Source organism: Saccopteryx leptura, chromosome 1, assembly GCF_036850995.1.
Source record: "Saccopteryx leptura isolate mSacLep1 chromosome 1, mSacLep1_pri_phased_curated, whole genome shotgun sequence".
Classification (NCBI taxonomy): domain Eukaryota; kingdom Metazoa; phylum Chordata; class Mammalia; order Chiroptera; family Emballonuridae; genus Saccopteryx; species Saccopteryx leptura.
This window is the reverse complement of record NC_089503.1, coordinates 38,026,789-38,098,877: the sequence shown is the minus strand read 5'-3', so window position 1 is coordinate 38,098,877 and position 72,089 is coordinate 38,026,789. Positions and strand designations below refer to the sequence as shown.

Genomic DNA, 72,089 nt, shown 5'->3' with positions numbered 1-72,089 from the left:
GTGGAAGATGAGGAGGTGAAAGAAAAAAGAAAGAAAACAGTACAGTAGCTTTTTAAAAAAAATTTATTGTGTTTACATAGATTCTAGTGTCCCCCCGAATGCATCCCCCTCAGCCGTGTTCCCCACAACATCCCCCTTTCCTACCTCCCTGCCCTTCCACTTTCCCTCCAGAATTAGCTTTTCTGCTCTCTATAATGCTGTGTTATGTGTGTATAATTTCACCAATCTCTTTCCCTTTTCTGATCCCTTCCTATCATCCCCTTTCCCTCTGTCCTCTTTCCCTCTGGTCCCTTTGATCTTGCCTCTATCTCTATTCTGTTCCTCAGTTTACACTGCTCATTGAATTCCTCAAATGAGTGAGGTCATATGATATTTTTCTTTCTCTGCCTGGCTTCACTTAACATAATAGTTTCCAGGTCCATCCATGTTGTCACAAAAGGTAAGATTTCCTTCTTTTTCATAGCCCCATAGTATTCCATTGTTTATATGTACCACTGCTTTTTAATCCATTGATCCACTGATGGACACTTGGCTATTGTAAACAACGTTGCCGTAAACACGGGGGTGCATTTCTTCTTTTGAATCAGTGATGTGGTGTTCTTGGGATATATTCCTAAAAGTGGGATGGCTGGGTCAAAAGGCAGTTCCATTTTTAATTTTTTGAGGACTCTCCATACTGTTTTCCACAGTGGCTGCACCAGTCTGCATTCCCACCAGCAATGCAGGAGGATTCCATTTTCTCCACATCCTCGCCAGCACTTATTACAAATATTGATCAACTTACGACCTATGCAACTTATGACCATTTGACTTTAGGACCACAATTGCTAGCCACGACTGCTCTGCATCTGGCAGCACAAGCGTTGCCCAGCTGGGCTTACGACAGCGTGGACCAGCTTCCAACAGCACTACCATCTTCACGTGCACCATTTCAACTGTTATCCCAGACTCAGTACAGCAATTTGTGTTTTGTGTCTTGGATATTTTTCATCAAACTCCTCCCAAGATGTCTACCAAGAGGAAATTGTCTTTGCAAATATTAAACCAGTTGTACTGGTAATGCAGTGTTTTACTTAAACCAGATGAAGGTAAAAATAAGAAACAAAATGGTGTAGAGATGACACAAATGGCATAAAATGAACAAAGAAAATTATGATATATAACAATAATGGAATAAAATTATGATAAAATATGACGTAAAGATTTTTACAACATCATTTCACAGTACTGTACATATAGCCTACTCAACTTAAGACCAAATTATGTTATGACCAGTCTGTCGGAACCAATCATGGTCGTAAGTCGAGCACTAGCTGTATGTGTTTTTTTGTTAATGAGAGCCATTCTGACTGGTGTGAGGTGATATCTCATGGTGGTTTTAATTTGCATTTCTGTAATGATTAGTGATGTTGAGCATTTTTTCATATGCCTATTGGCCATCTGTATGTCTCTTTGGAGAAGTATCTATTCAATTCTTTTGCCCATGTTTTTTTTTGTTTGTTTGTTTGTTTTTTTGTTTTTTTCATTTTTCTGAAGCTGGAAAAGGGGAGAGACAGTCAGACAGACTCCCGCATGCGCCCGACCGGGATCCACCCGGCACGCCCATCAGGGGCGACGCTTTGCCCACCAGGAGGCGATGCTCTGCCCATCCTGGGCGTCGCCATGTTGCGACCAGAGCCACTCTAGCGCCTGAGGCAGAGGCCACAGAGCCATCCCCAGCGCCCGGGCCATCTTTGCTCCAATGGAGCCTTGGCTGCGGGAGGGGAAGAGAGAGACAGAGAGGAAAGCGCGGCGGAGGGGTGGAGAAGCAAATGGGCGCTTCTCCTGTGTGCCCTGGCTGGGAATCGAACCCGGGTCCTCCGCACGCTAGGCCGACGCTCTACCGCTGAGCCAACCGGCCAGGGCCTTTTGCCCATGTTTTGATTTGATTGTTTATCTTCCTGGTGTTGAGTTTTACAAGTTCTTTATAAATTTTGGTTATTAAGCCCTTATCAGATGTATTGTCAAATATGTTTTCCCATTGTGTGGTTTGTCTCTTTATTTTGTTCATATTGTCTTTAGCTGTGCAAAGCTTTTTAGTTTGATACAGTCCCATTTGTTTATCCTGTCCTTTATTTCCCTTGTGCATGGAGATAAATCAGCAAATATATTGCTGCAAGTGATGTCGGAGAGCTTATTGCCTACGTTTTCTTCTAGGATGCTTATGGTTTCACAGCTTACATTTAAGTCGTTTATCCATTTTGAGTTTATTTTTGTGAATGGTGTAAGTTGGTGGTCTAGTTTCCTCTTTTTGTAGGTAGCTGTCCAGTTTTTCCAACACCGTTTGTTAAAGAAACTGTCTTTACTCCACTTTATGCTATTACTTTCTTTGTCAAATATCAATTGTCCATAAAGGAGCGGGTTTATTTCTGGGTTTCCTGTTCTGTTCCATTGATATATATGCTTGTTCTTATGCCAGTACCAAGCTGTTTTGAGTACAATGGCCTTGTAGTATAACTTGATATCAGGAAGTGTGATACCATCCACTTTATTCTTCCTTTTCAGGATTGCTGAGGCTATTTGTGTTCTTTTTTAGTTTCATATGAATTTTTGGAATACTTTTTCTATATCTTTGAAGTGTGTCATTGGTATTTTAATAGGAATTGCATTGAATTTATAAATTGATTTGGGTAATATGGACATATTAATGATGTTTATTCTTCTTAACTATGAACACGATATATATTTCCACTTGTTTGTATCAATGTTTTATAATTTTCCAAGTACAAGTCTTTAACCTCCTTGTTAAATTTACTCCTAGGTATTTTATTTCTTTTTGTTGCAATAATGAAGGGGATTGTTTTCTTAATTTCTCTTTCAGACAGATCATTGTTGATTTATAAAAATGCCTCTGATTTCTGAGTATTAATTTTATACCTGCCACCTTGCTGAATTCACTTATCAGGTCCAGTCGTTTTTTGACTGTGACTTTAGGGTTTTCTATGTACAGTATCATATCATCAGAAAATAATGATAGTTTTACTTCTTTTCCAATTTGGATGCCTTTTATTTCTTCTTCTTGTCTGATTGCTGTGGGTAGGACTTCCAGAACTATGTTGAATAAGAGTGGTGAAAGGGGCCACCCTGCCTTGTTCCTGATCTTAAAAGATTGCTTTTAACTTTTGTCCATTGAGTATGATGTTGGCTGTGGGTTTGTCATAGATGGCCTTTATCATGTTGAAGTGTGTTCCCTGTATTCCCACTTCACTGAGAGTTTTTATCATAAAGGGGCGCTGAATTTTATCAAATGCTTTTTCTGCATCTACTGATATTATCATGTGGTTTTTTTCCTTCCTTTTGTTTATGTAATGAATCACATTGATTGATTTGCAAATATTATACCAGCCTTGCCTCCCCAGAATAAATCCCACTTGATCGTGATGTATGATTTTTTTTCATGTATTGCTGGATCTGGTTTGTTAATATTTTGTTAAGAATTTTAACATCTAAATTTATCAAGATATTGACCTATAGTTTTCTTTCTTTGTATTGTCTTTGCCTGATTTTGGAATCAGAATTATGCTTGCCTCATAAGAGCAGCTTGGAAGTCTCCCCTCCTCCTGAATTTTTTTTTAACAGGGACAGAGAGAGAGAGTCAGAGAGAGGGATAGATAGGGACAGAAAGACAGGAACAGAGAGAGATGAGAAGCATCAATCATCAGTTTTTCGTTGCGACAACTTAGTTGTTCATTGATTGCTTTCTCATATGTGTCTTGACCACGGGCCTTCAGCAGACTGAGTAACCCCTTCCTTGAGCCAGCAACCTTGGGTCAAAGCTGGTGAGCTTTGCTCAAACCAGATGAGCCCGCGTTCAAACTGGCAACCTCAGGGTCTCAAACCTGGGTCCTTCCGCATCCCAGTCCAATGCTCTATCCACTGCACCACCGCCTGGACAGGGTCCTCCTGAATTTTTTGGAATAGCTTATAAAGGATAGGACTTAGTTCTTCTTTGAATGTTCGGCATAATTCATCTGTTAAGCCATCTGGTCCAGGGCTTGTGTTTGTTGGGAGTTTTTTGATAACTGTTTCGATCTCATTTGTTCTGATTGGTCTATTTAGGTTTTCTGATTCTTCCAGATTGATTTTTGAGAGATTATATTTTTCAAGGAATTTGTCCATTTCACCCAGGTTGTCTAATTTTTTGGCATACAGCTCTTCATAGTATTTTATTACAATCCTTTGTATTTTTGCTGTGTCTGTTGTTACTTCTCCACTCTCATTTCTAATTTTATTTGAGTCCTCTCTCTTTTTCTCTTGGTGACTCTGGTTAAAGGTTCATCTATCTTGTTTACTTTTTCAAAGAACCAGCTCTTGGTTTCATTGATCTTCTGTATTGTTTTTTTAGCCTCTATGTCATTTATTTCAGCTCTGATCTTTATTAGTTCTTCCTTCTACTTCCTCTGGGATGTACTTGCTATTAATTTTCTAGTTCTTTTAGTTGCAGGGTTAAGTTGTTTATTTAAACTTTTTCTAGCTTCTTAAAGTATGCCTGTAATGCTATGAACTTCCTTCTCAGGACTGCTTTTGCTGTGTCCCATAAATTTTGAGTTGTTTTATGCTCATTTTCATTTGTTTCAAGAAAATTTTTAATTTCCTCCTAGATATCATTGTTGACTCATTCGTTATTTAATAACATGCTGTTGAGTTTCCAAGTGTTTGAGTGTTTTTCAGTTTTTCTATTGTATTTGATTTCTAGTTTCATGCTATTGTGGTCAGAGAAGATGGTTGATATGATTTCAATCTTCTTAAATTTTTTGAGGCTCGTTTTATGCCCTAACATGTGGTCTATCCTAAAGAATGTACCATGAGCATTTGAAAAGAATGTATATTCTGCTGCTTTAGGGTGAAAGGTTCTGAAGATATCTATTAAATCCAGTTGATCTAGTGTGTCCTTTAAGTATGCTATTTCTTTGTTAATTTTTTTTTCTTGAGGATCTATCCAGTGATGTTAGTGGGGTATTGAAATCCCCTACTATGATAGTATTGCTGTTGATCTTGCCCTTTATGTCTATCAAAGTCTGCTTTATGTATTTAGGTGCTCCTATATTAGGTGCATAGATATTTATAATGGTTATATCTTCCTGTTGGATTGCTCTCTTTATCATTATGTAGTGACCTTCTTTATCCCTTACTATAGCCTTTGTTTTAGTCTATTTTGTCTGACATAAGTATTACTACCCCAGCTTTTTTAAAATTTCTATTTGCATGAAATATTTTTTCCATCCTTTTACTTTCAGTCTATGTGTATCTTTTGTTTTGAGGTGAGTCTCTTGTAGACAGCATATGTATGGGTTTTGTTGTCTTATTTATTCTGATACCCTATGTCTTTTGATTGGAGCATTTAATCTATTTACATTTAAGGTTATTATTGATATGTATTTGTTTCTTGCCATTTTTTTCTTTAAATCTAAATTATTTTTTTACTAGATTTTTCCCCCTGCTTTGTTCTGTTTACAGCAGACCCCTTAACATTTCTTGCAGCATTGGTTTGGTTGTGATAAATTCCTTGAGTTTTTTTTTGTTTTTGTTTCTGTTTTTTTGTCTGGGAAGCTTTTTATTTCTCCTTCAATTTTAAATGATAGTCTTGCTGGATAAAGAAGTCTTGGTTGTAGGTTCTTGTTCTGCATTATTTTGAATATTTCTTGTCATTCCCTTCTGGCCTCAAGTGTTTCTGTTGAAAAATCAGATGTCGTCCTTATGGGGTTCCTTTGTAGATGATTGACTGTTTTTCTCTTACAGCTTTTAGTATTCTTTCTTTATCTCTTAGCTTTGGTATTTTGATTATGATGTGTCTTGTTGTAGGTCTCTTTGGGTTCTTTTTAAATGGGGTTCTCTCTGCTTCTTGAACCTGTATGACTCTTTCCTGCCACAATTTAGGGAAATTTTCAGCTATAATTTCTTCAATCAGGTTCTCTATCCCTTGTTCTTTCTTTTCTCCTTCAGGAATCCCTATTATGTGGGTATTGTTTCTCTTCGTGTTGTCACAGAGCTCTCTTAGTTTCCTCAGACTTTTTGATCCTCTTTTCTTTTTGCTGTTCTGCTTCTGTGTTTTCACTTATCTTGTCCTCTAAGTCGCTGATTCGATCCTCTGCTTCATCCAGCCTGCTTTTAATTCCTTCGATTGTAGGCTTCATTTCTGATATTGTGTTTGTCATTTCTGTCTGGTTCTTTTTTATGATTTCAATGTCATTTTTGATGCTTACAATTTCTTTATTTAGGTGCTCATTAAGTCCATCCATTGTAGCTTTGAGATCCTTAAGCATCCTAACAATCATTATTTTAAACTCTGCATCTGGTAATTTGATTTCTTCCATTTCATCCAGAGCTTTTTCTGGAGATTTTTCTTGTTGATTCATAGGGCTTATGTTCCTCTGTCTTCCCATTGTTTCTGTTTCTGGTTTTCAGGCTTGTTCGAGTTGTGGTCTCCTTAACTAGTAGAGCCTCTTTCCATTTTCTATATCTTAACTTGGTCAGGTGTGAGGATCCCTTCCTTAAGATGTCACTCTAACAAGAGTTGTTAGTTCCTGAACTGATGCTCTCCATATCTGGCCTCTGGATGTGCTCTCCCTGTACCTTCTTGGCTGGAGCTTGGCACAGACCTCTGGAGTTGCTGCCTATGACTGGCCCTTATCTATCCTTTTGGAGCAACAAGCTATCCAGATCCTGTGGCTGCCTCTGCTGAGCCCAGGTGCTATTGTTAATATCAACTTAGGCTGGCTTTTATCTACTTTTGGTCTGGAGGATGTTTGTTTAAATGTTCAGGTTCTCCTGAGATCTGCTTTCTGCCATCTCTTATTGGTGGCTACTTGTTGGGCTCAGTACTATTAATCAGTGCTTAGGTAAGGTATTGGATGAATTGGCTTGCCCCTTTGTCTCATATGTCGTTCTGTCCAATCTTTTTTATTTTGTTCCATACTTTTTTTCTTTTCAGCCCTCAGAAGGATGTGGCCACAGGAGTCGAATGGGTGTGGCCTCTCTGTTCCTGAGGTGTGGTCTGCCTGCACGTCTGCCACTACCACTGCTGCCTCCTCAGGCATTCAGGCTCTGGCCCACCTTCTGTGGTCACTGTGGTGGCCGCCTCACCTCCACTGTTGCTGCAGCTTCCGCCTCACCTTCGCGGGTAGGACTGTGTGTATGGGCCCGGGCTGCAAGCCCTGGCTAAACCCCACCCCCACAGGTGGGACTGCTTTCGTGCGTTTGGGCTGCAAGCCTTCACAGACCCTTGCCTCTGCCCTGCCCCTGCCACGGGATTGCATTCATGAGTCTGAGCTGCAAGCCTTGGCTGCCCTCAGACTCCGCCTCATTCCCACGGGCGGGACTACTTCCCACCCGTACAGGCGGAACTGTGTTCATGCGCTTGAGTCACAGCTACAGCCGCAGCCACAGCCGGCTTCCAGTCTGTCCCCACAGACAGGACCGTGCTCCTGCCTCTGGCCCTCAGGGAACACTCAGCAGTATGGGTGTGACATTGTAGCTCAGACCTTAGCACTCAATACTGGAACCTTGAGGGACTCCCTGCTTCTAAGCGACTATGCTCTGACTGTAGCAGGAGAGCTTCCGTTTTGCTGGTGACCTGCTTACCTTTGCTGGTACTGCTGGTTCTAGGAAAAATATTCACTTTAGATTTGGGGAGTGACTCAGCCCAGGAATTAGGGTGGCTGTCCTTCAAAGTGTTTCTCCCTTTGTATCCTAGATTACACTCTCTTCCTGCTATTCCAGTCCTCTCAGCTCTCCCTGTCCCCCGGAGTCCCAGGTGAGTGGTTGCGAAAGAGGTTTCCTGTGTGGTCCCTTTAAGATGAATCCTGGGTCTGAGAAATCTGTCTCTTTCTCACAAACAGTATCATGACTTGTTTCACAGCTAAATATTGTCCGTAAGCCTCTTCTAGGCTCTGGGGCTGCAGGTTAGGGTTTGGTCCTAGGGCCCAGGAACCTCCTTTCTCTGGTAAAACCCCACCACCACTTGATTCCCTTCAGGCCACTGCTCGCTCCTGGGAGCTGGGCAGCCATCTCCACGTTTCCACTTTTCCTACCAGTCTCAGTGTGGCTTCTTCGGTGATCTTTGGTTATAGATTCCTCTTGGTTTAGCCCAAAGTTGTTTTTTCCAGATGATTGTTCTTAAAATTAAGTTGTAATCTAGTTTGGTTCTGGGAGGTGGAAGTTGGAACTTCTGCCTACTCCATCACCATCTTGCCCCTTAGTAGTTTTAGTTTTAAATAAATTTATTGAGGTAAATAAAATTATTGAGGTTAATAAAAATTACACAGGTTTCAGTTGTACCATTCCATAATGCATCATCTAAACATTACTGTAATTTGAATTATATAATTAAAGGACTACAATTGCTTCTAAAATAATTACATATCCTTCCACCAGAGGGCAACATTTGCAAGACATTTAAATGAGCTCTCAAAAGTATTTTCTCAAATAAGAATATAAGAAAATGAAAGTCCATCAGTGAGCTATTGGGTGATATCCATATGAATGTCAAAGAATACTATGAAGCAATTATGTTAACAATTGCATATAAACCTTAACCTCTACTCATTGCAAAACAAGCAATAAATTTACTCTTCTTTAAATATATAAGAAGATAGAACTTTGAGAACTTTATTATTGGCATTTTTCTCAGTTTAGTTTCCATTTAGCTCATCTGCAATAGGAAATTCTTAGGGTAAAGGAAACAGAAAAGATTGTTTTACATCAATTAATAAATTAATGAAAAAGTAGAATTTTACAAGTGGAAGAGATGCTAGAGATCACTTACCACAAGCGTTAATTTGTATAAATTAGGAAACTGAAGTTTATTAAAGTTAAGTGATTGACTCAAAGCTATAAGGATGATAATCAGCAAAGTCAGGACCCAAACCCAGGTCAGCTGATTTCACATTTCATACTCTACACCACTGACATTCAAAGAGTGATGCATGGGCAAGAGGCCTTAGAAACTTACTAGAACTGCTGAATCTTGAGCTCCTGTGTAGACCTGGTAAATCAGAATGTGTATATTAGCAAAATCTTAAATGGTGAGAAATAGCTCTTAACACAGGCTGCTTCTTCATAGTTGGTTGCATGACCCTAGGCAATTCATTAAATCTCATTTTCCTCTTCAATAAAATTGGAATAAAATTAGTTTATTTCAAAGAATAATTGTAAGAAATAACTAAAATCGTGTAAGTAAAAGTCATTTGTAAATATTAATATACTACACATATTAGTTACAGTCAATGAAACCTTCTTTTACTTTTAAGAGTGCTTAGGAAGAGAGAATAATTCTCCTATAGAAACAAGTGTCTAATAACTCAATTTAAGACATGTTAAAATTAGACAGAAGATGTTGGGTATAAGGGAGAGTGCTCAGAGAAGGAAAGGCTTTTTCAATATCACTAAATTAATATTATATGTATAACTACTAATATTTCCTTGCATGAAGATAAGTCTGGTTAACTGAAACCACAAATGAAGAAATTCTGGTGGATTAGTAGACAGTGTCTGAATATATGTCTCTTATATTGGATGTATCTATTAATTTAAGAATAGCCTTTATGCCATTCTTTGGTCTCAAGGTAGCCTAGTCACAATTCTTGTAATTTTCCACATACAGCATTTTCCATTTGATAATGACTTTGCTCAAGATGTCCTCTTTAGCAAGATACTTTTCAAATACCACTACCCATCTATACTTAGTTCCACTAGGCTGTTGTCATTTTCATGGGGCTATGTTTCTCTTAAAACAGATGAGGAAACATCATCTCCTGAAATCTTTTCTGTATACCTTAACTCCCAGGCTGGGTTTCTTGTAGAATATCACCCATATTTATTTGTAATTTTATTTATGTGTCTGTTTCCCATATAGTTTTTGAGATCTTTCAGGGGACATTCCCAGAATCTAGTGCAATTCTAGAAACTACATAAATATATTTTATAATGAATAAATTAATATTAACAGTAATTCTTTTTCAAGAACCCACCCTCTTATTAAGACAATGAAGGAGAGATTCAGATGATATTTATTTCAATAAAGGTGAATTTATTTATATTACTCTAGAAATAATGCTTTCATGTTGGATTTGTATTGCTTGGTGCCCCCTCAGATAAATATAGTGCAGATTTAGCAATTAAGTGGCTTAAATCTCTAGACATTTGGGGTAAAACTTTAGCAGGAGTGCTTAGAAGAATAACTTTTGTATCACTGTCCAAGCTTCACAAATATTTAACTTCTATTTCTTTGCATAACTTTCCAGAAATTCAAAATCACAGGTATCCTTGAATAAATTACATTTAATGAACTTGGTCACTAAAGATGAAAAAAAACCACATATTTTTCAAAGCACCTAGATGAGTCATGTTCTGACTAGCATCACTCTTGTTTGTAAGGAGGTACTTTAATGTTTTGGGGTTTTTTTTCTCCTCCTCATGCTTGATCACCTTTGGAGATAGATATTATTTTAGGCATTTAAGAGCTTTAGAAATATGGTTCACTGTTTTATAGAAAATATATATTTAATACATACTTATATGAAAACTATTAAATTTAACAATGGTAGATAATATTAGCTACTTTTGATATTTTTTTCAGCTATCTACTCTGTGTATACATATCCATTGTGTTATCTGACCTATTCAGGAAACAATCTTAAATTAATCTGTATTTAGATTCATGCTTCTGAAATTTGGTCCCAGGATTCCCAAGAAAAATCTACTCCCCCTGTCGGTTTAAATAAAATCCAAAGATTTTGACCTTGAGAATGTGGTTCAAGGGTAAACTGTTTTATAATCATTTGCTTGAATTGCATCTAAGAGCACTGTGATTCATGTGAAATGCATTAATAATTAACATTAAGCTAGCATAGTTTTTTTGCTTTACTTAATAAAATAGATTTATTGATGGTATATCTGTATATGTAAAAACAAATGTTTTACACAAGTATAATTCTGCTGTAGGAGAAAATGGTACAAAAAGATCGTATTTTAAAGGAATATAAGTAATTTTAAATCTTGAAAATATCATCGGTGATTATTTGTTGACAAGAACAATGTATAGCCACAAATCTCATCAGTAGATTGATATTTTAGTAGTGTGCCGTGAATTATAAAGTGAAGAATCATAAAATTCCAAGGAATATATATTATATTAAATTACATGTGTTTTATTTAACCAAGGGCACTGAGGTTGCAGGTATGTTTTTCTTTCTCTTTTATTCCTTTTTATGTCACTCTCTCCCTCCCCACTCTTCCTTTCTTCCTTTTTCCTTCTCGAGGTTAAAACAAAATACATGAACAATGTAATTATTCATTTTGTGTACATAAATTTCATATCCAGGTGAGCCCAGGTGCCCCAGAATACCACAAACATGAGCAAAATATGTTGTAATCTTCCTTCCTTGAAACAAACAGGTTTGGTGTTAGCATGCTGGGCAAAATGTAGGAGACCAGAAGTAAGTAACTTGTCAATTTTTAATAAAGTCTTCCTCCTTTGCAGAGCCAAATGCACCATTCTCCCTGCAAACTCTGGCGATGATGACATCTTCCCACTTCGTCTCCATAGCATCCATTTCTGAAGATTCCCCAGAAGGGTTTCATCAGGGAGATCCACCCATCTCCCCTAGAAAGTTGGCAATCTGGTCAGCCAAAAGAAGCCTCCCCATTTCCTGAAACTTACTCTGTCCGTGGTGCTGAACCATTCTGCTTAGACGCGCCCGCACGGCGCTGTCAGCTGTGCAGGGGGGAAAAAAAATCTTCCCCGACGCTGCCCAAATCAGAACTGTGTATCTGTTATTTACTCAAGTCTTCGAAGAGCAGCAAGCTTTCTCCATCTTAATTCGACTCTACCGCAGAGCAGAGTTGCGCCGGCGTGATGGGAGGAGATTATAGGCAAGGAGAAAAAACTAATAGCAGCATTGCTCACCTGAGACCTAAGATGCTCCCATGAGTTTTGGAAGTACTCTGCTCCTTACAGCTAATATACATATTTTTGAAAAGTATTATTCTTTTACCTTTGTCCTTACACAAGGGTTCTGTGATATTGCCACCCTTCCATTTAAAAGCAAGGAGATTTGACAGCAATAAGGCTTTCAACACTGGGGATTTAAATTGTTTTTCGGTGGACTGACTTCCAGGACAAGGACTCATCGGCACCCGCCCAAATACCATGGCACTGCGTGCGCCTTTTGCCACCGGAACCTCCCCTTCCAATGAGACTTTCTGATTGTGTCTACCAACTCTCCTATTAGGAAACCCGTGGGTTGCATGCAGCTATTCTGTTGTATTCTGTTCTCATTCTCCCTCCCCTCTCTCACTCGCACTCTTGCTGGCATCAATACCATTCTGCTGAGAAGAAAAAGCCCACAACTACCTTAAGGGGTTAAGACAATATGCGCAACTCTCACCTTCTATAGCGACCACTATTTAAATCTGGCAAGAGCCTGACACCAGTCTTTGCAAGAATGGAGTCGGTAAAACAAAGGATTTTGACCCCAGGAAAAGAGGGGCTAAAGAATTTTGCTGGAAAATCCCTCGGCCAGATCTACAGGTAAGAGAAAGCAAACCCATATTTGCCTGAGGCTCAGCATGAAAAAAAATCTGCAGGGCTGTTTCCGTGAACCCTGGTTGCTTAGAGAGATTGTAATATGATCGGGAAAGTCTTTTTTTCTTGTTCGTTGCTGGAGTGGGGCTGCTCTGGGAACCTGCTTATTTATTCAGGAATGTTGCACTAAATGGACCTGTCTGCTTTGTGTATGTCTGTGTGATTTTTGTTTCAGTACCTGCAGATTCTCATCCCTTCCTATCCAGGACTTATCCTCTTTACAATTGAAAAATGACCAGTACCTGTTCAAAGAATCTTTCATTTGGTGCTTATAGTGACACCAAATTAAATTCCTTTGATGCAGACAAATGCATAAAATATATAATCCTTTTAAAAATTCATCAAGAAATTATGAAGAATAATGGCAAAAAGAAATTTAGATCCTAGCTCCAAAACCACTTGAGTAGTAAATCCCCGAATGGAATCAGCCTTCTGTAAAGAAGCAAGAAGAATCAAAATATATCAATAATAGATAGCTGAAGCAGTTCTTCTTTCTGAACCCCAAATAATGTGTATATGCCTTTCATTACTTGACCTGTCCTAGAAGTCTAATTCTTCCATAGGAAAGGTCACCGCACTTGTAAGAAAAAAAAACCATAACAATAACCAGCCAAATAACTTTGGAAATTATTTTAAAAATATTTATCTTCCCTGTAGTCATTGTTTTACTTTCACAACTTTAAATCCTTTCAAGATATTATGTGAATGCACTTTTTCTAAATAATATGAGCAAAATCAAGAAGAGAGGGCAGAAACAAAAGAATAAACGATTCCAAGAGAGCGCTTCTTTTCGCATTTGAGAAACTGGAGTCTTTGGAAATGGAAAGAAAATGACCAGTTTTCGAAATCTCTTTGGTCCTGGGGGGCTTCGTGCAGTCTCCATCATGCACCTCTGCGGCAGTGTATACCGCAAGGGCCCTGCAGTCTCGCAGCTGCCCTGCAAAAAGCTGTTCTTTCCCAGCCCAGGTGCCCTCAGGTGGGGAGTTCAGGTTGCAGAGTTCAACTCTGAAATATGAGTTTATGAGGCCAATGTAACAAAATAATATTAAATCTCATTAGTTGAATTTTTCTCTCCCAGAATATATTGCCCTGTGTTCTACCATTGCGACTGGACTTTAGGAATAAGCCTTTTTTTTTTTTAACAGTCTCAAATGCGTTTGTGAGCTATTCCCAGGTGTTATCCTGCAGAATTTGGAAGTCTGACTTCCTCCCCACTCCCCACCCCCACCCCGTAGCCTCCAATTGCTTGACAGTCATCTCCCAAGCTATGCATTCTTAAAATTGATCTTAGATTTTCATTTTCTTTGCCCGTGTGTGTGTGAAAACAATTGTGTTGGATATATCCTTTAAAAGAGCATACATAAAAATCAATTATTTGGTAGATTGGAAACATCTTCAAATTTTAACCGGTGGTGTTCTTTGTTTAAATATTGAAAGTATTCACCTCAAGGGTCCACGGTGATGTTACCCATTCATATTCATCGTCTTCTATTTTTAAGTAGAGATTTCACGGATATATTGTGGACCAGAACAACGCTATCAGTTTTTAGTAAAACCTTTCTATCTCTCTGTTTTTCCCTACCCTCTTCCCCCAAGGACGAAAGCCTAAAAGGAATTGAATCAGGCGCGTGAAATCTCGTGAAATGTTTTGTGTTTAAAATAAAAACAAAAACCACCGTGAGACCTTCCACCCTGATGTGGAACATCTTACCGGAGTTGATTTAGGGGCGCATTTGTATAACTTGGGAGTCTCATTTTAAGTCTTTGGAAATGGGCCCGTGACATTGTGTGTGTGTGTGTGTGTGTGTGTGTGTGTGTGCGTGTGTGTGTGTGTAACCGAGATAGTAATGACGCAAGATTGAGAATTAATTATTCATGTTCTGGCAGTAGGAAGCTTAGGTGTCGGCCATATGTTGCGGAGGCCTTTGTTTCAAACTCGAGTAATAAGAAGGAAAAAAAATAGTCAAGATGTGTAACCGGAGAGGGAACGCTAGGTTGGCACCCTAAGGCAGGAGGAAGGGGCCGTGGGGTGCGCGACTCCCCCTGAGCGTCCGTAGACCTCGGCGCGGGCGCTGGACAGGAGAGGCCTCGGTCCCCGGAGTCGCCCGGCTCAGCTCGGGGGCGGGATCGCGGCGTCCTTATCCTGGAAAGCTCTGACTTGCCGGGGAAGGGAAGGGGTAGGGCGGGCCCGCCGCTGAGCGGCCCGCGGGAGGCTGGGCGGCCGCAGGAAGCAACCTGTCGCCGGGGTAAAGCCCTGAGGCTGGGAGGCGTCCGCACAGGTGCTCAGAAGGCGCCTTGGGGGTATAACCCTCATGAACTGCAGACTCCGCAAGAAAGTTAGGCCGAAGCGGCCTGTGTGTGTGAATCCAGGTGCTGCGGGTAGATCCCGAGGGGCTGGGGACAGATCCCGAGGGGCTGGGGACAGATCCCAAGGGGCTGGGGACAGATCCCGAGGGCTGGGGACAGATCCCGAGGGGCTGGGGACTGATCCCGAGGGGCTGGGGACTGATCCCGAGGGGCTGGGGACAGATCCCGAGGGCTGGGGACAGACCCCGGGGGGCTGGGGACAGATCCCGAGGGCTGGGGACAGATCCCGGGGGGCTGGGGACAGACCCCGGGGGGCTGGGGACAGATCCCGAGGGCTGGGGACAGATCCCGAGGGCTGGGGACAGACCCCGGGGGGCTGGGGACAGATCCCGGGGGGCTGGGGACAGACCCCGGGGGGCTGGGGACAGATCCCGAGGGCTGGGGACAGACCCCGGGGGGCTGGGGACAGACCCCGGGGGGCTGGGGACAGATCCCGAGGGGCTGGGGACAGATCCCGGGGGGCTGGGGACTGCACGCCGGGGGCCCGAGGTGTTCCAGGCGAGGAGATGCCGCCGCGGGGAGAGGGGCTGGCCGAGGTCGGGGCGCCCGGGGGGTCCCGGAGCCTCGAGTCCGCCCCTCACCCGCCGCGGGACGGAGGGAGGGAGGGCCAGCGCCCCTCCCCTCAGCCCTCAGGGGCCCCGATCGCCGGGAACGGGAGGGCCTCGGGGGCGCCCGGCTCCAGGGGTCCTGGCCCACCCCGCCCCCTCCGCTCTGCCGCGCAGGGTTCTGGAGAAGAAGCAGGAGGCGGGGGAGACCATCGAGCTGACGGAGGACGGGAAGCCCCTGGAGGTGCCCGAGAAAAAGGCGCCGCTGTGCGACTGCACGTGCTTCGGCCTGCCGCGTCGCTACATCATAGCCATCATGAGCGGCCTCGGCTTCTGCATCTCGTTCGGCATCCGCTGCAACCTGGGCGTGGCCATCGTGGACATGGTCAACAACAGCACCATCCACCGCGGGGGCAAGGTCATCAAGGAGGTGGGCAGCAGCCGGCCGCGCGGGCGCGCAAAGCCCCCGCACCTGTTCGAGACCCGTACCCCTCACCCCCTCTTCTCCACGGGGCAGGCTCCGTCCTCCCTCCGCCCCTCTAGCGCCGCCCTGCTGAACGGAGCCTTCTAGGATCGTCAGCACCTGCCTCTCTCGGCTCCTGAAGCGAGTCGCTTCCGCCCTCTAGGCCTGTCCTTTCTCACCTGCAAAGTGGGAAATAGCGTGTAGCTCACTAGGTTTTTGAGAAGAGTAACTTCATACAAGAAGTTGGGGCTTAGTCATGTCCGCTAAACTAAATCGAAACATTTTTCTTTTACTCAAAGGAATTAGAGCAGCTATTTATAATTTCCCGCTGAATCCCTCCAATTCCCGCCACATTTTTAATAATGAAAATGAAACAAAACCGAAAAATAAAGAGAGTGACCGCAGTGCGGGCGCATCTTGGGGTCACCGGGAATCCAGCCCCATAATCTGACGTGTGGGTTGGGTGAGAGAAGGGTCAATGTCAAGGTCACAGAAAACCGTGGGTCCTTACTTCCTGTCTAGGGATCCGAGTGACAGTAAACCAGAAAGAGTGAGGGTGGGGAGGATTAATTTGGCTCTCACTTTGGACAGGAAACAGTGAGCGCTGACCAGCCCTGGACGTTCCAGGAGACCCCGCAAAGTGCGCTTGGTTTCACATTTTTATTCAAAGAGAGAACAGGGCCCCAGGTTCTCAGGCGGAATAATCGCTCCTCCACCCTTCCCGATGCAGATGTTTCCTCCCAGTTTAAAGGTCCACCTGGTGCAGCCGGGGAGGCTGTCGTGGATAGAGTTAGGCCCCGACCTTCGGACGCACCCCTCTCGGGCTCTTACGATCACCCGGGCGCAACACCTCCCTCTCCACTGACTCCCAGATTCTTAGGGCTACTCCAGGTCATTCGGCCCACGCCCATCCCCGTTTGCTGGCCCCATTTTCCTTCCTAACTCCTTCGACCCCGCACCTCCCACCCCAAGCTCCCCAACTTCCTTCCCCAGAATTTCCCGGGTTCCGTTCTGCTCTCTAAGCGATTCCTCTGCTGTCCGCACTGGCCGGGGGCAGCTAAATGCAGCCAGCCAGGTGTCTCCATCCCCAGCGGGCCAGCGACATCTCTTCCTAGGGAGTCCCATTTTCCCAAACCAGATTCCCGAGGATTCTCATTCATCGAGGTGACCCAACCGGCCTGACTGTATTCCGAGAGCAAAACTAGGGCGCCGAGCTCTGCCATTAATCACAATACACTGTGCCCTGTTTTCCAGCTGAAAGAAGCATCTCCCACTTATAAGAAGGTATCGATTCTGTTTTGTTAGGAAACGAAAATTAAGCCACCCCCACGCCCGCAATTCAGGGAGTACCCGGGAACTGGGGGCTCTCTGGCTGGAGAACAGAATCTTCAGCTCGGGCGCTGACTCTACTTTCCCTCCACCAGGTTTTTAAAATTAAAATAATTTTTTTCCCTACTTTCCCATAGAAAGCCAAATTCAACTGGGACCCGGAAACCGTGGGGATGATCCACGGTTCCTTCTTTTGGGGCTACATCATCACCCAGATCCCGGGCGGCTACATCGCGTCTCGGCTTGCAGCCAACAGGTAACGTGCGCGGCCGGGCCCAGGCTCGTGGTCGTGGAACCCGTACCCTCAGGAGGGCGGCGGAGACCGGGGGGGCCGGGACGACAGCCCCGCGGGAGTAGGAAGCCCCCGGGCCAGAGCTCCTAAGTCCCTGGTCCCCCCTCTCGGAGAAGGAACTGCCGGAGCCTCCTTCCAGAACAAGGCTCCGGAAAGGACGTGGGTCTCCGGGGCGGGCGCCCGCGGTCGCTTCCTGTCCGCCCCGTCTGAATCGGCCCTTCGCAAAATAGTCGACGTGCTTTAAGGCCGGGAAGGAGCTAAGGCCTGGCGGCGAGCAGGCGGAGCTGGGACCTGGAGGCCGGGCGCGCAAAGGGGTGGGGGCGTCACGTGTTGTTGTCGTCCACGTGCGCGTCCCGCGGGCGCCCCGGCTCCCTGCGGCGCCTACCTCCCGGCAGCGAGCCTCGAAAAGCTGGTGGGGGAGCCTGCCCAGATGGTGCTCTAGGTCTGAAGGATTTGTTTCTATGGAGGCGGGCGGGATTTCAGGCTCCAGGGGCGCGATTCCACCTGTTAATGAGCCCCGCTGAGGAGGGGCGGGGAGGGGAAGGCGCTTAACTGCTTCCTGCGGCCACGGGCGGTGCTGCGGGGGTCGCTGCAAGACGAGGTCCTAGTGTCAGCCCTCGGGAGTGCCCCAAGCGCCCCCTGCAGAGGCACCGCGACGTTTGGGGCCTGAGAAGTGATGGGGTAGGGGTGTCAAAGAGCACAGCCATAGGAGGGTGGGAGACAGCTTCATTTGCTTCACGATGTATATTATGATAAATAAAACCAAGCGCTCCTTAAGTCTGAATTGTTAAGCCGATGAAGAACGCAAGCACTCTCCTTCCAGTATTGCAGCATAGAGCCCCCAAAGAGAGACTTCAGGTCTTTCTTCAGACCCTGTACCATGACCTCATCACTTTCCCGCCCTTCAAAACTGGCAAGTAATCTAGAACTGGGCACCTCTCTAGTCTGAGTTCTTGTCTGCTATCATAAACGTAAACGGATCCCTCTTCATCTCTAAGTGAAATTTCCCAGGCCACTTCCAGTGGCTTTTGTCATCTTCAGTCCTATTCTCAGAGGTATCTTCCCACCCAACATTTCCCAGTCATCTCCAAGGCCTAGGAAGGAATTCTTGGAAATTTACATATTTTAGGCTTAAGGATTCTAGGGTGAGGATTTTTGGACAGTCCTTCAAAATGTCAAGAAGAGAGTGCAATAGATGAAGTATAGTGCCCTATGAATATTGTTTTTTCTCTGACATTATGGATGGTTAGCACTGAGACCCAGCAAGACACGGATATTCTTTTTTTTTTTTTTTTTTTTTAAAGGAATCTGTTTAAAATGAAAAGCACTAACTGTGGAGAGAACTCAATTTTATAAATGGGATAAATGAATGAAAAAAATATTAGGCAGAAAAATCTAAAGGAAATAATGCCTTAAATAGTACTGGCAATGAACATGTTACATTTTTGGATTTTATACTCATCATGCATAGTGTTTTGAATACTTTTTTCCCTATAAAATATTTTCTAAAACAAAACAAACTTTCCTGGAGAGACACTCTGAAAATATATATATATATATATATATATATATATATATATATATATATATCTGAATATATATATATATCTGAATATATATATATATCTGAATATATATATATATATATATATATATATATATATATATAATGTTTTTACTTCAGGGGATACCTATCCAACAATGCACTAAAACCCAAAAATTATACAGGAAACTCAATGTAATATGAAATGAAAATATAATGGCTGTGCCTTTTTTTTTTCAGAGTCAAAACCTTTGGCTTGCCAAATGTTAAAATGCTAACATTTTCCTGCCAGGAAAATACACCAGGGATGCTTCAGCTCTCCTGGTTATAAAATTGGGAGGTCAGTAAACAGGTTTTCCTGATGAAAAAAAAAAAAAAGTCAAGCTCAATGCTATCATTTGTGACATATTTAGTAAAGAAGAGACTGATGCTGACTCAGATGCTAATTTATTTGTTACATTTTTCTCAAAGGAAAGAGTTCTGAATTTTAGAATTTTTATTTGGATCTGTATTTACCTTACCTTAAAATGGGTATTCCAGGGAATAAAGCTTAATGTTTTCTTATGCATTATTTTGTATTCTGCAAGACTGAGAAAACTAAGTTAAAATTCATTGTAAAATATTATGAACAGATAGAAGATTATTATAAAATAGCTTCTTTATTGCATCTTGGGGTTTTGACATCTTTGCTACAATTTTAAAATATCACAACTATATTTTAAAAATATATAGTTGAGGCCTTCTGTGAAAACAGGTTTTAAAATATATATAACATTCCCATTTCTAATTATAAAAATATATAAAATAAGAAAATGTAATAGAAATTATAAATAATTTAATCACCCAGAGACACCTATTATTAACATGTTGGTGAATGTCCGATTAGTCCTATATCTACTACATAAAATTTTATCTTAGCTGTTTTTTAAACAAAAAACTGAGAGATTTTTAGAATTGATTTAAAAGATGTATGGTTTCTCTTTATAATCCTTTTCAAAAACAGTAAAAACAGCACAGCAAGATCAGTTTTCCGCCTACAATTATTGTGTATCCATTCAAATAAGCTCCTCCCTATAGATCATTTAATAATAGAACAAACTTTCCCTTCGCTGGGATGCTGGGACAGATTCCTCTCCCTGTAGGTGTAGAAGAAGCTCACTCTGGAAAGTGTGTGTCATCACTGTTATGGCCGGAACTGGAACAGAGGAACTGGGGTGTGTGAAGCTGCTTCCTCAAGAGAGAGGCGCTCCTGGTTACACTGCCAGGCAAATTTCTCAATGAAAAACAAACAGTGACGCTTTGGCACCTCCATTTTAGAGATGAAGCAAAATACTTGTGCAGAATACAAGTTCTTGGTTTTTCTTCTGGTCAAATTCCAAATATCCGTGTTTTTCCTGATCATGCAGAGGAGAAAATGAGGGAATCCTGGGGAGAGAAAACTCAGTTTCAAATGATGATGATGGCCCTTGCATCATTTTTTCTTTTGTCTTTTCTAAAGGGCTATGGCACATCCTGGGCTGGAGAATTTAGCCACTTCCACAGGGGGCCTTAGGGTAGGGAATCAACAAAACACTCCCAACAAACCTGTAATGTTTCCAGATGAGTACATACAGGTATTTAATACAGTGTTTAAAAGGTGTTGGGGACAATTAAATTTGCTTTTAAACAATACTGAGCATGGAGCTTACAGTAATCCAGATAATTCCAAATATAAAATGGCTAAAGATGATTTTTATTGTGGTAAAAATGCACTGAGAGAGTGAGAAGGAATCTCACTGGGCAAACGTTTAATGTGAGAAACAACAGAATTTTTGCAGTGGGTATAATCAAAGATCAGAATTACCTAAGAAAATTTGGCCAACATTATGTCTTTAATGGATAATACTATATAGACCAGGGGTCCCCAAACTTTTTACACAGGGGGCCAGTTCACTGTCCCTCAGACCGTTGGAGGGCTGGACTATAAAAAAAAACTATGAACAAATCCCTATGCACACTGCACATATCTTATTTTAAAGTAAAAAAACAAAACGGGAACAAATACAATATTTAAAATAAAAAACAAGTAAATTTAAATCAAGAAACTGACCAGTATTTCAATGGGAACTATGGGCCTGCTTTTGGCTAATGAGATGGTCAATGTGCTCCTCTCACTGACCACCAATGAAAGAGGTGCCCCTTCCGGAAGTGTGGCGGGGGGCCGGATAAATGGCCTCAGGGGGCCGCATGTGGCCCGCGGGGGGGCCGTAGTTTGGGGACCCCTGATATAGACTATTCTTGACACTCTAGTATAGGTGGCAATATTACTTAAACTCTATTTAAAATTTTTCTATCATGTCCTTCCCTCCTGATTTCCCAACCCTGCTTTAGTTTTTTACATAGTACTGATAGCCACCTGGTATACCAATATTTTTCTTTTTGTTTAATGTGTGCCTTTCTCCAATAAAATGTAAGTGTCATGACAAAACAAGTAGTTTTGTCTGTGTTGTTTTTACTGTTTATACTTTGCATAAACCTCATAGTGCCTGGCCCATGATAGATCCCTGCTCAATAAATAAAATGAACATCACAACAAAGTATGGCCACACACACACACACACACACACACACACAAAGGCAGTATGGCATAATGCTTGAGATATAGATTCTAAAACAAGCCAAACTGTATGGGTTCAGTCTCCTCCTGAATGTGCCATTTAATAGAATGACACAAAACATTCTCTGCACCTCAGTTTATATTTCTGTAAAGGAAGACTAAAACCAAAATACTTACCTGGTAAGTGTAAAATTCTTAACAAATACTTGGCACTCAATAATTGTTGTTATTCTTCATTAATAATAAAAACTTAAATTCAGAAAAAAATATTAAAAGAAAAAACTCTTGTGAACACTCAGCATTGTGTTTAAATTTGCCTTAAGTATTAATAACACAAAGGATTATTTTTATTGTGATAAAAATGCCTCTTTTCATATGTCAGATTTCTGCCTTTAAGATTATTTTTCATGCACATTATTAATATTATTGTTCACTGGAAATGCTATTTCTCGTTTGAAGGCTTTTAAAGAGTTTTGTTAAAACTATTTTCAGCCAATAGAATTAAGAGTTCTAGTAATTCAGTGCATGCTGCGTTTGAATTATAGCCAGGCATAAATACACTTAGAGAAATGCCTTTGAGCAGGAGGTTAGACTTTTCTGTTGAAAGTTATTGTTTATTTCCCCTGCCCTGTCCTTTATGTAAAGAGGGTTCAGTTCCTAGTACAACATTCTGTCTTTTCAGGTATCTCTTGGGTTTCTAACTTGACTTTGGCTAAAAAAAAAAAAATAGTTCTTTATTTGAAGAAGGATTGAAGATTGCATATGTCTGTATCGTAAAGTGAACTCCCTGTAACAAAAAGAACCCATTTTAGAGCTGGACCAGGCTCATCTAATCCAGTACTCTCAGGTTACAGACCAAGAAAGCAAATAGAGAATCAGGTGGGTTGTAACTTGCCCAAGTCACAAAATGACTGAGAGTAAAACTCAGGTGTCCCATAGTGCATGACCACAGCCAACCTCCACTTTGAAATCGAACATCTCTGCCTGATATTATGTGCTTCATTGCAAAGTTCACTTTCAGCAGCAGGCTGAGCCATCTGCTCCCTGAATCGGTGCCTACAGTCTATCATGCCCCAAATCCTGGACAGAAATCCATGAATTAGACAGAGAAGCCTTTAGTAGGCCCAAGGGACCCTTAGGTTTCTGTGGCAGGAGAAACATACTTTATTTTTGTGTGTGCACTGGCTCCCAAACAATTTGGCACAACAGGAGTGATTCTGTTCTTCTATCAGCAAAAGTCAACATCCAAACCTGATAGTGACTTAGGCAAATAGTGTGCTTTTCAGTGGAGGAAAACATGGTATTTAGAACTTTTTCTCCTTGCCCAGACCCTTTGAAAGTTTGGGTTTATAAGATTGCGGAGGTAGGAGCATGACTGGGGGATAGTTTAGACCTTTGATCTGCAAAGAAGAAGGGTTCTTCCTTGGGATTTTAAATGATCAAATTCAATTTATATGACTCACCTAAAAGAGAGAGTAATTTACACTAAAAAATGACTGGATCAAATGGATGGATTCTTAAAACTATTTACTAATGTCTAATTTTATTTATAAAAATGAAATTAGATATGCTTTAGGTAAATATTCTGGCTAACCTAATGTCGAAAAATCCTCTGGTGAGAATGATTTTCAGAAAGAGAGGAACAAAGATACTTTAGACACAACACCTTCATATTTTAAGCCCAGAAAGAAACAATTTTGCTGGAGCTATTCTGTCTTTTGCCTTCATAGAAATAAAACAATAAAGGTGTTTTTTCTTGTATTGGAGTAAGCATGTATTGGAAATCTAAAGTCTTATCACCAGACGCACACAAATACCCTTTATTTATGTATTTATCTACCTATTTATCTATCTGTCACCTATCATATTTTTTCCCTCTCTGCTTACCTTTCTACTGTAACATTTATTGCAAGCTAGGGTTCCTTAACAGTGGTGGGGTTCAAATAATTTTAACAACCTAATGACCGTTTTAAGTATAAAAAAGATGATATACTGAAAGGTAGTTTATTACTTCATGCATTTAATACTTAAGAACATTAAAAGAGGTACACAAAACTAGATTATGCTATAAGAAAGAGTTTTAAAATATTAATGAAAAATATTGAATAATACCTGACAAAAAATAATGAAACTGTTATTTAAGATATTTCGTATTGTTTCTTGATTGGCATCCTCACTTGCAATTTTTTTCACCTATGGACGGAATGAACATTACTATGGGCACTTAGAATACACTGTTGTGCAGATGAATGTTATAAAAGAGTAAGGAATGTAAATTTGTGATTTCCACATTGGGTGGCTGCCCAGGCGCCCACCTTAGAGAGAACCCTGATTATAAGTGCCATTTTAACAACTGGGTCACTGAAATCAACAAAAATTTAGGTATCATTTTGCCCAACTGGTGCAAACCGGCTGAATCCCTCCACTGTTAACCTTTCCAGTGAGAAACATTTGCAAGTTCCTTTTGTGTGAGAAAACAATTCAGACTATAAACATAAAGCCTGCTGCAAGGGACCACTCTCCTGCTGTGGTGGAAAGACAGTTTATAGTCATTCAGGCTGGTAGGGCTAGAGCTGAGTATCTCACTCATCTCGCTGCCTATGAAATATCTAGCTGCCTTCCCATTGTGGGCCCTATAGGTTAGGTATCTAGGGCAATGCAGAAAAAGGCCTTCCTTTTCCTGACAAAAGAAAATACCCTTTCCACAAGATGAATAGATAGATCGAGAGGGGGAGGGGTCCCTAAGGGCTTGCACGGGGTTTGCTGACATGAGCTTCTCTCAGCTTCTCTCCCCTTCCATCCCCCCCTTTTCACCCCTCACTGGCTCTGGCTTCCCCTGTGGCTGCCACATCCCACATCCGACTCCTGCAATGAAGAGGCAGTCTCTGGAGGGGAGGGACATGATTTTGAGGGAGGAGAGAGTCAGGTGGGCAGCTGGTAGAATGATTCTCCCTCTGCCATATGCCACTGTTGGGGCTGTCTAATTTCTCTGTCATGAGTGATGAAGTCATTTTTACAACTTAATGATGTATCCAGGGACCCAGAGAGCCAGCTTGCGCTTGTGTATTCCTTATTTAAAATGGGAGTGGGGGCATCAGATGTAATGAAGGGAGGTGCCTGAGCACCGATTTGATTAGATTAAATAGATTAAACAGCCCGAATCACTCTATTCCTGCAGACCCTCTTGGAAAGGATTAGTGCCACACCTGGGGTGAAGAATACTAGTTCCCTGTTAAGTGACAAGCCACTGCCCAAATGGAAATTGATTGATTGATTCAGGGAAAATAGATATAATCTGTAGAAGTGACAAGTCACCAATGTTTCTGTCACCTCTTCCAGACAAATCCTTGAGGGGTGAGCTCATATATGAGGGTGCTTGTGGCTCTGGGTCATAGGAAAAAGGATATGATTGGGAATTTCAGAGCTAACTTGCTTCAGGCCACACCGAATGGTAATTATCAGGCAGGGCATGCTGCAGGTTTTCAACAATATCATTTGCTTTCCAGGACATTTTCATATCAGCAATACTATATGCTTCTCAATTTGGACTATGTAGTTGGTGATATGAAGCCTCCTACACCACGCTTAGACACGCACGCACACACACACACACACACAGATATTTTCCTTTCCTTTGTCTTTCAGTGTGAAATGATGACATTTTCTTACAATATAAGCACTTAAAAACACACTCATGTATGTCTGTGCGTGTAACAGAAAAAAAAAACATAGAAATTAGTTTTAAACTTGAAACTGAGCAAATTAAATCATTTTTGTATGTTATTTGCTGTGGAGGAAATCTTGAGGCAAACAACAGTGTTGAGTAGCTTTCAAGTGGCTTATCATTATGAACAGCAATCTTAATAAGCAAATGACCCTTATTTTATTTTTTCTTCCTCATAGCGGCTCTGTAAGGCAGACATTCTTACCCCTGTTTTATTGATGAGAGACACGAACCCAGAGTAGCAGTGATTTTCCCTAAGATCCCTAGCTGCTGAGAGGAAGAACTACGTGTCTGATTTCACATAATGTGCTTCTTTTCTAATGAAACTTCTCCTATTGACTAGCTTTACTGTGCATGTTCCTTTAAAAATTATTTTACAGTGTTTTTTTTTTTTTTTTATCACTGTATTACTTAGCGCTGGTTTAGGTCCATAGGAAAAGGTATGGCTGTGGAATAATTAAGATTTATATATTTGCATGATTTTGCCTTTTAGGCAAGTCTTTTGATAAGTGGATAAAATTGAAAAATCTATTGTGATGGATTTGTTTTCAGGGCAGCAGTGCTGGGAGATGCAGCTATGTGTCGAAGTGGAGACCCATGCTAGGGATGATAAAAGTCACACAAACATGAAATGTCTTTAATATATAATCTATTTTCTTTTGCCTATCGAGACATCAAAACTCTATTCAAGGCTCATGTTTGTTTGTTGGTTTTTGTAACATCACGTAAAAGAAAAATGATGACTGTCAAACATAATACAACTTGCACAGCTACATTAAGTATTGATAAATGGTGAGATTCTTTAAGAGTACATCACCTCTAAAGCATTATGACCTAATGTGATTTTGAAAGCGGTGTTTGAGAGACCGTGATTTCAGAGGGTGAGCAGGTTGCTATGATGAACAGTAAGTGTAATGGCAGGTGGCTTCAGGAGAGTCTACAGTGTTGTTTGGAAGACTTAAGGATGAGGCCAGACGGAGCCATGTACTTGAACTCAGCAACTATCTCAAGTGAGGTTTTATTCACAGGAGTATTCTAAATTCTAGTCCATAGCTGCCATCCTACAATTATTCTATAAGAGTCACTCAGCTTCCCATGATTGTTAGGCTACTCAGAACAGCAGTTTGTCCCCATTAAAAACTCAAGAACAAATAAATGGTCAATTGAAAAAGAGACTAGGATAAAGCAGGTTCAGAGCAGAACTATCTGTTATAACACACTATGCCCCAGGAATGGAAGTTACCATGGCCCTCTATTGGAAGTCTTAATACAAAAGTATAAGAACAGGCCATATACAAAGCCTTTCGCTAGCATCATGGGTGTGAGGAAGTGAAAGACAGACCTGGACTATATTTTCCCAAAAGACTCAAATAACTTGGGGGGTGGAGAAACACAGAGCTTAGATAAAGTCTTCTAAAAGGGCTCTACAGTATGTTAGGAATATCTGTTAGGAGAAGAGATTAGCTGCAAAAAAGGTGTGTGTGTATGTGGGTATATGTAAGGGAAATATTGAGGGTGAGAGCGAGGAGATGCCAACACTGGTACAATTCATTTAGAGGTTAGAACTAAAAAGAAACATATGTGTCCTGTCTAATAGCTTTAGAGTGACTATTGAGAAATGGATTAAGAGGAGAAGGCATGCTGACTAAATCTGTGTACCTTCAAATGAGAGATAGACTTCCCACTATATGTTTTCATGAAATGTAAGCTGATAGAGTTTCAGGATGAAATGAAACAACTTTAAATCCATTGTCACAGAAATAGCATTATTTAATTAAGTCAAAAACATTCCGGAAGAAAGAAACAAAGAATAACAATTCTCTGAAAACTCTATTAAATGATAGGAAATTTCTATGCAATGATAGCTGGTATATATGAGCCATTTACTGTGAACAGGACACTGTCCCTTTTCATAATTAATTCATTTAATCTTCATGACAATCCTTTGAATTATGAAAACTGAGTATCTTCATTTTACAGATGTAGAAAGTGAGGCTTAGAGAATTTAATAATAACTTGTTCAATGTTGTACCTCATAAGAAATTAGAACTGGAATTTAAATACATACAGTGTATTATTAACTAATATTATATTATGCTGTTTGTATGTTCTTAAAAATATATGGCAGCTGTTGAGTCAATTTGGTCAATGAGAACAGTTTAAAACTAGGTCAGCAAACTTCACGTCGGGTCTTGATCAAATGACTTAATTATGATTCGTGTTTCGTCAAGGAGATCGTCCCTCTTATGAGGTGATTCCATCCCACTCTTGCCATTCCCATCTGTAATAAGAAGGAAGCCCCTCATTTCAGCTCTGTCTAGCTCTGTTCATTCTAGGCCTGCATCTGCCCCAGATCTGTCTCTTTTGTGATGTTTAGAGGGAATATCTAGCATGGCACTATTAAACCAATGAATCTCAGATCAAGAAAAGTGAATCAGTATCACCTGGGAACTGAGAACTTGTTAGAAATGCAAATTCTCAGTCCCCTCACAGACCTACTGACTCCTCCCGTGCCCAGCAATTAAGTTCTGTGTTTGAACAAGCCCCCTAAGGTGATTATTATCATCATGTGGTAAAACCTGGAAGTCCCTGCGCTGAACTACTTTATATTCTGGAACTTCTTTTTCATACCCAATTCTACTATTTCTTCTATTTCTTTTTTGAATCCTAGGCTTTGTTCATAAAAAGGCAAACCCCTCCCTAAATGAACCACTGTTTACTTCCTTTAAAAAGGAGGGGTGGGTGTAGCATCCTGCTCCTGCTCTCCATTTCTGTGACCATCTATCTTTTGATAATGTTTTTGTCTTACAAAATTTTGTTATGTTATCTGCTGCTGCAGGCATTGTTAGTGCTCATTTTAGTTCTTCTTCCATTAATGTAGAGTACAGCTTAAGGGTTAAGTATCTAGGATCTACAACCAGACTGAGTAAATATAAACCATGGTTCTCCACCTAGTATCTCTGTGACCTTCACAAGTTGTTTAAACTCACTGGGATTTGTTATTCAATCTAAGAAATAAGGATAGTGTTATAGCTTCTAATATTGTTGCTGACAGTTTAAAATGAGGATCCAGAATAGGGACTAGTACACATTAGCAGTTCAATAACAATTGGATGAAATTATTTCCACTTGACTGACTCCTTTATGGATTTATTTTTATGTGTCAGCACCAGCCAAACCTTTTAGATACATTATTTCATTTGGCTCCACAGCAATCCTACAAAATATGATATATTATCATTGTACAAGTCCTAACATCCCTTAAATGCTTAGGATATGCCAGACATTCTTCTGGGTGTTTTACTTGTAATAACTCTTAGGTTCTTTCAATATCTCTCTTCTGTTGATAAAGAATGAAGCATAAATACTAAAGTAAACTGCTCAAGTAATAAGTGACAGAAATGAACTTTGAAGCCAGGCAGTCTGGTCCTAGAAACCATTGTGTAATGGTTTCTCTATAAAAATGTGCACTGCCCTTTTTATAGAGAAGTATCAGAAGCTTAGAAAGGTTAGTAGTTTTCCAGTTATATCATTACTAAGTAATAAAGCTAGGATTTTATAACAATTCTGTACCATATTTATGTCCCCCCCTTTTTTTTCTCTACCATCATTAATGACTTTGAACCCTTGTTCCTCTGCAAGACATCTTCTTGACTAAACATGAATCCTGATTACCTTCTATCTCTCTGGCCTCATAGATCTCTCTCCCCTTAATTCTAGTAAGTTTCATATTTATGTCACTTTTAGAGCATAATTATCTATTATCCTCTAGGACCCTGAACCTCATCATTTCTTAGAAGCCATGGTCTTGTGGATTCTGTTCTCCCATTCCTTGGCCTGTCTGCATTTCCTCAAATCACCCTCACACGATCCTTGTTCATCATCTCACTCTTGATGTTCTAACTCCTCCCATTCACCTCTACCACCATGCACTGCCCTTTTAAAGACTGCCCTAGTTTCTGGTACATAATGTAATCCCATCCATTTTTTCGAATCTTTGCTGATCCAGTTCCTATCTTTGGAATTTCTTTCTTCTTTTTGTATCCCTCTTCCAAGGCCCAGCTTGGAAGTGTCTCTGTGAAGGACTTGCTTCCTGGTCACCCCAGCTGGAATGGATGTCTTCCTCCCATGCTTTCCATTTGTGCTCCTTCCTGTTCCAGCCTTTGGCATAAGTTGTCCCTTGGTTATTTGTCTCTCTTTTACTCTCCAACTACACCAAGGGCCACCCTTGTCCTTTTCTGAGTGCCTAGTAGCATCACATAGATGAAAGAGCAAAGATTTGCATGTCAGAGAGGCCCCGATCCCAACCTCAGCTCCGCTGCTTGCTTTTTCTGTTGCAGTCTTTCTGTCTGCATTTTCATATTTGTCAAATGGGAGAAGTGTAACTCAGAGTTTTGTGGATTAAATTAATTAATGCATAATAGAGGAAAAGTATAGCAAGAACTCTGTAACTGTCAGCTCTTTCCCCCTTTCAGCAAAATACCCCACTCTAAATATAGTCTTACAAGGATTTGAAGTGTGAATACCTAAATGAATATTGACTGAAGTGGCTGCTTCAGTCTGGCTGTGTGTAGTACACTATGATATTGTGTAAAGGCTTCCCATAATAGGAAAGAATTTTGATAATCAGAATTTTAATTACTTGGATATTGATTTGTATACCAGCTATATGTCAGTTTAAAAAGAAGATGAGGTTCTGAGAAGTTTGGTGGATGTTGTTTTTAATTAGTTAGAGAATAGTTAGAGAAAAGCCCTTGCATTTCTATGATGCTATGGCCATGAATAATTAAGAAAATAATAAAAGGAATTAGGGAACTTAAAAGTAGGAAGCATTTACAAATGTTAGGATGTCATTTGAAACACTTCTCAGGGCAAGAGTGGCAAGTAAACATTGAAAGTAATTTATGAACATTTTATTTCAGGAATAGTAGGGTGATTTCAAGTTGCCATGTGAAAATTATTGTTTAAATTTACAATTAGAAGGCTGAGATACATTTCTAATGACATAGAATGTGCATCATCAGATGTAAATCCTAGTGGCAAAACACGCTGGCTTTGGAATCAGACGATTTAAAACAGGGCTTCTCAAGTTAGGACTGGTTAACCACTTGTATAACTGATGTCACTTATCTCAGGCTTAGTTCCTTCACTTGTAAAATGGGTATATTAAAAACATCATGTCGGCCCTGGCCAGTTGGATCAGTGGTAAAGCGTCGGCCTGGCATGTGGAAGTCCCGGGTTTGATTCCCAGACAGGGCACACAGGAAAAGCACCCATCCGCTTTTCCACCCTTCCCCCTCTCCTTTCTCTCTATCTCTCTCTTCCCCTCCTGCAGCTAAGGCTCCACTGGAGCAAAGTTGGCCCAGGCACTGAGGATGGTTCCATGCTCTCCACCTCAGGCACTAGAATGGCTCCCATTGCAGCGGAGTAACGCCCTAGAGGAGACGAGCATCGCCCCCTGGTGGACATGCTGGGTGGATCCCTGTCAAGCACATGCAGGAGTCTGTCTCCCTCCTCCCTCCCCGCCCCCCCCCCCCAGCTCCAAGACTTCTCACTTCGGAAAAATACAAACAACCCCCATCCCAAAATACACCATGTCACTGGATTGTTAGGTGGTTGTGGATTTATGGTGCATTAAATGTCAGAATGGTGTGTAGCAAGTTGAATAGCACTCATGAAATTTAGATCTGACTAGAATGGGCACTCAACAAATAGCTCATGGTTGATGTGTATAGCTCTACTGGTGGATGATTTTGTTCCCCAGAGGATATTTTGCAATTGCTAGAGACATTTTTGGTTGTCACAGTTTGGAGGGTATATGCTATTGGCATCTGGTGTATTCAGGCCAGAATGTTGCTAATCATCACACAAGGCACAGGACAGTACTGCACAAGAAAGAGCCCTTCTTAAATAGTGGTGTGGAGGTTGAGGAAATGAGCTAAAGATTGGGTAAAATTCATCTCTCTCTTACTTATCTAAGCATAGCAGTATGTTAAAACCCTTCAAAAAGGGATAAAGTGATTTTTTGGAAGGTATATTCATAGGAAATGACCTTCATCCTTCATACTTTCAAAATAATTATTAGAAAATAAAATGCATGTTAGATAAACCAGGATAAAATCCTTCTGCTGCTTCTTTGCACACAAAGTTATCACCTGGACTGCTTATTAAAATGTAGATTTCCAGTCTTTACTCTCATCACATTGTGATTTGAAAAGTCTGGGGTGAGAAATCTGCATTTTTAATAAGCATTCCAGGGAATTCTGATATCCTTGGTTTATAGATGACAGTTTGAAATAATTCTTCCAAAGGACTGAAGAGAGTGGATGCATAACTCATATAAACACTTTGGAAAATCCTGTAGCATTATGTAGCTCTGGTCCTCTTTATCCTTAAAGCCTTAGGCCGTCAGTCTCATTACTGTCGATGAATGGATCCACAGAAAGACAGTACACGTTTGCTAGTACCCAGGCTGCCTACTCACATGACCAAAACTCCTGCATCATTTGCCCTTTCCACCTTCATTCCTTCTGTTGCACGGGTACCACCTTCAAATTCCCAGAACAGTGGAAAGATATGTTTGCCCAACTGGCCTTTGGGAACACACACCATTTAACACCAGGTCTAAAAAATGTGCACCATCTACTCCGTCCTATTTCCTCTCAGCCCTAAACAAGACCCCCAAAGGGTTCTGGGGACTGCACACAAAAACATTTGGATGGTAGACTTAAGAGAGGTGAACATTCTTTCAATTTAAAAGTAATAATCAAGAATTGAAATATATTTTAAATAAAAATTTATTATAATTTTGGATTCTTATTTTCCAAAGACAGGTTGCGAGATTTTTCTGGAAAATAAATCTATAATTGGCAGAAGTTTAATGTCACTAGGTGTGTGGCATTTTCATAATTATTTTGAGAAATAGAAAGTTTGTGTCAAACAGGAAATAAATTATGTTTTCACACACACACACACACACACACACACACACACACACACACACACACCTATTCAGCAAACGGCACAGAGGAAAAATGGAATAGAACATTCACCTTCTGACTCACTGTTTACCTCAGTGGAGTGAACCTCTGAGACAGGGCATATTTGGCTGTATCAAGTAAACAGAAGAATTTGACCCAGTTTAGGATTCACAGAAAAAGAGTTGATCCACTTCAACCCTGTGTAGCATCCTTTTTCAAATTCCAGTAGTAGATGAATAATGATCAACACTCCTTTCAGAAACTCAAATCTTTCATAGTTGCATTTAACTGTGTCCCCTGGAAGAATTAGAGCTTCTATGGGCAACCAGTTTTGACTGAGTTAAAGGTTCAGTGTTTGACTTGAGTAAACTTGCACAGAGTATACAGCTAAGTTTATTAGATATACTATGTCCCAAAATTTCTCTGTAAGATAATATTTCTAAAGTTATCCATATATGGAGATGTTTTTCTTGTTTAGTATGAACATTATAAAATATTTTTTAATATTAAAGTGGACTTTCTACTTGCAGATGGATAAAAATGTTAGCATCACATTTCCAGCATTTCTTTTCTTTCTTTTTTTTTAATTGATTGTTTTCAGAAAGACTGGGGTGGGGGGAGAAAAAGAAAGAGAGGGTGAGGGAGAGAAACATCCATTTTGTTGTTCCACTTAGTTGTGGATTCATTGGTTTTTTCCTGTATGTGCCCTGACTGGAGATTGAACCACAACCTTGACGTTCGGAATGACGCTCAACTGACTATTTTTCTTGAATCGTTATGTATATTTATGCTCCTGGCAGTGTGCCTCAAACACAATCTCCCCACCTACCCACGTGCAAAAAAGAAAAAAACTGAGACATATATGAAGTAAACATATTTTGCTTATAAAAACATGTACTAAGGGACAGGAGATTTTCTTGGGGCATTTAAAATATGATATCATTCATAAAATTTTAATAGATATACTGATTTACGGCAGTTAAAAATAGTTGTATAATCTGGAGCACAGTTCCATTCAGACACTCATTATTTTTCCAATAGCTCTTTATGAGTATCTGCTATGTGCCCGACACATAGTATTGGGGATGTAACAGTGTGTCTAAAACAAGCTCTACCCCTTAAGCAGCTTACATTGTAGACTGAGATATAAACCAAAAACATATACAATGGTTTATTAAATTTGTGTAAAATGCAATTACATCTATGAAGTATGTATAGCCATATTTATTCCTTGCATTTCTAGCATTTCAAGATAGTCCGTGAATCTGTTTGCAATGGCTCTAGGCGATCAAGTCCAGAACATATTTTATTCTTTTAGGAGAAAAGAAAAAAAAAACATTCTAATTTAAAATTGCTTGTGATTAACTTAACCTGAAAAATTTAGATCTATTAACTCCTTTTGTTTTTTAGGGTTTTTGGAGCTGCCATACTTCTTACCTCTACCCTGAATATGCTAATCCCATCAGCAGCCAGAGTGCATTATGGGTGTGTCATCTTTGTTAGGATACTGCAGGGACTTGTTGAGGTATGGAACTACAGGATGACAGCGTCTTAAGGTTGCCATGTTATTAAGAACCAGCAGACAGTCTTTGTCTTGATCTACAAATAAATATGTCTTATTGGATTGTGTCTACATTGTGTTAAAAAGTTGGAAAAGTTAAGCAATCAGCTATTTTGCATTAAAATGATGCTAAATTACAACTGTGACTGCTTACCTCCCCTTCTCTAGAATTGTGTGGTATTAAGGACATGTTTAGTGACTGACTTAAAATAAAAAGAAAAGAAGAAGGACAGGCACTTTTGGTATTATATTGTGATAAAAAAATTCTGAGTTCGTCTTTTGCTGTCAATAACCATGAATTAATATCTCCGGGGAGTTTTATACCAAGTCCCTATTGGCTTTGAATCATTATTTGAGTTTTCACTAATGTATTTCATTGAATATATTATTTGGGTATCTAATCCAGAGACTGACTTTTGCTCCATTAGCCTACTGCCTTTGAAAAAATAGCCTTTAAAACCTTGAGACTGGCCTGCCTGTTACCTCTTCCATTTTCAAGGAGTATAGTGGAAAAGATAAATCAGATAAGATATTAAGACACTGAAAACAGCTTCCTTACTGCAAAAAGAAGGAAAAATTGATAGGATCAAAGTAACAGAAAAAAAGGGTACAGTCATTTACTGGGAGTCGAGAGATATGGGTTCTAGGAGCTCCCTTTGGATACGAAAATCCACACACACACAAATCCCTTATCTAACTGGTGTAATGTTTGCAAATAATGTATGTACATCCTCCTATGTACTTTATACAATCTTCAGGTTAATTATTATACCTAATACAATGTAAATGATCAGTGAATAGTTGTTATACTATATTATTTAGAAAATATCAATAATAAGACAAACTATGGTATATCCAACTACATAGTACATGTCAGCAAAAAAGAAAACATTTCTTCCCCCTGATAGTTTTGATTTGAGATTGGTTGCATCTGCAGATGCTGAACTTGTGGCTATAGAGGGGCAGCTGTATTTTAAGGGTCTAAGTTCTAGACACTGCTTTCAGGAAGTGTGAGCCTTAAGGATCTAAGCTTTACCTCCTTTGTATGCATTCCTTATATTTGGGAATCACTGAGTTTAATGCTTCAAAATAAAGTCTTCCAAATTTCTCAAAATGTTCAGAGTTGAAAATGAACTGAGTAACATAGAATCTTTTATTTTGTCTTGATCAGAAGAACATTGAGGTAGAAATAAGACTTGAAGGGTGGGGAGAATTTGAACAGGTCACTAAAAAGATGCCATGTCTTTCTTGGTCTGGGTGGAAAGCTTTAAAGCAGAATGTCAGGGAATCAACGAGTCCCATGAATAGTAGCTTTTCCTTGTGCCCATTGTAAGGAAACAGCATCAGAGAAGGGATGTGCTTATTTCCAATGACCCTGGATCCTGAATGGCTGATCTACATCTTCCCCCATCACAGGGTGTCACCTACCCAGCATGTCATGGAATATGGAGCAAATGGGCCCCTCCGCTAGAGAGGAGTAGACTGGCAACTACATCCTTTTGTGGTAAGTACTGTGTTCCAATTTAGTTCTGGTGGGTGAAACTTTAGTAACAATAAGAGTTGAAAACTGATAGAAGTCACTTGTAAAACCATTTGGGGAGAAAGAGAACATGAGGCAAGGTTTTCGATGGTCACTTCAATTTCTTTGATTGTTATTGGTCTCCTTTAATCTTCTATTTCTTCTTGTGCTTTGTATTTTTTCTAGTTCATCCATTTCATCTAGGCTTTCAAATATATTTATAAATGATTTTTATTTTGTCTTTTAAATTTAATTTTTATTTTAGTCTTATTATTTTGAAATTTTTGTTGTGTCCTGGGTAAGTTATATCTGCTTGTGTAGTCTTGTATTCCTGGCTACATATGTAGGAGTATGTATGTGTTTGGAGATGCGTGGGTGTGAGTGTATATGCACCCAAGTGTGCATATGTGTGTTTGTGTGAGCAAACCAAGGAACATGAGATAAAGTCAAGAATTTTTATTGATTTCACTTATCTTTCTCCCATTTTTCTTTCTACTTTAGGCTCCTATGCTGGAGCTGTGATTGCAATGCCTTTAGCTGGCATTCTTGTTCAGTACACTGGCTGGTCTTCAGTATTCTATGTCTATGGTATGTTATTTTCTATAAAGTAGAGTTAAAAGAAATGCATATAAGTTAAAATAATGAGATAGATCACTAAATATACTTCTGTGTTTACTTACTTATTTTGATCCTCATTAAGAATCCTTTCCTTACATCTTGAGGAGACCAGGGAAAATGTTCTGACTCTATGATTTTCTGTACATTGTTATTTATTGTTTTACAAAAGCAACCACATCGCTGATGGGAACTTGGGGATGTACAATACAGGATGGCCTTGGTTTTGAATTAAAAAATTAATGTTAGCTCTTGACTCAAAGCTGATTAAAAGGAAAGAGCTAGGCACCCACTTCTCATCTTTGCTTCAGTTTTCTTGATTACTTCCCTGTTCGTGCCGCCTCAAGGCTGAGTCGGGTTAGAAAGCAGCATGATGATAGTAATGCTAACAAAACAATTCAATTTGCGATGAAATATTAGCAGTCCCTTGAATTTTCATACTCCTTTCCTCTGAATTAAAGGAGAGTAAGTCCCCAAATGGAAATAAAACAGGACAGGAAACCCAAAGCTCAAACTCCCTTTCTGTTTATTTTCTATCTAGAAGCTGAAAGCTTACCACTTGAAAGTACCCCCAAAGTCTCTAAAAGACACCTTTTAATAGCCAGGAAAGGGAAAATATAAGAGAGCTGAATTCCAGCTGATATCGTCACTGATTAATACCATCTTTGCACACGGACATGAGAATCTGAAAGATTAATGAAGTTATGCGGTCGAGCAGAACAGTTATCTGGCTGCTTCCAAATTTGCCACGATCCATTTCCACTTTGAAATGTTCTCATCGGAGCAAATCCTTATGTTTGTAGAATGTCATTAAATATACTTTATAAGAGGGGCTCTTATTCTGGCTCAAAAGTCCTGGACAGTGTGTGGATTTATGAATGCTCTAACTTGTAAGCCATACATACATTTATACATTCTTTTCTTCTGGGGAGGACTTTTCAGCAGATTTTTAATCCATATCTTTCATTAGATTTTCAAGAGTTCATAATTCAAAAAAGTTTCAAGCATTTATTTATAGGGTACTTAGCACAAGTTGAAAGGCTATTCATTTAAATCCTCTGATTTGTGCCTTGGTCCATTACTTAAGTGAAGGCATGATATAGCTTTAAAGTAAGGATACTAATTTCCACAAAGCATTTATGAAAACCAATCTCATTATATCAAGTTATAACTTATTTTATGTTTATCATTGAATGGTATGAAGTTTAAATATTAGAAAATCTGAAAGTATTGTATGATGGTACTTGCTTACTTGCTATATGTAAGAAAAGTTGGGTATTTGAGCCACACATTTAATATCGATATTTTAAAACTTAGTAGAATAAGACCTCTATAGTGACTAAAGTTTAAAAAGATAATGCATACAGGGTGGGGTGTAAGTAAGTCTACAGTTGTTAGTATGGAAAATAATACAATAACTAATAAATAAAAATATAAGAATTAACTGTATTCTGTATACTCACATCTGTAAACTGACTTTTACTCCGCCCTGTAAAAAAGCAATTATCTGTGTATCTGGCACTTTAGATGCGTAAAGAGAGTGGTAATGATAATTATTTCTGAATCACAAGAGCTCTCATTTATCGAGTTCTTATTTTGAGCCCTCCACTGTGCTGGTTGCTTTATGCATCATCTCCTTTAACTTTTCTTTGCCACAATCTCATGAAAAGTGAGATTAAAAATCTCATTTTATAGTGGAGATTTAGAGAGATTCAGTTCCTGATCAGGCTTCATAGCTAATAAATGACATAGTCAGGATTTGAATCTGGGAGACCCATAGTCCATAATCAGTACCCTATACCGAATTCCCACTGTCTGTCCCAGAATTGTGTGTGTTGTCATGTTCAGTAATTAAAAGGAGCATGGCACATCAGAAACTATGGCATTATGGAATCCTTCTTAGAGACTGGGCAAGCAAAAAAATAAATAGGTATTGGGGCGATCAGGGACCTTTAGATTGTCACCCAAGGGAGAAAGGACAGTATGAGGAAAAGGGAAATGACCAGCTGCTGGGAAAGAACAATAAATCACTTGAAATACCGTATTCCCCCATGTCTAAGATGCTCCCATGTATGAGACACGCCTTAATTTGGGGGCCCGAAATTTGAAAAAAAAACAACCATGTATTACATAAAATTATTGAACTCAAGTTTTATTCATCATAAAATTTATACAACTCCTCACCACTGTCAAAACTCCTATCCATTAGCTGTCCTCATCTGAATCTGATGACGAATCACTGTCTTCAACAATGAGCGCAAAAACAAGTGCAAAAAACCCCCCAGGAAATGCAAATAAGAAGAATCTACAACCACTGTATAAGACGCACCCAGTTTTTAGAGCTCAAATTTTTTGACAAAAGGTGCATCTTATACATGGGAAAATACGGTAATTTCTCTAATTAATGCTTCCCGATTCATATTGCACAATAAGGGCCCATTTTACTGGAGAGAGTGCTAAATAAAGAAGGGGACGAAGAGAACTGGCAAGCAGTTTATTGTACTGAAATTTATAACTTTCATCTGCCTCCAAAATGATCACTAGACAGTAGCATGGACTGGAGAAAATGTGGATACAGCCACTTAAAGTGGGAGATGTTACTACATAATTACAGAAGCCCATTTTTTAAATGTACAATAGCCACTCAAGCTAAAATAATTTCCTGGATTTTACTTAATAGTCTGTTGACTAGATCTGGAAGTGCTATCAGGAGAGGTAAAGGAGCATTTATTTTCTCTGGAAATGTAGACCACTCTTATATATTCAAGACAGGCTAATAACAAAAGAATTAACTCCTTGTAATTTTTTTTTTTATTCAGTGAGAGGTGGGGAGGTAGACACAGACTCCCGCATGCCCTCACCCCCACCCCCAACACCACTGGGATACATACACCCAGCAAGCCCCATCCTGGGCAATACTCTGCACATCAGCAACTGAGCTATTTTAGTGCCTGAGGCAGGCCATGAGCTATTCTCAGTGACTGGGGTCAAATTGCTGGAACCCATTTGAGTCATGGCTTTAGGGGGGAAAAAGAGAGAGAGAGAGAGAGAGAGAGAGAGAAGGAGGATGGGGAGGGGTGGAGAAGCAGATGGTCGCTTTTCCTATGTGCCCTGACTGGGATTTGAACCCAGGACTTCCTTATGCCAGGCTAATGCTCTGCCCCTGAGCCAACCAGCCAGGGCCATACAATTCTTTGAGGACAGGAATTTTGTCTTGTTCATATTTCTCTCACTTAACAGAGTGTCCAGAAAAGTAACTGCTCATTAAATATTTGTGGGATGTATGAATGTGTTCCAAACCACACCATTCAAAATTATTTATTGTGAGTTTCTTGTGTGTCAGCATATTTACAGAGACAAAGGGAGGAATACAGGACCAGACTTCAGTAAGATTGAAGTTTGCTGGCAAAAAACAAGAGAAGATGGCTAAAGTCAGTTGTAGAAACAAACTCGAATTCACATTTTATAGAATGTATTTGTCACAAGATTTTTGTAGTCATATTCCAGCAAATGACTGTTGAATAGGAATATTTTTAATGGGTTTCTTTGACTTCCCCTTTTGAACTCTTGCTTGCAGGAAGCTTTGGGATGATCTGGTACATGTTTTGGCTTTTGGTGTCTTATGAGAGTCCTGCAAAGCATCCTACTATTACAGATGAAGAACGTAGGTACATAGAAGAAAGCATTGGAGAGAGTGCAAATCTTTTAGGTGCAATGGAAGTAAGAATTTTATTATGGTGTATATTTCTATTCTTATTCTCCATCTCATCTCCCTTCAACCAACCAAAATTAGTCTATAAGTTCCTATTCAACAAAACTAACTTGGTTTCAATCATGATAGTTTTTATTACTTCATCTATATTCCTTGCCTTACTTAGGAATTATTGCTACTTCTTCCATCTGTACTTTTTTCTTTTTCTTTGTTCAGCATCTTTGAATCTGCCCTGTGGTATAGCCATGACTGTAAACCTAAGTCAGTATTTTTAAAAACAGTTTAATACGGTCCATAATTTAAACAATTTCATCCAATAGTTAATTTTAGATTGTAGAAAATACCAAATCACCAAATACAGTCATGGAAAAGGTTGTTTTTTTTTGTTCACCAAATAGTCTAAATGTAGGTTTTATTCGGGTGTATTTATATTAGATGTGGTTTAGTAAATACTACAGCAGTAGAATGCCAATGACAGATAACTGATGTGAAAAATATTCTTAATATAATATAATTCTTTTATTGATAAAATGTTATTGTTTTCAGGATTATTATTGTGAAAATCAAGTATTATAAAGATAATGTAGCAAAACCATTTTTTTCTGATTCTGATTTGATTGCTTGGATAGAATCAACCTGAATGAAATGCATTTCTATGTCAATAATGCAAATATTTTAGTCCATATGACATTAATATATCATAAATAGTAAGTAGCAAATTGCCATATAATACTTTAAAAAACTGGTAAACAAAAGTAATCTATTTAGATAGAGTCAGTAATTCAGCACTTAATCAGTAACTTAATTTCCTTATGCTAAGAGTTGGAAGGTAGCACTCACTGGCTAGGGAAACAATGCCCCTTATAAATTTGTTTCTTTTTTTTCTTTAAAAAGGCTCCTCTCCACATTCTAAATGTATTTTGTTCCAGTTTTCCTCCTCTAACCTCATTTATTAGAGAAGCCTGTCTCTGACATTACATCCTAGGTAACAAGGTCTGTCACCCTTTGTTGCTGATGATATGTCTCTTGACCTTTAATGAGTCAGAAAAATTCCATATTAGATAGCATTTAGCAGTTAAATTCCAGTACTTAAAAATAATCCTCAGATTATAGTTTTCCCATGAGCTGAATAGACTGGCATTAGACTTTGCCCTTCCTGTTTCCTTCTGTAAATGGATCCATCATTTCTTTCCAATGGTGATTATTCAAAAGACAAATGGTGATGTGTGTGTGGGGGGGTGTTGGCAGTGTGCTCTGGTGCCCACCAACCATGGTGGCTGTGAGCAGAAGCTAAATATAGGCTGATCTTAAGTGAGTTCAAAATTTAACTGAGTATCTAGCCAAGAACAACCCAATCAGCCTATATCTTCGTTAGTTATAGTTATTCAGATGCTGTGTGTCTAGATCAGGCATAAAATTTTTAAAACAATCTAAAATATTGTCAAAATAAAAACCAATTTCTAAAATGACCCCAAAAGGAACAGCCAGTGGGTAGATAAAAAGCATAAATAACCTCAAAATCCCCATATTCTATACCTTACTGCTTTTCTAAACATAATATTTTATGTCTTGATATTTTATACTTTCATTTAGCTTCAAAGTAAATTTTTCAAAATGATATCAGGTGGGAATAGAACTCATTTCTTATTTTGAACTTTCCCATTGTGAATAAATTTATTATACAAAAAACAGTAACAGAAACTTCCATATATCCACTACATAGATCCAACAGTTGTTAATATCTTGCCTGATTTATTTCACTATATATTTTTTTGCTAAATAATTTCAAAGTGAATTAGATAAGCTAAATGTTGACCCACAAATATCTCATATGTATTGCTAGGAAAATAAGAATATTCTCCTTCATGAGCTAAATGCGGTCACCATAATTAACACACAAAAAAAATAATTCCCTAACATTATTTCATACCTCGGTAGTCAAACTTCTAATATCCAGTTCAAATTCTAATACCTGGTCTATATTTATATGTCTTTTGTAGCTATTTGTTTTAAGTTTGGATCCAATTAAAGATCACACATATTGCATCTGACTATATGTCTTAAATTTCTCTTTTTTAAAAAAAAAATTAATCAATTCTAAGATACATATAGAATAATGCACAAAACCATAAGCAAACAGCTTGCTGAATTTATATAAACTAAATATACTTGTACTTGCTGAATTTATATAAACTAAATACACTTGTAAAGCAAACAGCCAATTTAGTCTGTTGAGTGTTATCAGAATACATAAAGCCTCCTGCAGTGCCCAACAATTTTTAAGGTATAAAATTAGACACTTTTCTCTCATATTTGATAAAGTGTTTTGCAACCTGAAGAATAGAGTTTTTAGTGGTGATAATCCTGTTGTAAATAAAAGAAATACAAGTCCAGCAGGAAAAAGTAATTTCCTTCTAATAATATTTTAAAGTTATTTCTTAAACAGAAACTCATAATGCAGATGTTCCTTATTAGACCATTTTTATTATCAGTGAATAAGTATATTCATCTGGCACCATTTCTCCAGAACATACTAAATTAAAGGAAAAAAAAAAACAAAACTCCTGTACTTTTTGAACCCACCTATGATACTGTCACCTGAAATTTTTATTCAAAACCATAGAACTCATATATTAGTAGGACAGGCTTTTGTATCGTTTCTTTTTTATTTATATATATTTGTGATCACCACAGTATAATTTTCTATAATATTACTTTTAAAGTGATATTTAAAAGGATCAAATAGAATCATAATCAATAATGGCAATGATGAAGCTCTATATCCAAAAATAATTATTAAATCTGTGTAAAAAAAGTTTGCTTCCTCTTTTAACACTTTTATTTGTATTAAATTTATTGGGGTGACACTGATTAAGAAAATTATATAGGTTTCAAGACTGCATTTCTATAATACATCATCTGTATATTGCATTGTTTACCACCCAAAGTCAAGTCTTCTTTTGCCACCATGCTCTCTACTCCCTGTACCCTTCACTACCCCCCACCTCCTTCCTTCTGGTAACCACCATGCCCACCATACTATTGTCTGTGTCTATGGGTTTTGGTATATGTTTCTTTGTATTGTTTGTTCATTTGTTGCTTTCATTTTTATATCCAACAAATGAGTGCCTCCTCTCTTACTAACTTGGTCAGGTCAAGGATATCAAGCTAGCATTAAACAAAATTATTTTAGGCTATTGTTTCTTCCAATGAAGTAATTGAAAAAGTGTTTGGAAACATGAGAGATGTTTAAGTCAAATAAAAATTAGTTTGGGAGAAAGATACTTGTTTTATATTTGGGCATGTACAGGGTCTTTAAGTATACTGAGTGTAATTTTTAATGGGTGTCATAAGAAAAGCCAACCATATTTAGGTTGTTAATTTTGAATGTCTTGACATTGGGTGATGTAGTCACTGTGCGAACACTCGTGTAGAGTGCACTTACACAAACTTAGATGACATAACCTACTACTGTAATTGTATGTGCTGTGCTTTTATATGTCTGGCAGTGCAGTAGGTTTGTTTACACCAGCATAAGTGCAAACATACGACTAGTGTGTTGAGCTATGACATTAGGATAGCTACAGCATCCCTCGACAATAGGAATTTTTTGCTCCATTACAATCTTATAAGACTACCATAATATATATATATGGTGCACCATTGACAAAAACGTTGTAATGCAACACATGACTGTAATTATGCCCATGGTGTGCAGAGTCACCAAATGCTTTAACCAGATGTATACCATGTGAGTTTTATAGAGCCTTACACTCCAGTGACACAGAATTTATACTGACATTCGTTGGTAATCAAGATAAGGTAGCAGTATCATTGCAGTTAGATAGGGTCTAGATTATTATATTCTTAATTTTTCTTATTGTTATTTTTTTAAGGACATTGAATTTTCAATATTCTAGATAAAATATTTTGGATGCCAACAAGATCATTGATTTGGCCATGAGATTTAGCTGAAGCATGTTCTATCACTGTTAAAAAAGAAAAAAAAACTAACTAAAAACAATTCTTGGAAACTGAGATCTATGATTTTGGAATTAGTTCTATATAAATTTGGAATTTTGTGTATTCCCAATACTGAAATAATTTAATCAGAATAAGTGGCTGATATTCCCCCACACACAATGATTATTCATGCAGCTAAGATGAAGTGGACTGTTGCAGTGAATGATTCATCACTTCTTGCCTACCTCTCACTCATACCCCAACATACCCGTCGTGAACATACAAAGCACCTATCATTCCCATGTACGTTAGAAAATATTTTAAATGGTCAGAACGGCTCTCTTTTTGGGATTTTAGAAATTCAAGACTCCATGGAGGAAATTTTTCACATCTATGCCAGTCTATGCAATAATCGTCGCAAACTTCTGCAGGAGCTGGACTTTTTATTTATTGCTTATTAGTCAGCCCGCATATTTTGAGGAAGTCTTTGGCTTTGAGATCAGCAAGGTACGTAAAAATGATCTTTATTTAACTAGTGTATAATTTTTGTATTTAAGTGAATATTAATTTCCTTTGCCAAGACTTTATCTTCTAAATTTCATGAGTCAGTTATTTACAATCTACAAATAACCTCTGGGAAAAAAAGAGTAAGTAAGGTGTTCGTCTAATGCCTTCAAATGTCTGCTAGAAACTGCTCTTTGATGCCTGACCTGTGGTGACGCAGTGTATAAGTGTTGACCTGGAATGCTGAGGTCGCTGGTTTATAAACCCTGGGCTTGCTCGGGCAAGGCACATACAGGAAGGAACAACTATGAGTTGATGCTTCCCGCTTCTCTCCCCTTTCTCTCTCTCTCTCACTCTCTCTCTCTATTTCTCTCTCTCTCTTCCTCTCTCTCCCTCCCTCCCCTGTCTCTGAAAATAAATAAATAAAATCTAAAAGGAAGGAAGGGAGGGAGGGAGGGAGGGAGGGAGGGAGGGAGGGAGGGAGGAAGGAAGGAAGGAAGGAAGGAAGGAAGGAAGGAAGGAAGGAAGGAAGGAAGGAAGGAAGGAAGGAAGGAAGGAAGGAACTGCTCTTTTTTGCAGGGAATACAGAAAATACTGACCTAGTCTCTGCTCCATACCTGGTATTTCAGTTGGAACAGAAAGCTTCTCTCTGCAATCAAACATAACTTTTTTTGCATGTCACATCAGAGACAATGTACCAGTGCATGCAAAAGTATTTTATTAGGATGGAACTGTAATGACCAATCTAACTCTTCTTCACTGCTCTCAGAAATCTGTCTGGCTAAAAGATTTGAGGAGAACAAAAAATATCTGAAAACATTCTTGTATATTGTTTATGCAGTGTACTCATTTGACAAGCATTTGTTGAACATGATTTGTGAACTTTTGGGTTAGATTCAGAAATAAGAACATGGTTGCTGTCCTCAAGAGGTCATAGCTTGGTGGTGTTGACCAAAAAAAAAAAAAATGTTACCAGTTACAGCACAGTATGCTAAACACTAAAGACATGTTTTCATAGCCACAAAGATATAATTATTTTCAGATTTTCTATAAGAATAAAGTAAACATAATAATTTTACTTTATATAAAGGTTTAAAATTTACAAGGTCCTTTCCTATTCATGGACAACCTTGTGTGGTTGAACAAGGGGTTAACTATCACCATTGCTCTTGAACTGATGTAGAAACAGAAACAAGGGATGGTATTTAAATTGCCTGAAGCCAAGTTGGTAATAAATGACAGAATCCAGTGTAAGCCCAGGTCTTTTGATGTTTCTTTGCTCTTTATGCCATTTAAATTCAGATAAACCTCATATTAATTTAAGAATTTAGCAAGTATTTGTTGAATGCCATCTCTGTGTTGAGCCTTTTTTTTTCTTTTTTTGAGTCCTGAATGTCACTTGTCTGTGCTGGCAATGGACTTGCCATTTCTCTTCATGTCATTACATAAGTCCAGCTGGGCTCGCTATTCATATGATGTCTCCACTTGAAAGGCTATCTGAGGCCTGAAACTGAAGGAAACCTGAGTTTAGGAGTAGCTATTCTGAGAGCTCTTTTGTAATCCCTGTTTCTAAGGAAACTGTTTCCTCCATTGCTGAGAAGAATGGCTGCTTTAGACAAGGCTCTTCTCTCTGGAGCTGATCAAACATTGCAGGGTAGCCTTTGGGAGCTCTGAGAGGTGTTACGCTTCTCAACAAAGGCTGCTGGAGGTGTGAGTCCATTTTCACAATCTAGGACAAATGTGACACTGAGAGGCTATTAATAAAGTCAGGTCTCATGGGGGAGAGTGAAGGAACCAACTGATGTTAGTGAAACTATATGGTCATTCTGGCCCTGGAGCTCCAATTAATTGAAAATGCTTTAGTGAAAGCAATTATATTTTATCAAAACTAACTATTATAATCAGATGGGTTGATTTGATTAACATATTACATTTTTAACTAGACTTGTGGATAAATTCAACACACACAGATTGGCTTAAGGGTTTTGATGATACTGGTAAAAAAATTCTCTTGACTTACCTGAAAAACATTTAAATGAGTTGATGGACAAAATAGATCATGGGCTTTGAATCTAGGCTGCCATAGTTCAGAAACCAAGCTCTACAATAAACTATAATAATATAAAACACTTCCTTCTAAAGTGAAATAGAGGATTAAATTGCTTAGAAATTTAACCTATTTTAGTCATTCTCTATCTCAATTCACCATTAAAACATAAAACAACCCAACTTCATGACTGTAACACTGTACTATACACCATAGTAAAATAAACCACAATATTGGTCTCAAACCTTCAATAATGTAATTTGAAAGACATAGTTCCATCAAATAATAGACTCCTCCAGCACTTATAATTGGCCAGGAACTGTTATTCAAATTATACTTAGTAAAAAATAAAAACCTCCTTATGTGTTTGTATTTAAATTTTACTAGATCCATGTATGTGATAATACACAATTAAAATGCATTTTTGCTTTTGCGATGCCTAGAGAACAATGCCTTGCCCATAATTATTGGTCAAAAAAAAAAATGTATGTTGAACTGATACCGAAGTGCTAGATTTTTTTTTTTTTGTATTTTTCTGAAGTTGGAAATGGGGAGGCAGTCAGACAGACTCCTGCATGCACCCGACCGAGATCCATCGGCATGCCCACCAGGGGGCGATGCTCTGCCCATCTGGGGCATTGCTCTGTTGCACCCAGAGCCATTCTAGCACCTGAGGCAGAGTCCACAGAGCCATCCCCAGCGCCCAGGCCAACCTTGCTCCAATGGAGCCTTGACTGCGGGAGGGGAAGAGAGAGACAGAGAGGAAGGAGAGGGGGAGGGGTGGAGAAGCAGATGGGTGCCTCCCCTGTGTGCCCTGGCCGGGAATCGAACCCGAGACTCCTGCACGCCAGGCCGACGCTCTATCACTGAGCCACCGGCCAGGGCCCGAAGTGCTAGATTTTAGATTGCATAGAAACTATATTCCCTGTACATCAACATGACCAAATTTGACATAAAAAGTCTCTAAAATTGAAGAATTGATCTATATCTTCTGGTCTCTTAATTTATAGAAACTGAATATAAATCTCATAAAAGATATATATTTAAAGTGTAATAAAGGTTGTTAGCCTTGTTATGAAATAAAAACAAATTTAAAATGCAGCCTCTTCGGGGTTTTGTCAAATGTATTTCTCCTCCCTCTGGCTCTGTTTCTATCTCTGTCTCTCTCTTTTCCCCTGCCACCTCCCCCACTAATGATACATTTTTGCAAACATACTTAAGAATATAAAGTGGGCACATAAGTATGCATCACTCTGTGATAAGATTCAGGATAGTTTATTCATAAACTCAAAATTTCCTGACTCATAGCTCAGGAAAAAAAGTACTCTCTTTTAGAACATAAAAAGGATCAAAGTAAAATTTCTTAACTTTTCTCGTTTATTCTATAGAAGTTACTTACTACTCATTCTAGAAATGAATAAGCGGTCATTTGGAGGCAGTATTCTTTCTGCCTTTGTCCATGAAGAGCTCACGATGGGTTCAGAAAACCAGGACCATTAAATTGTTCACATTAGTTATGATCACATATATTTCTTCCATCTTGGTTTTCATCAGGTTGGCATGCTGTCCGCTGTGCCACACTTAGTAATGACAATTATTGTGCCTATTGGAGGGCAGATCGCAGACTTTCTAAGGAGCAAGCAAATTCTTTCGACTACTACTGTAAGAAAGATTATGAATTGTGGCGGTAAGTACGTAAGTTATGTTTAGAGAACATATTTTTTTCACAAAGTTCTCTACATAAGTAACTTTTTCTATACATATCAGCTATGTAGTTAAATCTGTCTCTTCATTGCTCATTTATTATCATTTTCTCATCTTACTTTAGATTTTTATAACTTCTAATTTTAAATAACTGCATAACTAACTTGACCCTTCCCACCATGGAAACTTAAGGTTGTTTTTGGTGCTTTTATTAAAACACAGGATGGTTTCAGTATCTTTGTGTACAAATTATTATTATTTTTAAGATTGACTGTCAGAAGTGGTTTGCTAGGGAATTTTTAGCAGTTTTGGCTCATTGGTATTATTTACAGAAATTTCTGAAGTGTTTTCATATGTTTGATTCTGAAGGTTTTGGCATGGAGGCAACCCTGCTGCTGGTTGTTGGCTACTCTCACACGAGAGGGGTAGCTATTTCATTCTTGGTCCTTGCAGTGGGATTCAGCGGATTTGCTATATCTGGTAATATACATTTTTAAAATTTGTACTTGTGATATCTGATTTTGGCTGGTGATAATAAGATAATCTATCTAGTTATCTGCATATACTCTACTTTCTTTTTTAAATATTTTGACTGTTGAGAAAGTTTACTCAACATATTTTCTCAAAAATTAAATTATAAAATAATAAAAACATTAGTAAATCATTATTTACTATTCATTTTCTCCCAGCTTACTCTTATTTATTTATTTGATTAAGAGAACATGCCTCTTTCCCTCTGTGGAGTGGACATTACATACTAAGTATAAGATAAGAAATTATACTTCATTTTATTTTCATTATATCCCTGAGCTAAGTTGTCAAAAAGTAGTTATTAAGCACCTGCTGTGTACCTAGCATTTTTAAGAAGAGTAGTGAGTATGATATATTCTATAGGCACTTGCTTCTAAGAGGTTTGGGAGTCTCTGAGTCAATGCTTATGTGTGCATTTCAGGTTTCAATGTTAACCACTTGGATATTGCTCCAAGATATGCCAGTATCTTAATGGGCATTTCAAATGGCGTTGGCACATTGTCAGGAATGGTCTGCCCTATTATTGTTGGTGCAATGACGAAGAATAAGGTAAGATGAAACCAAATAGATGTTCGGTTATAGAAGATTCTCTCCTGTGGTTGGGGAAAGGGTTGATATAATCTCTTTGACATTTCCTTTCTGGTCCGCTCACCACACTCTGAGTAAGAGAATTGATTGAGGCCCAGAAGAAACATCTCTATAAGAACTGAGTGAGCCCTCTTTCCCAACCAATAAGCAACATGCTTCTCAACACCTTTTAAAATTTCTGATATCCCTGATGTAGTTAAGAAGAAATAAAACCTTTTGCTCCTAGCTTATTAGAATAAGCATGCATGAATCTTCTGAGCTTTATTTATAAACCTCAGTTCAGACTTCCCTGCCATTATCAGTGAAAGGGTATAATTTTGAACTATTAGTTCTTCTATGTAGAGCTTCAAAATTATGGTTTACTAGAATGAAAGAAAGAATAAAGGAAGGAAGGAAGGAAGGAAGGAAGGAAGGAAGGAAGGAAGGAAGGAAGGAAGGAAGGAAGGGGGGGAAGGAAAGGAGGGAGGGAGGGAAGGAGGGAGGGAGGAAGGGAGACAGAGAGAAAGAGAGAGACAGACAGAGAAAAGGAGTGGAAGAAAAGTAAGTAAATCAATTATCAATATTAAAAAAAATAGTAGACCACAGATATATTTGGAGTTTTATTTCAGAATATTAGGTTTAAATTTTTTTAAAAAACTGAAAGTTACAGCATTATAGAACATTTCTGTCACAGGATTTGTATAATCAAAATATTTATACAATCAAAAGGGGGATTTTCCCCAGAAGCTAGCATTTATGAAAAATTCAATGGTAGAGCATTTAGAGAAGATGTTTCCAACATGGGGAGCTTATTCTCACAGTGCCACTTTTGTCACTGCAGTCACGTGAGGAGTGGCAGTATGTCTTCCTGATCGCTGCCCTCGTCCATTATGGCGGAGTTATATTTTATGCAATATTTGCCTCAGGAGAGAAGCAACCCTGGGCAGACCCTGAGGAAACAAGTGAAGAAAAATGTGGGTTTATCCATGAAGATGAACTTGATGAAGAAACTGGGGACATTACGCAAAATTATATAAATTATGGTACCACCAAGTCTTATGGTGCCACAACACAGGCCAATGGAGGTTGGCCCAATGGTTGGGAAAAGAAAGAGGAATTTGTACAAGAAGAAGGACAAGACTCATATACCTATAAGGACCGAGATGAGTACTCATAACAAAGCTAATTGCTGGATTTATTTTTAGTGTTTGTGATTAACTTAATTGTGATTGCACAACAATTTTAAAAATAATATGGTGTAAACATGTAAACATATCAACCAGGCAAGTCTTGCTACGAAAATGAAATCAAAACAAACTCATGAAGTTACCATCAAGTGCAATCTGTAGAAGTTGTGAAATTCCATTATTTCCATTCGGGTCATTTATTCTTACATTCGTGAGTTAAAGGCTGACTGATCAAAAACTGTAGAGTCAAGTAGTTATTCCTTGGAATCATCTGAGCTAAAACTCATCACCATATAATAAAGCACAACTAAAACAGTTGGCACATTTCATCCTACAAAGATTAGGACGCCAAAGCTACTTGATCATGTAAAATGCACTTATATATTTGTTACACTGTATTGCAAAATCTCATGCAGAAGTCCTGTTTAAAAAAAAAAAAGGTAATGTCATGTTGGCGGCATCAGATGTTGACAACATTTAGCGAGTGTAAATCATGAAGTTGGGATATCTCTCAATTAGAGAAGAATATTGTGGGCTAGCAACTAGCAAGGCGTATTGAATAATTGTTGTTATTGCAGAATGTGGAATATTTTGTTGGTTATCAGAGGAATGGCTTGCAGTGTTTTGTATGATGTGCTTGGGCACTTACATATCTGTGAAGGAGAACCTTTAAAATGAGGGGTATGCTTCATGTTCTTCCATTCACTTACCTAACAGTATAAACACTTCACATTTTAATAAATCTGACTTTTCATGTAGCATATCACTTGATTTTTGCAAAAAAATATTTAAAAGACTTCAATGTATTTTTTATTACAACTTTGTACAGGTTGTAACTTGCATTAGAAAAAAAAAAAAGAGATGCACACACCATAAAGAATCTAATAAGAACCTTACTATGGCAACAGAGCCCTGAAAATGCAATATTAACAACAAAAGAAATAGAAAATAATTTAGATATTCTTCTTCCTTAATAATTAAATATTATATAAAACTTGTGCCACAGAGCTATATATAATATAAAAAGAAAAATTTAATAGAGAGATTGTAAGTAGATAATTTTATTATTTAAAATCCCATTTAAAATATATTTGTCTTATGTAGGACAGTAAATTATATTAAAATTGTATCTATATATACCTGTATATCTTATACATATCCATACACAGAAACATAATGAACAGTCTTCACACACATACGAAAATAGCATACACCTAATGTTGGGTTAGGGGACTGCAATTTCTACTTTCATAGAGTCATAGAATTTTAGATGGGGCAGAGGCATTTTGCTTGTCACTTCTTAATGCAACTCAACAGGAATTGCAACATTTGTGTACAAAGCAATGAGTGTAATGCATACAGTTTCCTGTCTGTATATTATCTTTATTTTGCTTGTGGTAGCTTTTTTTTTGGGGGGGGGTTGGAATGATTTCTTTTTTTTAAAAAAAATTAACATCAGACCTCTTTTTAACATTCTAAAATGATAATGATGCATTTCCCAGTTCAACTCAGAATATTATTGGTGTATTTAATTGTCTATTCTGGATATTTGATCTGTTCATTGTATTGTGCTAGTGACTGGAGGCCCTGCTACTGCAAATATAAAACATAAAATTTGTTTTAAAAATGCAAACCATCCTTGACTTCAAGAAAATAAAAATATCTTTTGCTTTGTGTCTCAAAGTGATGTAATGTGATTATAGATTCTGTTGTGTTGAATGAAAGATGTGGACTATCATTTTGTTGCTGCAAAAAAAAAAGTGTTAATAAAATGCTCTATTTATCCTTTTGTAAAAAAATACATTAATTTGAGTTTATTTTATTTAAATTGTAGCTTTAATGTGAAATTAGCTTGTATATGATCCAAGGAAGCCAAATCTAGCCTCAAAAATAACATTTTTTTTTTAGCCACTTGAGATTTAATGGAAAAACATGGCATTTTTAGATTTTTTGAGATATGATTCTGGACAGAGTTTTATATTAAGAAATAGGTCTGTGAGTCAACTCTAGCTTTCAATGACCGTCTTCCACACCTTCTGTTAACCAAAAAAAAAAAAAAAAAAGTAGGAAAGAACTCAAAACTTGTCAGGTCAATGATAATACCTTTTTTTTTTTTTTTTTTTTTTTTTTTTTTTTATTTTTCTGAAGCTGGAAACGGGGAGAGACAGTCAGACAGACTCCCGCATTCGCCCAACCGGGATCCATCCGGCATGCCCACCAGGGGGCGATGCTCTGCCCCTCCGGAGCGTCGCTCTGTTGTGACCAGAGCCACTCTAGTGCCTGGGGCAGAGGCCAAGAAGCCATCCCCAGCGCCCGGGCCATCTTTGCTCCAATGGAGCCTCGGCTGCGGGAGGGGAAGAGAGAGACAGAGAGGAAGGAGAGGGGGGGGGTGGAGAAGCAGATGGGCGCTTCTCCTGCGTGCCCTGGCCGGAAATCGAACCCGGGACTTTCTTCCGCATGCCAGGCCGACGCTCTACCACTGAGCCAACTGGCCAGGGACGATAATACCTAATTTTGATTGCACACATACTTTGTCCTGGGCACTGCCCCAATCATTTTCAGCGAGCATTCATGTAACTCCATGATGACTGTCCAAAGTAGAAAATCTTTTAATTCCAGATTACAAATGAAGAAACTGAAGCTGAAAGGCGACTACTTAGCTCAGATTTCTTACTTTATCGATATGGAAAAAGGGGAGATTATAACTAAATAGCTTTGGAATCAGAGAACTCAGAACTTTACTGCTCATAGGGGTGTATGAGATGATTTAGTTGATACCTCTTATTTAACAAGTGAGGACACTGAAGGCCAATAGAGCAACTGACTTAATCAAGAGGACACAGAGGCCTGACCTGTGGTGGCGCAGTGGATAAAGCGTTGACCTGGAATGCTGAGTTCGCTGGTTCAATACTCTGGGCTTGCCTGGTCAAGGCACATATGGGAAGCAACTACTGCAAGTTGATGCTTCCCACTCCTCCCCCCTCTTTCTCTCTCTCTCTAAAAAACAAAACAAAACAAAAAACAACAAAACAAGAGGACACAGAGGATGCTATGGATATGGAAAGAAATTGTTATGATAAGCCATATTTTTGTTTTTATTTTCTTTTTACACCAAGTCTTTATTTTTTTTATTTATTTTTTTTACAGCAACAGAGAGAGTCAGAGAGAGGGTTAGACAGACAGGAACAGAGAGAGATTAGAAGCATCAATCATCAGTTTTTCGTTGCAACACCTTAGTTGTTCATTGATTGCTTTCTCATATGTGCCTTGACACAGACTGAGTAATAGCAGACTGAGTAACCCCTTGCTCGAGCCAGTGACACACTGGGTCCACACTGGTGAGCTTTTGCTCAAACCAGATGAGCCCATGCTCAAACTGGTGGCCTTGGGGTCTCAAACCTGGGTCTTTCGCATCCCAGTCCAATGCTCTATCCACTGCACCACTGCCTGGTCAGGCAACACCAGGTCTTTATTTAAGGAATTAGTTAAGAACTATTTATTTATTTATTTATTTATTTATTTATTTATTTATTTATTTTGTATTTTTCTGAAGTTGGAAACGGGGAGGCAGTCAGACTCCTGCATGTGCCTGACTGGGATCCACCCAGCACTCCCACCAGGGGGCGATGCTCTGCCCATCTGGGGCATTGCTCTGTTGCAACCAGAGCCATTCTAGCACCTGAGGCAGTGGCCACAGAGCCATCCTCAGCACCCGGGCCAACTTTGCTCCAATGGAGCCTTGGCTGCAGGAGGGGAAGAGAGAGACAGAGAGAAAGGAGAGGGGGAGGGGTGGAGAAGCAGATGGGCGCTTCTCCTGTCTGCCCTGGTCGAGAATCAAACCCGGGACTCCTGCATGCCAGGCCAACGCTCTATCACTGAGCCAACCAGCCAGGGCCTTAAAAACTATTTATTGCTTCAACCACCTACCTCCCCATATCCACCACTCAACCACTCACATAACCTAAGTGTGTGTGTGGTGGGTGGGCTGGAGGGAGATGAGCTCTGGGTGAGGTGAGAAGGTGTATTTTCTCTTTCTGCATTCCTCTGCATAAAGAAATAACAGAGCCCTGGCTGGATAGCTCGGTTGGTTAAGAGCTTCGTCCTGAAGCACAGAGGTTGGTGGTTTGATCTCCTGTCAGGGCACATACAGGAACAGATTGATGTTCTTGTCTCTCTCTCCTTTCCTCTCTCACTAAAATCAATCACCAAGTAAAAAAATTGAAAAATAAAAGAAATAATGGCCAGAGACCAAGCCTAAGGAGGTTCATATGCCATCTTTGCATAACTTGACAGCAAAAATGAAATGTTATGAATTTAACACCATATAATTTCCCTAATTCTATAACACAAACATGATTTCTATGAGGAAATTTCTCTAATGATTTCTCATAATATTACCATTGGCTATACTCATTTTTTCTGATCTCAATGGTGCAAAGTCATCGTCCCTTCTCTGTCTTTTCCTCCCCTTTACCACATTTCCCCCCTCTTCCCAGTGCCCACCCCCATTTGTTCATTATATGTTTCTAGTATTTTGCAACTTGCAAAATGCTTTTCCGTGCATTACCCCATTTCATTCACACATCTGTTTTGTAAAATTGAAAGGCCACATATTAATGTTAGTATTTCTATTTTCCAAATAAGGGGACTGGATTAAAGTGTAAATTGCTTCCTAAAGATTTCCCAGGAGGGGTTGTTACAAGAAAACGACTATCTGGCCACAGCAAGAGAGTAATTTATTTTCACTTTTAAATCACTTTATTACTCTTCTGATTATAAAGGTAGTACAGGACAAGAGGGGACCTATATTTGGTAAAGAACAGCATTGAAAAGAATAAAACCGGTAATCATAATTTGATATGAAGACATGACCACTGTTGAAAGAGTTCTAGAATGGTTTCTATAAAAACACATATATAGAAAATGTACATATACTTTGTAATTTGCAAATTTGAAATCCTACTTGATCTGTTATTGCAACCTACTTCTCCTATTTGAGTAACAGAGTGCTGTCATCTAATATTCTATTATATACCAGGAGCTATATTTATTTATCCAATACCTTACTTATGAACATTTCTTCTTTGCTCCCTTTTCTCTTTCTCCTTCTGTATGGGTGGATCTTTCAGGGAAACTCAAAGTCACATGTATATACCTTGAACACTTATAATGATGACTGATATTAAGTTACTATCTATAGTTTACTATTGTGTTCGTCTACAGAGAGTACTACTGGCTATTGGCTTTTCTGGGTTTCATTTGCTAATTCATGTATTCACTCAATAATATGGCATAAATCCATGGGCACATAGTGTTGAGAAAACACATCCAGTTTCTACTATCATGGACTGTAACCTCCAGCCCCGTGTCTGAGATGTTTGCAGCATGCCTAGCTGCCCAGTCAGGCCACACAGATGGACATGGGGCCATTGTTAACCTTCCTGAAAAAGGATTCTCCTTAATTCCCCAAACTCCTAAAGGTGGGCTGCTGTGAGATGCTCCCCAAGTATTTATTTATTTAGTTTTAGGTGACAAAGCTTTCCTCAACCTCAGACATCCACATGTGGCAGGGAGTTTAGAGTCTAGGCTTTGGGGAAAATCAGCATCAACTTTCCCAGGGCCTGAATCTACAGGAGGGGAGATGATGGACTGAACTTCTGAAGCACATTTTCCATCCAGTCAGTTCTTCAAACTGCTTTCTGTTTCTGTTTCCTCTGAGTTCCTAATGACCTATACATTTTCTTTGTCCAGTGTGTGTGTGTGTGTGTGTGTGTGTGTGTGTGTGTGTGAGAGAGAGAGAGAGAGAGAGAGAGAGAGAGAGACGGTGGGACAGATAGGGACAGACAGGAAGGGAGAGAGATGAGAAGCATCAATTCTTTGTTGTGGCACCTTAGTTGATTGATTGATTTCTCATACGTGCCTTGACTGGGTGGGGGGGGCCTTCAGCAGACCGAGTGACCCCTTGCTCAAGCCAACAACCTTGGGCTCAAGCTGGTGAGCCTTGCTCAAACCAGATGAGCCCACGCTTAAGCTGGCAACCTCGGGGTTTTGAACCTGGGTCCTCTGCGTCCCATTCCAACGCTCTATCCACTGCACCACCACCTGATCAGGCTCTTTGTCCACTTTCCCTCTTTATTTATATGCTGCCTCCCTAGGCTTTCACAACAAACTGTGGCTACCAAGATTTCATATTTATTATAGTGTTACAATTATCAGGGTGAGCTTATTTTTTTTTCTTTTCTCTCCATTCTCATGCAAGACCTCAAACTTGAAATTTCATTCAGCTGCTTTCAAGAATACTTTCTTTATATAGGTTGATCTACACTATTCAGTTGCTTAGAATGCTCAAGCTTTTCTATGCTTTCCCCCTCTCTGTCCCATCAAATAAAGCCTGGCACCTACATGTTACATAATCTGGAGATACTACTTTGTCCGCTAACCAAATTCAGCAGCTTTGATCGAATGAGACTCACTGCAGCTTTCATCAAGACCAAGCAAAATGAAGAAACCTCTCTAGTTTTGTTAAATCACGTTTGAGGACCTGTTTTATTACTTTGCTCAATATGCAGTAAATAAAGATCCTTGCATTTCCATGAATTTGAAGCATGCTGTCCTGGTGCATTACAGCACTGTCAATAATTAGATAGGAGAGGACACAGTCCCCGATGTCTCCTTTGTCTCCTCAAGAAGCTTTCAAGATGAACTTTTTAGCTCCATTGCTGTTTTTGTCTCCAATCCTCTGTTTTATTTAGTTTCTGCTTTTCATTGTTTGTTTAGTTGTTGTTTACCTTTGATTTGATTTTAAAAGAGGAAGTGAATGAGGGATTCAATAATAATAAGAATCATTCAAGTAGGGCTATGAAAGGAGTTATATATTTGTATTTATATTAGTATCACTTAATCTTCAAAACAACCCCTTGTGTTAGGTACTGTTGTTAAGTCCATCATATAAATGGGGGCACTTAGGCTCTGTGGGAGTGAAGTACCTTATTCAAAGTCCTAAAACTAATGGAGTAAATTTAGAATGTGAATACAGGCTGTCTGGCTCTAGAACATGCACTCCTCATCACTGTCTCTAAGTAGCTGTGTGACTTTGCTAAGTTAATTTCTCTGAGGCTCAGTTTCTTTCATCTATAATATTGTATGACACTAATGTCAAATTGGTGGCTGGTTTTACAATGAAACAAAATAACATATCAAGTGGTTAGCTCAGCACCCCACACATTAGTAAGAGTTTAACAAATATGACTTCCCCTTTCCCATAATGCTAAGTGAATATAAGGTATTAACTTTTCAATTATAACATCAATGTCAGGTACATCACAATGGGCAGTTTCAAAAACAATCTTGAGATATGTATAGTCTTATCAAAAATTACTCAGTTTGGTTACCTAAGTTATTTTTTCAATTGTGGTATTAATTTCTTGTGGCACAAAAGAATAGACACTACAAAATGCTATATGTAAAATACATATCTTTATAAAAATGTAAAATACTATATACAGTGTAGTAAGAGAATAAAGACAGAGATTGGTGGGATACAACCATAGGTATTCATAGTGCTTGCATTTAGAGAGGAAAGAAGCATAAAGCTTCAAAAAAGCATAAAAGAAATTTCAAAATGATCATTTTTTTAAATTTAAAATGATACGAAGCAAATATGAGAAAATATCAATATTGGTATATTCTAGGAATTTATATATAGCTTTTTAATATATTTTTCATGGTACTTTTCTGTATCATAAACTATAAAAACAAGCAAATTAGATAAAATATTTTCCCCAGTGAACACATCTTATTTCTCTCCAACCTTTTTTTTTTTTTTAATATTTGGGCTGCCAATGAAGATATTGTCATGATTTTCGAGAATATTTGACAGTTTTTAGAAGCTATATAATTTAATGCAACCACTTGGGAGAATGTTTTTATTTTATAAAGTCAAGGTAAATGTAGATATTTTTCACATTCGTGAACAGGTTTATGAATCCAAATGAAGTTCTTTCTGCACAAAGCCAACAAAAGTCAGCATGAGAATAAATGTCACAGATGATAGCCGGTCTTTGTGACATATCTTATCAGAGTCTATTGGACTATTTCTCTAAGATTTTAAAGAAGAGGGGGTTGGGGACGTGTCTCTGTTCATGAACACGGGGTCAGAGTTAGTATGTTGTCATTAATCTAAAGGACTATTAACTCTCTCCATTCCAGCTGCAATGGAACAGCAGAAAAAGCAGAATTATGTGGGTTCAAGCCCTAAATCTGCCAGTGCCCTTTATATATTCTAAGGCAAGTCATGTCGTCTCTTTGGATTTCAGCTTCTGCATCTGGAAAATAAAGGGATTGGTTAGCCTTGATCCTCTCAACACTGAAGTTCTAAAATTTTCTGACATTATTCTTGCTGAAAAATAGCTGAGTTACTCAAGTCAACTTGAAGAAGTATTATAATTGTTCTCAGTATTCCACCAAATATAAGACAAAGTATTTGCTTTCTGCCTATATTCCTATAACCTTTAAAAAAATTAGCCACCCATCTCAACAGCCTACAGGATGGACAAAATTGAAGGCTCCCCTCATCCTGGTGGACTTCTTTCTGTGATGTTCCTTTATTCCTGACCCACAGGGAACACCTTACACATTCTTACAGAACTTTGGACTTGAGGATTTCATGGAATCCTTTATTAACTAAACACCATGCAATGAGTTGAAATACTTATGTATGAAAAACATGAGTCTAAGTTTTAATAGCAGGTCACACTCAACTTTTTCTCATCTAACAGAATCTGTTATAGAGTCCTGGCATTGAAAAGGATGGAAATACAAGCTAAATATACCTTGCATTTTCTAGATGAAAAAGGGAAGATAAAGTCTGCCCAACTAGTTAGCAGCAGAGGCGTAATGTGAAGTTACTTCTTGGGATTTACAACAGTGCTTTTGAGATAATTAAGAACCACTCTTTCATTTAGTAAATTAGAGAGTTTGTGAAGCAACAAGTATTTATTGAGAATGTTTTATGTGGCAGGTACTAAGAATACAGTGGGGGGGGGGGGGAGAGACAAAATGGATTCTGCCTTCATAGAACTCTGAATATTGCGGAGGGGGGCGACAATAAAGAAATGAACAGAAACATCTGTTCCAGTTGGGCTAAATGCATTGAAACAGGTGCTGTGAGAATTTCAAGTGGGGAACTTGACCTGGTCTTTGGGTTGAGGAAAATTTCCTCAAAATTTATTCACAAATACAGTTCATGCTTTCTGCCCCTTGCATAATCATTCCAAGGCAGAGTGATCCACTTGTCTCTGGCTTCTAAAACTATACAGAATGTGATGCATAATGTGAGACCACAAAGGTGAGTGAGAGTTACCCTCACCATGCAGAGCATGACAGGAAGAGAGTTTCAGAAAAAGGAAATGGTATTTGCCAAGATTCCAAGGTAGAAAGAACTCCTTAAGTATTTCAGTGTTAATATCACCTAAATATTAGTGAGTGTGCATATAGAACGAGTGGGATTTATTTATTATATAAAAATGCTAATCAGCTAAGCTTAAATCTAGCATACTAAAACATCTTTTTAAGAGCTAAATATTTGCCCATCATTACTTCATTCAACATCTATTAAACTATGTGCAGGCCTATTAGCTATAGTATGAAGATACAAAAATAAATTACGCCTGACCTGTGGTGGCACAGTGGATAATGCATTGATTTGGAACACTAAGGTTGTTGGTTTGAAACTCTGGGTTTGCCTGGTCAAGGAACATATGGGAGTTGAGGCTTCCTGCTCCTCCCCCTCTCACTCTTTATTTCTCTTCTCTAAAATGAATAAGTTTTGGCCCTGGCCAGTTGGCTCAGTGGTAGAGCGTCGGCCTGGCGTGCAGAAGTACCGGGTTCAATTCCCGGCCAGGGCACACAGGAGAGGCGCCCATCTGCTTCTCCACCCCTCCCCCTCTCCTTCCTCTCTGTCTCTTCCCCTCCTGCAGTCGAGGCTCCATTGGAGCAAAAGATGGCCCAGGTGCTGGGGATGGCTCCATGACCTCTGCCCCAAGCGCTAGAGTGGCTCTGGTCGCAACAGAGCGACGCCCCCAGATGGGCAGAGTATCACCCCCTGGTGGGTGTGCCGGGTGGATCCCGGTTGGGCGCATGCGGGAGTCTGTCTGACTGCCTCCCTGTTTCCAGCTTCAGAAAATAAATAAATAAATAAATAAAAATTTAAAAAAATGAATAAGTTTTAAAAATTGTTATAAAAATTTTTTTAAAAATAAATTAGGCATGGTCCCTGCTCTTGAGAAACTTATGGTTTTGAGGAAATATGGATATAAACAAAAGTAGGTATAGAATGTCATCAGAGCCTGACCTGTGGTGGCACAGTGGATAAAGCATCGACCTGGAAATGCTGAGGTCACCGGTTCGAAACCCTGGGCTTGCCTGGTCAAGGCACATATAGGAGTTGATGCTTCCAGCTCCTCCCCCCCTTCTCTCTCTCTGTCTCTCCTCTCTCTCTGTCTCTCCCTCTCCTCTCTAAAATGAATAAATAAATAAAAATTTAAAAAAAAAAAGAAAAAAAAAAGTGTCATCAGAGCAAATAAAAGAGAAATTCTTTCACTTGGGGAGCAAATTCTGCTTATCAACATATCTATTCATAATCATTCCTTTTATAAGTATAGCATTTCAGAGTTTTCAGAGCACTTTTACATGTGATTTATCACAACTTGCAATTAGGCTTTTATTTATTTGTTTATGACCTTAATATATTTTTTCTTCAATTATTCACAAATGCCATAAGCATATTTTTGTTTTTCATAGCTTAATGTAGATTAGAAATGTAACAAATAATGATTGGAAGAATGCATGCCATATTTGATATGCAAGCAAAATATTATACTCCTTAGTAAATTAATTCTTCTTTTCAGAAAGGAAATCAGAGAAAGATAGAGAGAAGACACTGAACTAGACTTTGAAAGTGAAATAGGTGTTTGTCCATCTTATAAGTAGAGAAAAGGCATAGAGGTAGAGCCTACATCATTAGCAGATCATGGAGGTGTAGCTATCATGGTATGTTTCAAAAGATGAGCAGGTGGTATGGTAGATTATCAAGTGTGCTTAGGAGCATATATGAGACTGGATGGAACAGTTAAACTTGCTGTGCAGTGCCTAAGTGCCAGACTAAAGTGCTCAGATGTTATCTTATAATTGAAGAAAATTTTAGTGGGGCCTGGGATGATCAGATCTGTCTTGCAAATGTTGCAAGAAGTGGGGAAAGACTGGAAGCTGGTTCTGCACAAGAATGCCATGAAGGACTTGGGAGCGGGGAGATGGTTGCCCTGGGGACCATGCTGCTTTCCAGATGTCAAGACAAGAGCTTGGCATGTTCATTCCTTCCATATCTATCTACTCCTAATTTAAACCCAAGAGCAGATGTGGATAATCAAAATTTATTCACAAATACAGTTCATGCTTTCTGCTCCTTGCATAATCATTCCAAGGCAGAGTGATCCACTTGTCTCTGGCTTCTAAAACTATACAGAAATAACTACACACAATATTTATGAGGTAACACTTTTTCTCTTTCTTTTCTTTCAAAATCCTGTCTGAAGTTCAAGGTTATACACATGGAGGAGACAAAGTGTCTTAACTTTTTACTTTGTTTTCTTTCTCTCATATCTAGGGACATATTTATTCCAGAGGTATCCCCAAATTAGTCTCTTTTCTCCAGGAAATTAGTGCACTCAAACAGGGAACAATAATGGACTCATCTTAATGGTTGATCCAACTTAAGCTCTGACCATATCCCCATCATTTTGTGTGTGTGTGTGCTTTATTCATTGCATTATTTTCTCTTGACAGAACATGATTCTTTATGGTGTGTCTGGAAACATCAATAAAAACTTGATGTATCACTAGGGGGTTGTCACCATCAAAATCACACTTCTTCATCAGCAATGATGGACATTATAGTTGCCTGCATTAAGGATTTATTTTTTAAAAACATAGAAAGGGCTTGCCCTGGCCAGTTGGTTCAGCAGTAGAGCATCGGCCCAGCGTGTGGGAGTCCTGGGTTCAATTCCTGGTCAGGGCACACAGGAGAAGCATTCATCTGCTTCTCCACCCTTCCCCCTCTCCTTCCTCTCTATCTCTCTCTTCCCCTCCTGCAGCCAAGGCTCCACTGGAGCAAAGTTGGCCTGGGTGCTGAGGACAGCTCCATGGCCTCCATCTCAGGCACTAGAATGGCTCCGGTCGCAACAGAGCAAGGCCCCAGATGAGCAGAACATCGCCTCCTGGTGGGCATGCTGTGTGGATCCCAGTCGGGCACATGCGGGAGTCTGTCTGACTGCCTCCCTGCTTCTACTTCAGAAAAAGTACAAAAAAATAACACCAATAAAACAAAACATAGAAAGGGCTTGGTGGTCAAAAACATCCCCCTCACTAGGGGTTACCAAGTACAATGAGATGAGCTTTGGATGAGCATTACAACTTGTAACCACTTATGAGCAAAGCACTTCATTTTCTGAATTTAGTATCCTCATCGGCAAAATAGGCATAGCAATGCTTAGATCCGTGAATTGTGGTAAACATGAAATAAGATGACTTTGTAAATCTTTATAAGGTGTAAAAACAAATGCAGAGATTTTCAGTTCCTCCAATGAGTGACAGTAGTAGCTCTCTGCAATAGGCTCCAAGTAAAGTGGAAATATTTTACTGGATGTAAACATAGACCATGGGTAAATATGAATACTTTATGATATATTGTGTTTTCAGAATGCCTTCAGACATCCTCTCTTATTTAACCCTCACTCTAGTACTGTGACATAGAACGGAGAAGCGTCCTTATTTCCATTTCTTTCAAACAAAAAAAAAATCGAGACTTAGTAATACTTTTTGATTTGTCCAATTTGGGGCTAGAATCAAAGACCAAAGTTAATTCAGATACACCGCAGTATTCATTCTTGGATGAGATAAACCCAAGGGAAATAAATCCCAAGGTGGATAATTGAAAAGAGTCACTCTTCAGAAAGGGTGTGTTCAGTACCGGTACCCCTGGGTGAGGTGGCAGGAGCAGCCACGTGACTTCATAGAACCCTGTATGGGATGAGGAGAAAGGGAGCACTGAGAAGGGAAGGGTGTGTCTGGAAGAATGGTATGTTATTCTTTTCTCTGCTCACTGACAGCAAGTTACTTTTATTTCCCTGTAGCCCTTACTAATTAGTGTCTAATTCTTTGTGCATAAATTTGTGCTCCCCAGCAAACTCACTGAAGGTAGGAATCATGTCCTATTGGTCTTCATATTTTCCCATGGAACCCAAACTATGCCTGTCATGTACCAAACAGAATCAAGTGGGGGGAAATTCAGAACACTTCTGTATTAGGACTGTCATCATGAAGTATCATACACTGGGTGGCTTAGACCAACAGAAGTTTACTGTCTCCCAGTCTGGAGGTCAGAAGTCTGAAAGCAAAGTGTGGATGGGATTATATTCTTCTGGAGGATGCTAGAGAATTATCTGTTCCAGGCCTCTCTCCCAGTTTGGGGTAGTTCTTTGGCTTATGGCAGCATAATTCTAAACTACGCATGGTATTATTCTCTCCACATGCATATCTGTCTCTATACATGGAGTCCTTTTTAATAAAAATACCGGTAACATTGGCTTAGGGACTAGTAGTATGATCTCATGTTAATTAATTTCATCTGCAATAACCCTATTTCCAAATAAGGTCACATTCGGAAGTCCTGGGAGTTAGAACTTCAACATATAAATTTGGGGGTGCCACACAATTCAACCCATAACAGCCACCCTCTGCTCTTAAGAGAATCCACTAGACTTTCAGTGTTTAAAAACTTGTGTAATGAATGACTGGAAAGCAGCTATTCTGAAGAATTGCTTGATTTCTCCCTTTTTCTAAGTGTAATAAGACTCCTCCAAATGTTGTCACACTTAGCTTATTGCGGACATTGGTTTTCCAGCCACCATTAACAGCCAGAAGTGGGAAAGGGAAGACGCATTCTGGACAGCAAGAAAGACATCACAGAAATGCCGCACGGCCATTCTGCTGACAAGGAGTCAGCCTGACAAGACACGTTGTTGATCCCCTCAAGAATTAGATGGCCAGTAGTCCTAGATCAAAGGGCAGGAAATAAAATGAGCACTGGAGACAAGGACACAAAACAACTGTACTTGGCTCTGTGACTGGTGTCCCAAATCATTCACGAGTCTCATTTCTTCCACTTGGTGGTTTTGTGTCTTAGTCTATGCTGAACATCACTCAGAAAATTCAGTGAAGCAATTCAGTATAATGGCAACTCAGTCATAGCAGGAGGTGAAGCTATTTTTTAGAGTAAGTTTTTATTTAAGAATCAACGGCAATGTATATTTCAATGTGAGATCTGCAAAGTATATGAAACTGAAAATTTTCCTGGACGTCAATAAAACAGAGCCTCTCTAAGTCATTCTGCTCCGGATCATATGAGGTCACATAACATAAACCTAAATTCTACTCCTGACTCGGAGCCCAACTTCCATTTTGGGGAGTTTCATTTGGGTAGTTACATCCAGCTGAGTCACTGACTAGGCTTCAGCTGTATTTTGTGCCAGAGAGCTGGTCTACCCAAAGCTACTAAAAGTTCCAGTGCCAACTCTTTCTGCTCTCACCTTGCTGGCCTGAGTGGGTACTGCTTCCCATGCATTTAGCTTCTACATATACTCCTGGTCAGTGAATTACAACAAGGTAGATGAGATTTGAAAGGGACACCTTTCCTTTTGGTTGCCTGGTATCAGGGTACATTGTTTGATATGCAGACTTCTGGCTGGGTGTCTCTTTGTTCCAGTTACCACTCATCTTTCCTGTAGTTACTCACAGCATAGCTCAAGACACACTGAAGATTCTACAAAGGCTTATCAAAGAAAAAATACAGGAGCCCTGGTCAGTTGGTTCAGTGGCAGAGTCCCGGTTTTGTTTTCTGGTCAGGGCACACAGGGTGTGCCCTCCCCTTTTCTTTCTCTCTCTCTCTCTCGCTCTCTCTGCCTCTCTCTTCCACTCCTGCAGCCATGGCTCAATGGGTTCAAGCAAGTTGGCCCCAGGCACTGAGGATAGCTTCACGGTCTCACCTCAGGTGCTAAAATAGCTTGGTTGCTGAGCAATAGAGCAACAGCCCCAGATGGGTAGAGCATTGCCTGGTAGGGAGCTTGTCGAGTAGATCCCAGTGGGCGTGCATGCAGAAGTCTGTCTCTGCTCCCCCCACCTGTCACATAAATAAATAAATAAATAAATAAATAAATAAATAAATAAATAAATAAATAAATAAAGGATACAGAGTATGGAAGAGTTCAATACAGTTTTCAACTGGTCATTACTGGCATTAGGAACTCAAAGGCAGCCTTTGCCAGTGGCTCAGTGGTAAAGCATCGGCCTGGCGTGTGGAAGTCCTGGGTTTGATTCCCAGCCAGGGCACACAGGACAGAAGAAGCACCCATCTGCTTCTCCACACTTCCCGCACTCCTTTCTCTCTATCTCTCTCTTCCTCTTCCGCAACCAAGGCTCCATTGGAGCAAAGTTGGCCCGGGCACTGAGGATGGCTATGTGGCCTCTGCCTTAGGTGCTAGAATAGATCCAGTTGCAAAAGAGCAACTCCCCAAATAGTCAGAGCATTTCCCTCTGGTGGGCATGCCAGGTGGATCCTGGTCGGGTGCATGCAGGAGTCTGTCTCTCTGCCTCTCTTCTTCTCACTTCAGAAAATACAAAAAAAGAAAGAAAGAAAGAAAGAAAGAAAGAAAGAAAGAAAGAAAGAAAGAAAGAAAGAAAGAAAGAAAGAAAGAAAGAAAGAAACTAAAAGGCTTATAGGGACCAAGCATATTATGAATATGAAGGAAGAAGGCTAGTAGGTATGTAGGAACATGGAAAACTAATGCCCTGTGGAAGAGGGGCAGGAGCTCCTCATTTCTGGTGATTGTAACTATGTGGAAATAATGTCACTTGTTTTCAAGAAAGGTTGAAAATCCAGGTATTTCTGTGACATCTCACAACTGTTTTTTTTCTTCTTGTCAGCAAACATAAAGGCAATTTAACAGTGTGAGCTAAACAAAATATCTCCAGGCCAATTTGGATTTCTCTGGGCTGGCAGTTTTAGGAGCTGTAAGACTTGGAACTTTCTCAGTCATCTCTTATAGGATGTCCCACAATTGTCACAGGTCTGATTTCTTGGCAAGATCTAGGGATAACTTCTTGCCCTGCTTTTAGCCTTCGTTCCTGTGGCAGAGATCACCTTTTCCCTTTAACCTACAGCTACACTCTAAAACATCTACCCACCTTAGTGACCAGGCTTGAGAGATAGAAGTTCAGAGAGAATGCATTTCTCTCCTCATCCAAGGTTAAAGCCTGCAACCCATTCATTTAACAGATATTAACTGTGACCACACAAAGTATATGCCTGCATGTCATGGAGTTTATTACATGTCTAGGCGACAGATTTTTTTAAAAGTAAATAAATAAGATAAAAACTGAAACTCATGTTCACAGACAAGAATATGGTAGTTACCAGAGGGAAGGGAGATGGAAAGAGAGTAAAGGGGACCAAATATACAGTGACAGAGGGAGATCTGCCTTTGGGTGGTGGGCACACCGTGCAGTCTACAGATCATGTATCATAGAAATGTACACTCGGAACCTATATAATCTTATTGACCAGTGTCACCCCAATAAACTTAATAAAAAATAAAATAACAAAAAGACTTTATACTTTTTAATGAAAATTAATAAATCAATAAAGTATATAAAAAAGATAATTCCAGACTGGTATGAGTTAGGGCAACAATAAAGAGAGTAACGAGATGGAGAGCAGTGGGAGGGTGGCATTCTCCCTGAGACCTGGTCGCCAGGAAAGTGTCCCTGAGGAGGAGTCTTCAGTAATGTTCTTCAGAAGCAGAGCCTGAGATGGAGATTCCCGAGTGATTAATTGAAAGCATGCTCTCAGGTGAAGAGGCATTAGGGGTAAAAGAGGACAGGAAAAGAAAATGAAACAGGGATGTGGTCTCAGCTGTGAGCTCTTTAAGCCTGGCCTCCCCAGGAGCTCTGGAACATTAATTGCACCACACAATTGGCACTATCTTGAAGCAAGAGGACTGGCTTCAAGGACTGGTATTATACTCAGCCAGTCAGTCATTGGCTTCAGTCCACCCCCCAACCCCCAGGGTAGAGAGAGCACAGCCTTTTAGGCTAGAGGGCAATTCTTAGTTAAGAGCAGCAGCTGTGACCTGTTAACAACCAATATACCCAACAGCTGGGCGTGGGTGCATCAGCATAGCAATGGGGGTCTGGGTAGGTACCAACCATATTCACTATTAGGGGTGATATTTGATCTTGGTCCTGGAAGTATAAAACAACCAGTTGTGCAAATATCTGGAAGAAGAGTGCTCTGGGCAGAAGGAAAGACCAGTGTCCCTCTCCATCAGGGGAATGAGCTTGGCCAATGCACAGGGGCTCAATGGGCGTGTGGAGCAGCGCATGAAATACAGCAGGAGGAAAAGACAGGAACCAGGACAGGTATGCGTATGGTGGTAAGTGCTATATGGGAAGCTCATTATAATGTTTTAAGTCGCTTTGGCTTGTTGACTCAGGGGATAGAGCATGGGCCTGGTGTGTGGACAACCCTGGCTGGATCCCCAGTCAGGGCACATATGAGAAGGGACCATCTGCTTTTCTTCTCCCTCTCTCCTTTCTTCCTTTCTCACAGCCAGGGGCTTGATTGGTGTGAGCACTGGCCTCAGGTGCTGAGCACAGCTCCTTTGATTCAAGCATTTGCCCCAGATGGGAGTTGTCGGATAGATTCAGGTTGGAGCGCATGCGGAGTCAGTCTCTCTCCCCTCCTTTCACTTAAAAAAAAAAAAAAATAAGATTTTAATTGGCCCTGGCCGGTTGGCTCAGCGGTAGAGCGTTGCCTGGTGTGCGGGGAACCCCGGTTCGATTCCCGGCCAGGGCACATAGGAGAAGCGCCCATTTGCTTCTCCACCCCCCCCCCCTTCCTCTCTGTCTCTCTCTTTCCCTCCCGCAGCCAAGGCTCCATTGGAGCAAGGATGGCCCGGGCGCTGGGGATGGCTCCTTGGCCTCTGCCCCAGGCGCTAGAGTGGCTCTGGTCACGGCAGAGCGACCCCCCGGAGGGGCAGAGCATCGCCCCCTGGTGGGCAGAGCGTTGCCCCTGGTGGGCGTGCCGGGTGGATCCCGGTCGGGCGCATGCGGGAGTCTGTCTACTGTCTCTCCCCGTTTCCAGCTTCAGAAAAATACAAAAAAAAAAAAAAAAAAAAAAAAGATTTTAAGTCAGAAGTGATATGATCTGACTTAAGTTTCAGACTCAGATATGAAGCTCTCTTGTGGAGGATAAATTGTAGCGATAGAAGCACGAATAGAGACATGAGACCCCGTTAGGTTACTGCAGTGTCTCATTGACAGAGGAAGGGGCGTGGGCTAAGACAGTCACCATAATAAAGATGAGACGCTGTTAGAGTTTAAGAATATTCTGAAGGAAATGCTGACAGATTTCCTGATGGATTGGACTATGATGTGAAAGAAAAGGAATCTTGCTTCAACATCTCACAATAGTGTTGGTGAGGAATTTTCACTCCAAACCTGAGCTTGCAAAAACTTAATTAGCTCCAAAAGTTGATGTGCATTTGGAAGAACGGGGAGCAGAAGGGCTATTCAAAACCTGTCAACCATCCTCCTTTTTTATGTCTAGGAGAATCAGAGAAACAAACACATAATATAAAAGGTAACCAAGAAAGCTAAAACAAGAAAAATGTCCCGATGCCAAGACTGCTGCTTCCCAGCCTCTGTGGTCTTTATACAAAACTTCTCACCCTGGCAAGATGCAGTCCCTGCGGGCAAGATTTTGTCCAGTAAATGACAGCTAGGGCTTATGAGAAAGACTCCAGGCCCTGGCCGGTTGGCTCAGTGGTAGAGCATTGGCCTGGCGTGCAGAGGTCCTGGGATCCCGGCCAGGGCACACAGGAGAAGCGCCCATCTGCTTCTCCACCCCTCCCCCTCTCCTTCCTCTCTGTCTCTCTCTTCTCCTCCTGCAGTGAGGCTCCATTGGAGCAAGGATGGCCCGGGTGCTGGGGATGGCTCCTTGGCCTCTGCCCCAGGCGCTGGAGTGGCTCTGGTCGCAAAAGAGCGATGCCCGGAGGGGCAGGAGCATTGCCCCCTGGTGGGCAGAGCCTCGCCCCTGGTGGGCGTGCTGGGTGGATCCCGGTCGGGCGCATGCGGGAGTCTGTCTGACTGTCTCTCCCCGTTTCCAGCTTCAGAAAAAAAAAAGAAAGAAAGAAAAGAAAGACTCCAATTCTTTTCGGGCTAGTTCTTTTCCTAGACTCTAAGAAAGCCTTCTTTGGAGCAACTGTGCTTTGAACCTGCCCTTTTCAGTCCTACAAACAAGGTCATTTGTAGACATTTGCTCTCCTCCCTCCATTCATCAACCTCGTCTATTCCCCGCTGGTCCACATGTCTTCCCCCGGGGTCAGCTATTTCCCTCTGCTTCAAATCCCTACTCCTTCCCCTTGCCATTTCTCCCCTATTCCACTTATAATTTATCTTGTGCTGACCTTTTGATAAGCTTAAGAACCACAGCACTATGTGCTCTTTAAATACTAGGAAAGAGTGTATATTTAAAAGAAAGGTTTGATTAAGACAGTTTAAAGTAACGCTATGTTTCAAACCCACTGAATGTGAATGGCATGGTCTATAAAATCATGACCAAGAGAACAGTCACAGTTAGTCTTTTGCTTCACAAGGTGCTTTCGCTCTTCTCTAAAAAAACAACTGGAATAAAGAAAAGAAATCCAGGTCCCATTGGTGCAGAGACTGTTTTCTAGCTAAGTGTTTCTACAATTTTTTTAAGCAGGATGAACTGGTAATTTATATTAAAATCTGTGTATTAAACATTCAGACACCGGACACCTTCTAAGGATGGTGAGAAAACCCAGAACCTATGTGTTAAGCAGACTCATGCTCCTTTAGTTAGCTCAGCCACTTTACAGCTATGCAACTTGAGCAAAACATATCTTTGGTGTCTCGGAAATTTTCATCCATGAAGCAGGGATAGTCAAAATATCTATACAATAGTGTTGTGAAGATCAAATATGAGAGACTACATTAAGGATTTATGGAAGAGACTGATACATAGTTAAGTACTCAATAAACAAAGCTTATTAGTATGACATGGTGCAGCAACTTGGAAATTTAATGATAAGTCACAAGATTCTTGGGGGTCTTTGATAGCCCCATAGAAAGAGGATTTAACAACAGAGCGATTATTGGAATAAATTGCTTAAAATGGAATTTCAAATTTCATCAGTTAATAAAATCTGAATGAGAATGTAAGGGTTAAGAGTAAGTTTTGAGAAAAGGCATAGAGAGAAAAACAGGATGTTAGGCACACGATGGGAAGGTGGTGACATCTGAGCTCAGAAGAACTTGTCAAATTCACAGTGTTCCTGAGGGCCGTACCTGAGCCTGAATATGACAACTATTTCCTTTGATTTCTTGTCTTTTCCTTTCTGTAAGGCTCTAGGTCTACTGACAGTGTCAGTGATAATAAAATTCATAATATGCCTATTCTTTGAACTTATAAGGAAAGTATTTAATAAAAAAATAGAAATTCTATAAATCAGATATATTGCACAAGGTGATATACTGAGATAAAATCAATATTTAAGTACTTGTGCATTTTTAATGTTCAGAATAGTATTTCTGATTAACACAATGAAGCCTACATCATCTACTAGGGTTTAATCTCATAAAATGGCAGGGCTAACCACAGAGAAATTTACTGTTTGTCTTATTTGTAAACAGAATTTCTTGATCATTGAATAACCATTTAAAATTTTGAGCTTATCCCACACCATGTGGAAAAGCAAATTAGCATTTGTTTTTATTTTTTATTTTTTTTAAACTTTTTAATTTTTTTTGTATTTTTCTGAAGCTGGAAACGGGGAGGCAGCCAGACAGACTCCTGCATGCGCCTGACCAGGATCCACCCGGCATGCCCACCAGGGGGCAATGCTCTGCCCATCCGGGATGTTGCTCTGTTGCTTCCAGAGCCATTCTAGCACCTGGGGCAGAGGCCACAGAGCCATCCCCAGCACCCGGGCCATCTTTTTGCTCCAATGGAGCCTTGGCTGCGGGAGGGGAAGAGAGAGACAGAGAGGAAGGAGAGGGGGAGGGGTGGAGAAGCAGATGGGCGCCTCTCCTATGTGCCCTGGTGGGGAATCGAACGTGGGACCTCTGCACGCCAGGCCAATGCTCTACCACTGAGCCAACCGGCCAGGGCCACATTTGTTTTTATGTAAGCAGTAATTTCCAGACATTGCTATTCATTGCTTTAAATATATATGTATATTTAAAATGCATGTTTATATGTGTGTGTACAAAGTAAATGAAAAGGGTTTATTTACGAAGTATGGACTTGGTTAAAGGAAAGCACTGAGATGTTTTGAAACACTCTGGAATTAGCATTCCTTTAGTTAAAATTTACCGCAACCACATAACCTTCAGAGAAAGGGCTCTGGAGTGGCCATATTTGAACCACATGACTGTACCTTACTGGATGGACTTGAATGGGCCTCAGTGAATACCTCGCCAAAGGAAAGTCAAAATATAAAATTCATTCTATCTTTGTCTTGCTATTTTCCTGCCTCCCTCTCTTTCTCTCACTCCTGAATTAGATACAGAGGTTTAGTTTTTT

The 72,089-nt window shown here is 39.6% G+C and overlaps 1 protein-coding gene across 1 annotated transcript; it reads left to right on the top strand.

Annotated features, from left to right (window-relative positions):
* The first annotated feature begins 11,531 nt into the window (after positions 1-11,531).
* Positions 11,532-52,054, top strand: SLC17A6 (solute carrier family 17 member 6). Its single transcript, XM_066364316.1, has 12 exons — positions 11,532-12,568; positions 15,712-15,964; positions 17,464-17,582; positions 33,872-33,986; positions 35,439-35,526; positions 36,043-36,129; positions 39,734-39,876; positions 44,189-44,338; positions 47,937-48,069; positions 48,456-48,566; positions 49,039-49,166; positions 50,026-52,054. The coding sequence occupies exons 1-12, from the start codon at positions 12,483-12,485 to the stop codon at positions 50,359-50,361; spliced, it is 1,749 nt and encodes a 582-aa protein (XP_066220413.1). The 5' UTR covers positions 11,532-12,482; the 3' UTR covers positions 50,362-52,054.
* Positions 52,055-72,089: the final 20,035 nt, after the last annotated feature.

Coding starts and splice junctions, on each gene's coding strand:
- SLC17A6 (XM_066364316.1), top strand. CDS start 12,483: ATGGAGTCGGTAAAACAAAGGATTTTGACCCCAGGAAAAGAGGGGCTA. Junction 39,877..44,188: donor ATCTTTTAGGTGCAATGGAA/GTAAGAATTTTA, acceptor TTGGGATTTTAG/AAATTCAAGACTCCATGGAG. Junction 48,070..48,455: donor AAAGATTATGAATTGTGGCG/GTAAGTACGTAA, acceptor TTGATTCTGAAG/GTTTTGGCATGGAGGCAACC.